A 61,291-nucleotide genomic window follows, 5' to 3' on the forward strand; every position below is an offset into this window, starting at 1 on the left:
AATTGCTGATGAATCATGTCTCTAGCTTGTTTTTTTTAAAAAAAATGCCCAAGGAAACCCCCAATAGCTAAACCTGTCCAAAAGAAAGGCAGGGCTTAATTGTTTTCAGGGCTCAGGTCCACTTTGATACCTTGAAAACGAGTGCCTTCCAAGAACAACACCCCTTTGCAGAGATTCCAGAGCCCTATTCAGATATTTGTTCAACTGTATCTGTGCGAGGGCTGTTCAGGCAAACCCTGCACCTTCCACCCCGCCTCCCCATGTTGAATGGAAAGATCTGATGGGAGATTGCATGGCGGTTTGTCAAAATGCAGTTATAGGCCTCCCACCCCATCCCCAATTAGGGCCACATGGGAAGGCTGGGGATGGTAGGGATAGGGTTGGATTGATACAATTAACAAACGCTTCTGATTTACACCCATGTCTGTTATTTGCATGGTGGACCGGAGGGCTGCATCTATGCTTCCATTACACAAACACTGTTACTTCCTGGGTAGGTGACCAGGGCTCAGTCTTGCACTGTTTTGAGTCCTCAAGGCCGGATTCAACTAAGCTGTTGTGGTAGTGGAAACTGGTGCAAAGAGCCCCACTGAAACAACAGGACCTTCTGCCTCTCTCTGTCCCATGTGTCCCCATGCACTCCTCAAATCTGCCCGGGAGGGTCTGGAGAACCCCCTAACAGTGCACGGGGACAGGAAAATGGAGATAGTTCCATCTGGTAAAGAGAAACGCTTGCACTGATGGCAGAATTCCACCTTACAGAAGAATTCTAGAAGCCTTAGAGGAAAGCAAGAACATGCCTGGCTCTCATCACTGGCCAAGTGCAGTCTGTCACTGCACACTTAAGACAAAGGAGTAGGAGTTCCATAGCTATTGTCATGGTTCCCCAGTAGACTTCAGTCTTTGTGCCATTCTTTTTAGATATTAGAAGGCAGTGATCAGGGACGTAGGAGGAAATGAACAGACTCTTGTACATGACTACAATGAAAATACTTTCCTACATAAGTTTGACTAGAATATTCTGTTATGGTTGAAGCCAAAGTTTAAAAATAGCTAGCCTTCATTCCCTTCTGAAGGGCAAAAGGAAAATATACACTAGATTTATTAGCGGAACATATGTTACATTCAGTTCTTCTTTGTCAAGTTCACACTACATTGCTGTAATTCTTGAGGGTCTAATTCTTCCCATTCAAGAGCTGCTACTTTCCAGCTTCCAACTGTAATGTTTCTGCAAAAATGAAGTTCAGGTTGCTGATACACCCTCCTCTCAAAAATCAAAATTAAATCAAACTAATGAGTAGCTCTGTAGAGGAAGAATTTTATGTTTGTGGCTTGGTTCTTACTCTGTTTCTTAAAAAGAACTTCAACTGAGGATTGTCTGCCATGTGTGGCTTCAGACATCATACTATAGTTGGCCAATCTGTAAACATTCTTCCACCCTGCGTTAACTGTTAGGGAAAATATGTTTAAGCCCCCTCTGTTTTACCCATCCCAGTTTACTAATTGAGACAGTACACTTGCACTCTTTGGGAATATGTACAGACTTTTGTTACACCTACAGTGGGGCAAAGATCACATTTGTGAGAACTAGAACCTCTGGGGGTGGGGATCCATGGCTATCTTTATGGCTACCATGCTTATACTCAAGACATGTATAGCCTTCCATAGAGAATCCATTCTCATAAATAAACATCCACTTGTGTACGGACTTTGTGAGGACACCTGCATGGGGCTGCCATAACATTGGCCCAGATCAGAGTTACATATACTTCTCTCTAATTGGGTTTCTTGAGCAGAGGCTTCAAAAGGGCTTCATGTGTTCAACAATTAGTTTACAGTGGGACCTCGATTTACGAACAGCCCTGTTTACGAACAATTCGGCTTACAAACTCCGCAAAACCGGAAATAGTGTCCCAGTTTGTGAACTTTACCTCGGTCTAAGAACAGAATCTGAATGGTGGAAGGGCACTGGTGGCAGGAGGCCTCATTAGGGAAAGCACGCCTCAGTTTAAGAACGGTTTCGGTTTAAGAATGGACTTCCAGAATGGATTAAGTTCCTAAACCGAGGTACCACTGTAGTTGCCTTCCATTTCTAGTCATACTGAAAACAGAGAGCTTCCTGTGATTACTACTGTACTTGACTGAGCAAATGGAAGGCCAGTCTGCTACAAACAATGCTATCAGTCAACCCTTCTGAAATCTAGACATTAAAATTTAATATTATTTTCATATTTGTTTCCTGCTACTTCATTGCAAGAGAGGCACAGGACTAGCACCAAGGGGTCTGCATCGCTCAGCAGATACTGAGGCCTTAGCATTTAAGGAGGGCCCACTGTCAACCCATGACCCACCGTGGTGCAGATGCTTTTTCTCTTGAGCAGTGGAACTAGGTCCTTCTGGTTGGTTATGGTTCTCCATCCTCAGCACTGCCACCTGGAACAGTGGTGGTGGTCACCTCCTTCACACAGAAGAAGAGGTGAAGTGGTGCTCTCCCCCCTCTGGTTGGCTGCACTGGCTACTGCTTTTCACTGCTTAGAGCGATTGGATCGAGTCCTCTTGGGGAACACACTGTTGTTAGTGCTGTGCCATGCCACCAATTGCTTGGTTACTATGATTTCTTTCCTCTTCTCCCAACATAAGAGAAACAGGACCAGTTGTCCCTTTTCCTTCCTGCAGAGATACCCATCACCCACCCACCAATCTAGTTGGCCAAGCAAGAACTGAAGACTGATTGGATGAGCCAGTGATGGGCCAGTAGCAACTGTTACTTGCAGCAGCAATTGTGTGGAAAGGAGGAGTAGGCAGGCAAGTGGATCTTGCATCTTCTAGTTTCCACCACCACTGTGTGTCTGTTCTCTGTTTCTGGGCAACAGCAGCTGGCGATATTCCTACCAGTCATTGCTGCTGGATCACCAGGTGAGCAGCTAGCAGTAATGGAAGGGAGCAGCAGTAGCTGCCACCTACATTCTGCCAGAATGAAGTGGGGAAGGAAGCGGATGCGGAACTGCCACTCCCTCTGATAGTGAGGAAAATGAGGCAGGGGACACCAGAGGGCATCTTGCCCAAGGTTCCCTGGAACCTGTCCTGCAAATAGAGACATCAAATTAAAAAGGATCTGTTTCTAAATGAAAACACATTTTCACCCTAAACAACAGGCTGGACAAAAACCATTGCAAAAGGCAGGCACGTTACTGAACAATTTCATTTTATGCAAGTTCCTTCGCATGAATAAAAGGAAAAAAGAAACTGGTGGTGTCAGGACTAACTACTTTAATTCTATTCCAACTATTCCAATAACTTTGCCTGGATTGTAGACATCATTTCAAACCCGAATGCTTTAGTACAGTTACCAGAGATGAGATGAATATGGCAGCCAATATGGCTATTTAAAAATAATGAGAAATTAGCATGCTATGTTGACTAGCTAGACTGACAGAATGGAAGATGATGGGCAATGCTAAAGGTGGAAATGTTTCTGCGCTAAGTCCTGGAAAAACAACACCTCCCCTTAGAAAATAACACGATCACTTTCCTCCTCTCAATTTACCTGGCAGTTGTTTTCTGCTTTCATGCTCTGTGGCCTCTAAATGATACCTTTTCTTTTTGGAAACCCCATCAAAGTTTTGCTGATGTTTCCTACTTGCTGGTTCATTACTCCTGCAGCCGAGATTTGTTTTCTTCACTGCTCGGAATTAACAATAGTTGTATGAATATAGAGGTTACATATTTCAGTCAATAATGGAATTCGCAAGGTTAACCTTTAGTTTCTGCTTGAGGGATCAGCAATACCACTGCAGTTTTCTCAACTGCGCTCTCATTAGTTAGTATTGCCAGAGGCTGAGCACCATTAAGCCACAGCTTTTTACAACAAAGGACAGGTTGGAGAAGTTGATTTGAGGTCCTGCAAGATGCACCTTCTGGTGCTTCAAATTCCAAGCCACAGCTTCGGAATCTGGAGAGTATCTTGGAGACTCTTGCTCCTTCCAAGCTGGAACATAATGGGGGATAAGTGCCTGGCTCTGTTGGTAAAACATCTTGGGTGGGAAGAGAAGGCCCTGTGAGGGAACTTTGAAGCTCAGGACTGGGCTGTTACCCCTATTTAAAAGAGGAGAGAATGAATCTGGCAGGCAGTCAAATTCCCCAATGCTTGAGAAGACTGGGTTGGTGCTATGCATAAAGGCAGTCTCAGAAGTGGCTCGATTCCTCTGGAATTCTATGTGCTACAGCCTCAAATAGCTTTGAAAATAGCACAAGGCATTTCTGTTTAGAAAAGCATTTTGTAATTTTAAAATGGTTTCTGTAAGATGTGTATGTCTGAAGTCAAAGGGCAGTCTGCTGATGAAATGATTTTGTGGTGTTTGTGTTCATATTCTACTGATGCATGGCTAGGAATGCTGGAAAATTCTGTCAGAAATGTAAACAGTTATGGAAATTTCAATGCTTGTTGGTCATAATTAAATTATTTACTACATTGTTTTAGCTGTTTCCATTCCATTGAAAAGCATTCAAATCAATTACATAATTAATTATATTAGTTTTGGTCATAGCAGATGGTTAAATGAACAACGTAGGTTTTAGCAGAAGCCAAACTGCAGCAGAGAGGCTAAGTATATCTATGTTGTTTGAAAAATCGTGCGCGATGGGCCAATGGCCGTAATAATAAATATCTATCTATCTATATCTAAACTGCAGCAGAATGGAAACAGCACTGGTGGCAGATAAAGCATAGAAATCACTGCTCCTCTTAAATCCCAACACATGACTATACCATGTTGTTTTATTATGGGATTGTTGTATTTTAGCTGCTGCAAGCCACTCAGGACAATGCAGATGCATTGGAAGACTGAAATACAAAAGTTTTAAATAAATATATGGGGAGAAGTTATTTGTGGCTTTGAGGCTATCCCTACTGTAAGTTGTATCAAGCTTATGTAGAGGATGATACAGTATGGTCATATATTCCAGCAATTAATCAACCCATTAATAACACTAGGCAGCCATACTCTAAAGTGATCCTCACCTTATATTCTTGGCAGCCACTCCCATGTAACATACATAATCAGTATGGCCTTCAACCTTCCACATATACCAGGAAAAAATAGTTTCTTTTAGAGCAGTGAGTATGCTACCTCCAGGATCCCCCTCCCACAGTATTTAATTTTAATGCAGGAACATAGGAACCTGCCTTAAACTGAGTCAGACCATTGGTCCATCTAGCTCAGCAATGTCTACATTGTCTGTCAGTTGGTCTCCAGGATTTCAGGCCGCGTTCTCTCCCAGTCCTATCTGGAGATGCTGAGGACTGAACCTGGGACCTTCAGCATGCAAAGCAGATGATCTACCACTGAGCTATGATCCTCTCCCCAAATATGGTTTAACATGGTGCTTAGTTTTTGTTGTTTGAAGATGGGTTTTCTAAGTGAATTCTGACTTCTCTGAATTTCCCAGCCGAAACAAAACTAGTTTTGTCTCTGCTTTCATGATGGAAACAAGTCATTGACTGCAGCAGGGGTCATCTATTGGCAGGAGAATAAACATGCAGAAGAACAGAAAATAGCACTTTAAAAACCCTACTGCTGCTGCACCAAGCACTGTCATATGAAGCCTCATAGGATGCTAAGAGACACTGGCACCTTTCCGTGTAACATCAAACCATTTAGTAGTCCTTAAGCTTTTACAAGCCTGGCCTCATTTAATAAGGTGGTTGGTATTTAGGGGGGGAAAGATGTTTTTCTTTGCTGGATAGAACTTCTTCAGGTTTTTGAACTCTAGTGTTCATCTAATTTGCATTGTTTCCAATGAAATGCTGGGTGTAAGTTTTGGATAGGAATCATTTGCAGGGAAATTGTTCCAATTGCTCCAGTTTTTCTTCCTTCGTTTCCCTCTAGACTCAGATCACTTGTAAATTGAGAATGAATTTGCACAAAGCCACTATAGGGAATAATATCTCCAGGAATACCAGTATGAATGAACTTGCTAGGCCAAGTAAATTAAGCTACCGGTAATTCTGCCACCCCTGGAGTAAAATCTGCTCTGACCAATCAGTTATTAAATGAGTGTTGTAATGTTTTTAAATGAGGTTTTTGGTTAAAGGAATTATAATACAGTAAACTTTAAAAGCTTACTGTAACTGCCTTTTAAGTTATTAGCACTTAGGGTAAGTGGGTGATATTTTGAAAATGTAATGACGTGCCATAGAAGATCAGTGGCCACAATCCAACACAGAGTTGCTACTTTAAAGCCTCATTAATTCCAGTGAGATTTAAATGTCCATATCTTTGCAATGGATTTATTCCGCTGCATATCTGTAAGGCAAATTTAGAATCCATCTTAAAAGCAAGTATAGAAAAATAATTGAAGCAAGTGTACAGATTTTCAGATAAAAGATTTTGCTAGACTATAACCTGGGGTAGGAAGAACAAAATCACTTTCTATGCGGTGGAAATAATTTAAATTTTTCAGCAAAAGAAATATATTTATCTTACTGTAAATTAAATTGTGCCATAGGGCTTCAGTTTCTGTTGGGGTGAATTTGTGAACGAAGAATTCGCTTGCCTCTTTAAAGTAGTTTCCATGTTCCAAAGTGGATCTACCAGCAGGAACAGGTCACAAAGGAAAGATTCAGAAACCGACAAAGGGACCAACCCATGGAAGATCCAGATGTCAGCTTGTCTCCATGCCTACTCAGACAACAGTATTACAGGACCTAATAACGCCATCCATAACACCAGGGGTTCATTCAACTGCTCATCTTCAGTATAATATATGACATCATCTATCAGCCATGCCATTCTGCAGTCTAAATAAGACAGACACTCCGGTCGCTATGCAAAAGAATCAAAGGATACAAATCTGACATCAGAAATGATAAGTTCAAAAGCCAGCAGGGGAACATTTCAACCTCCTAGGACTTCAGTAAGTGACTTTTAGTGTCTATCCTGGAACAAACAACCTTCAAAAGGGGACTGCAATGTGAAACCGTCGAAGTTCACTACTTCATGAGGGTCAATGCGCTCACTTGTGGGCTAATCCAAGACAAAGAAGTTTTAGCACATACTTATGACAAAGCCACAATGTATATACAAACTACACACACACACACACACACACACACACACACACACACACACACACACACACACCTGCAGCTCAGGATTAAACTGCATGCCAGAGATTTTCAACCTTTTTGAGTCCACGGCTCCCTTGAGCAACTACATTCTTTCTGCGGTAACCCTGTGGGGCTCAGGAGTTATGTCACCCCTTGCCTGCAGAGCTGGCAGCCTCTCATGCTTTTTCAAACACCTGCCCTTGTGGAGTGTTTCCTCAGCCTCCTCTCCTTTCCCCTCTCCTTGAGAGTCCTCTGGGCAGCCACTGCTGCCACCCCTGCTCTCTGAGCTGCCCCCTCTGCCCCAAAGAGGTGTCTCCTCACACCTCCTCACAGGGGTCTGGGATGCACCTCCTGGCCAGCCCCAGAGGCACCATTCACCTGGGGAGCTAGTAGACGGGCCTGCTGCAACAAGCAGCTGTGCAAGCCTTTGGGAGGCAGAGACACAAGAGGGAATCAGAGAAGGGAGGGAAGGAAAGAAAGAGGAACAGAGGCCAGTGTTGCCCATGACACCTCTGACCATCATTAAAGGCAACCCAGGGTGCTACGGCACACTGGTTGAAACCCACTGCTGTATGCAACTCATGAATCATAGAAGGAAGGTACATTGCAGGTACATAGCAAGAAGGGAGGTACATTGCAACTTCCAGTTTCTACTGTATATTAATCAGAGTGTTTGTGCTCACAGCAGCTTGCCAAACCTGGGCATTATGGTACTTTGTGTGCCTGTGTGTGATTTCCATTTTAGGAAGGAAAAAGGTTTGGCAAGGACGCAAATGTCTCCTGCTTGAGCACCTCTCAAGCTGGCAAGAATGACGAAATACTTTACATTGAAACAAAACATCTTAACTTGCGCATACATACAGATACCCAACAGCTGAACAGCAACAAAAGAAGCTCCTCCATCAAAGCGGAGCAGCAAGAATGGCTTGGGTGGATATCTGAAAATGAAAATGAACAAAGGAGACTTCACCAAATCACTAGTTTGTTTCAGCAAATGCTTTGTGTGCTTATCCTCCAAGTTTGTCCAAACTGCAGGCAATCGGAAACATCTGTGATTGAGGAGAGACCACTTTTGTTAGCTAGACGTATGGGAGATAATTTGTGCACTCTTTTAAGTCCTTGACAGATTCCATGGGGGAAATCGGAATGTATATAACATCTGAACACAGAAGCTCATTCTAACTTTTCCCTCTAACAAAAATATTCTTTATTATTGAAAGATTATTTGTGAAAGCCAGACCATTGGTTCACTTTCTTGGCTGTGGCATTAACAGCCCAATCCATTCTCTACACTAGCCCATAGGAACTGGCCTAAATGACCCAGTGCCAACAGAAGAAGGCAAATACACTCCTTGTCCTGATCTTGAGGTCAAAAATCATTCTCAGTGTTGGATCTGCAGCAGTCACTGGTACTGCCGCATAAGGGTTCTAGCACGGCTTTTGCACAGCTCCAATGACCAAAAGGTGTTGTTTTTTCCCCAGGGCAGGTGCAGGGCTGAGAAATAGATCTATAAGAAGATCATAGGGTAAGACTGGAAGGTTGGCTGCCCAGTGCTGCCTGTCCAATGCCAGTGCAATAATGTTGATGACTGGGGTGGGTGGGGGTGGCATGCAGGTTACTATCCACAGGATATTTTCCTGTGCCATGGAAGCTAAAGCAGCATCGTAAGATGTGGTGTCTGACACTTTCATTAAAGCTTGTAAGGGGCAGTAGCATTGCTTTAGCTAAGATAAGGAAAGAGACACAAATATCTTAGAAACTCCTCTGGCATAGATCATTGCAACAATGTTAATAATTTATCTGTTAAATTGGTTTCCACCTGCCTCTAGTTTTCTATATCAAACATTTATTTATTTATTAAGGGCAGGGGTAGCATCCATTGTTTTCCATTATTATCAGGACATCTGCTCTTAACATAAACTTGATGCAATACAGTGGTACCTCGGGTTACAGACGCTTCAGGTTACAGACTCCGCTAACCCAGAAATAGTACATCGGGTTAAGAACTTTGCTTCAGGATGAGAACAGAAATCGGGTAGCAGCGGTGCGGCAGCAGCAGGAGGCCCCATTAGCTAAAGTGGTGCTTCAGGTTATGAACGGTTTCAGGTTAAGAACGGACCTCCGGAACAAATTAAGCACGTAACCAGAGGTACCACTGTACTGAGGGTTCAAAAGCCACTTCTTTGAAAGTAGCCTGACTAATTTCCGTGACTCATGGTCTACAGTGGAGATTACTGAAATGGAAATTACTGACAGAGGGTCGTAGCCCACATTACATGTTACGTAAAGCTGCTCATTGAACCTCATTGTGTGTACAGTATTACTAGTGAATGGCCTGGAGTGAAGGCTCTTGTTTTAAAAGAGAGCCCTAACATTCACATTTGCTTGATGAAATTTAGGCATCGGAGGCTTATTTCATGGATTTTGGTGGTGAAGTTCTAAATATATCCCTTCTCTATCCTGCCGCTAGACCCCCTAGCATATTTAAGAGAGTGCTACAAAATCTAGCATCAGTAACCCAGGTCTCCTAAATGAGACAAACACATTCAGAAAGCTGAATCAGAGAGCAAGAATTGTCTCTGTGGTTTATACATATCATTATTTCCCTGTTTTCTTTAAAAAGAAAAAAAAAAGAAATGCTACAAAATCATGTTGTATTAAAAAATATACTGGGGGCTGATTACATTTTAAAACATCTCTTGATTCAGAAAAGAAGGCAACTGCAACATGACCCTACATTGACAGTGATTGCTGTATTTTACCCTTGCGTATGTATTTTTAAAAAAATCTTCTTGGCCTTTTGTGGTTGTTGTTGTTTAACAAACTTGCATATGCATTTCCATTCAGAAAAGGCAGGGGGGGGAGAGAAAGCAACAAAAAGGGAAGTTAGATGTGATGGCTAAGATCCATAATAGCTGACTCACTGACTTGAGTTATTGCTGTATTGAAAGTTTCCTATAGCCTTGATGTCCAAAACGTACACTTAACTGCTCCTTCAGCCTTGACAGTTGACCTTTCAATGTGCTGGGATTTTGCCACAAGGGCAGGAACATCTGCAGGACAAACACAAGCAGTATGCTATTTAGTCACCAACCCAACTCTACTACTCTCTTATCTCAGGCAGCAACCCAAACTGACACTCTCTTTGTATTGGGTGAATGTAAATTTCACTGTACTTTTTATGTGAAGGCCAATCAATGTATAGCTATTGCCCCCCCCTTCACACACTGCTTTGGATGTTCCTGGTTTTAATTTGAAAACAGACATCCAAACACCATTGTTTATATAATCAATATGATTTTCTTCTCTTGGTAAGATCTAGGGTGGCTTTTTTTGTTTTGTTTTGTTTTGTTTTGTTTTGTTTTTAAAAAGAAAAACAAACCAACTAAGTCAGACTGTTGTAATTTGGTCAACCACTCGGGTGCTATCCATATCCACCATTTCAACACATTCTATTTCCTCCCGGTTCTCAGGAGTTTTCTTCTCTTTCCTCTTTTTCTTGGATGGTGGCACAAAAGTCAGTATCACAGGTAAAATGGCAAAGCAATGAAAGAAGGTGACTAATGCTATCAAAAACAAGCACCTGAACAGTGTACGGGTCAGATTTGAAGGCACAGCTGCGAGAGGAATCAGACCAACAATGTAGCAGAGGTAGCTCTGTAAAATAGCTACCCCATGCACCTCCAGGGCATTCTTCACCCATTTAGTTCTCGTGAAATCTTTGCCCAGGACGAAAGTTGACAAGAGAGGTGCACAGTTGTCAACAGTATAATTAATCCCATAAATTAAGCACAGCACAGAAATGCAGTCCAGCTCCACTTTCCACAAGGTCATAAAACCTATAACTCCAAATTCGACTGAGGCAACGGTGAGCGTGAGCCACACATTGATGAGAGAGTCTGCCACCAGGAACGCAGAGAAGAAGAGGAGGAATAAAGCACTGATACAGGAGTTCTGCAAGGGGGCCCCCACGTACGAGGCGTAACGATCCATGTAGACAAACGAAGGGTTGAAGACAATGAACTTGACCTTGGATTTGAGGGAGAGCTTTCTTAAGGTTTCCAAGAGATGGTAAAGCTCTTCCCGTTTGGTGTCCATGGTCTTGGCCACCAAGAACATTCGAGAGGCCACAATGTCGACTTCGTTGTTGTACTTCTTGGAGAAAATGATATCCTCTGAAAAATGGGCAAACGGGGGCGCTTTCAGAAAGGAGTTCCTCAGCATATCTGTGAAATTCTTTTTGGGTAAACCCGTCGATATGTTGAGTTTTCTAAGGTAATTTAAGTAGCTCTCAAACCACGATATCCTCACAAACCCCTTGGTGTACTCTAGCATGTCATCTTGGACGGTCATGTTCCAGTATTCGATGGATTCGTAGATATAAAACCCAATGACTGGACTGTAATTACTGAAGTATTTCTGCTGAGCAGCAGTATACTCCATGGTTCGTGTCGCAGTTGCTACAATGTTAGTAATGTCTGACTCTTCGTTGACCTGCAGGTAGCCCATTAAGGCAAAGGAAATATAAATAAGGTAAAAGAGAACTACAAAAGGCTTGACATACGTGTTTGTTATCCAGTCACAGTAATAACGCTTGAGGAAACACACCAAGAGGTGGCTTTCGTAGCTGTTTGTCTCCTCTGACTCTGCTGTGTCCTCACTGAATTTGGCTGTCAGAAGAAACCTATACCAGGCAGGCTTCTCTTGCAAGACGTCTGGCTTTGGTACCTTTCTGCAGAAGATACTATGCTGGTAGTTGTTTTCTATGTAGCCAGTAAACACGAGGCTGGAACCATAAAAGGAGAGTACATAGAGGTAGTTGAAGAAAATTGCAATACAGGAATTGCAGCAGAAGAGCCTGGCTGCTTCAATGTTAGTGAAGGGGCTGGCACCTATCCCAAAAGTGACCAGGTACATGGCAGTGGTGAGAGAAAAAGAGAGCATGGAGTCTGCAAACACAGCGGCAGTTCTCTCTTTCACGTGTTGGTCTTCCCTCGTTCTCCTCCAGGAGGACAACATTTCAAAAGTTCCGTATAATCCATGCCCTGGAATAAAGGAGAAAGCGACAGTTCAAATGCCATCATAAAGTCAGTAAAGGAGAATGTGTCCAAAGGTGCATTCATTTATATGTGCATGTGGGTGTGGTTTTCATCAAGGGATTTTAAAAATAATAATAATTTTTTAAAAACCCACAATGGAACTATGGCAATCAGGGCTGGTAATGAACTGTGCCAGGAGGAAGCCACAGTTGTCGCCAGGAAGAATTATGCTAGTGAGGACAGTTATTCAATTCAAAACTAAATTATGCATTTTTCATGCCATGTCTTCACTTCATAAGTTATCAAAGTTAAGGGAACTTTAACTGATATGGAAGTAAAACACTGAACTTAACTATGAAGTCTATTTTATAAAAGACGCAACATAGAGATTAACAACAGGGGTGTGTAATGGCACAGAAAATGATTTCCTTTCCTCCCCCATTGTTTGCTTGTGGCAGGGAAACTCCAATATTGTGGTCAGACTAAATTATGCAAATCAATACAATCCCTGCAAATCTGCTTAATTTTAAGTATTATCAGAGAAAGTTCTGTGTGTGCAGTTGGAATGCACAGATGGTTCTTTCCCTGCTTTTGTAGTGAATAGCAAAGTGCATGTAGTCTTGAGAATTTAAGCTACCTGTTGGTGTCTTTAAAGCAAGTTCCTAACCCTTATCATATTTCCCATGAATAACACTATGGAAGTGTGACTGTCACACACACACACACACACATTTTGAGGGGCAGGGAATTTTTTTTAAAATTGCTTGACATTCTCATTTCTCATTTCATAACTTGAGATACTGCTAAACTGATGGATCATTTGTAAAGTGGCAGACAGCATGGCTGGCTACGTTTGACAATTTATTGTTCAGTCTTAAATCCTTATTAAATCTTTTATTTGCCAGCTATTGCAGATTTTTTTTTACAGCAAACTTAAATAATAAACAGGGAAGAAGACAGCTGTCTAAAAGCCCATTATTGATCAAAATTCTGGCAGCTAGTGACTTATATATCATTCTTATCTACATATAAAAATGAAAGAATTTGGAAGCTTCTTACGCAACTCTGTCAAATGCTTTTTCATATCAATAAAATTAAATGTTTCCTTCCTTCCTTCCTTCCTTCCTTCCTTCCTTCCTTCCTTCCTTCCTTCATATATATACGCCACCTTTCAGGGAAACCCCTTTTACAACAGCTCACACAAGCAATTTAAACATAAAAAGCATCTAGGTACAGTACAGTTGAAAATAATATAAACCCAAGACAAAACAGAGGAAATCCAAAAACAGCAGTAGTAAAACACAACTCAGCACTTTAGGTAAAAGCATACTGGAATAATGGAGTGGGGATGAAGGAGGAAACAAAACAAAAGCTCTGCTAAAGACCCTGCTTATGGAAATATATCTGGGGAAAACTGTGTTTTATTTTGTAGACTGAGCTACTAATTGTACTTTTCCCTGATAGAAAGAAGACTTTGTAATGGCACATTTCCATGTTTTTAATTTTTTTTTATTATATTGTCTTTTAATACTGTATTTTACTTTTTTGTTCTCTAATATCTAATGGATCATTTGTTGATGGGCAGCTATATAAATCTAATAATAAATATTTTCCAAAATTAGAGTGAATTAGGAAGACCATATTTAGGTGGCAGCATAATATGCACATGAAAAACCACCCTGGGTACCTAAGCCCTGCTGGTTTTCAATCTGATAATACCAGAGTTCAAATTCAGATCTTTAGGTACTCTTAAACTAAAGTAAAACCCCTACTGAGATTATGTAGAAGGTAATTTCACCTTCTGAAAGGTTCACTCTTGTCTTGGAAAGCACAGAGATGGCTGGGATCTGAAGCTACTCCCTGCAAATTTCCCAATATTTACAAGGGTAAGGTCTGTGATCCTGTCCATTTTGGATGCAACGGGATCATCATCATTTGTTATCCTGTCATATGAAACATGAATAGACATATAAAATGATATTTGGGTCCTATCTGCAATGAGACTTCTGCTATTCATCTTCATTTTCCAAACTGCTTTATAGTTGTTTCCGCCAGGCAGGTCAAGACTGTCAATTTGTTAACTAGCACAGTGGCCCCATTAAGCTAATTGGGAGCGCTGAAACTCCCCAGACATAAAATCCTACAAAAAAGTGACTGACATCCTATTGTTAATTACGTTTTAAATAGTTATGTTCTATTCTCAGTAGGGAAAACTATTAAGTTCACTTTCACTGTCTTTATAAAGGCATACTGACCTCTCTCCTCCTTTTAAAAACCCACAACAGCTTGCTTAGTAAAAGAGGCATGGAGAGGTTTAATCCTTTTTATAGTTCTCATAAGTGCTGTGGACATGTCTGCCTGAGAATTCTATGTATCGTCCACATGAATCTGGCCGCTATTAAACAAAACATTCTGCAACCAAATCTCTGCATATTTTACATTTCTGGTGCCATGTTGCAGTCTGCTATAATTATGTACAAAGGCTTTGCCTAGTAACAAGGTATCACATTAAATCATTCAATTAATTGCAGAGATAATAATAATAATAATAATAATAATAATAATAATAATAATAATAATAATAATATTTGCAAAATCACAAGTGGTTTCCCAAAGTATGCAGGTTCATTTTCTCCTTCTTGTTTAAACAATGAAAAATGTCTTCCGTTTCTAACCCTGCATACACAAACTCTTGCACCTTTGCCTCATATTGATGGGCCATTTGTCTTTATTAGGATTTATAGGTCTTTTTAATGGATGTTCTTGATTGTTCCTTTTTCAGCTCCATGGAACATATTTCCTCCACGTTTCAGAATACTTTTGCACTGCTTCAGCTACAAATAACCCATTATCTGGGAAAAGAGGGAAGAATCTGACCTGCTAGGGGGGAAAAAAGGTTTGGTAGCACAAGATGGACAAAAAGATTATGGTTAAAAAAATGGCTAATCTGAGAGGAGTTTTTGCCGTCTGGAATGCTCAAGCATAGGAGAGCACTAGAAGAAGAAGAGAAGCCCAGAGGAAGATTTAAAAAATAACAATCTACACATCTCCTTCTCTTCCTAGGGCTGAGCATCAGTGTGTTTCCCACTCTCATGAATAAATTCAGCTCCAACTAAACAGACATTAAACACCAAGTAGTAACTTCATGGCTACTTTTAGGTATCATTTAAGGAATACATTTTGCACAGTCCGAGTGAACTGTTTCTTTTTGAACCAGATACTGTTTCTTATGCTGATCTCTTTCTGATTTGAGTCCATGTTCTTGCCCTGGGGCTGTAGAAGAGCAAAATACGATGCAGGTACAGGAGGCCAGCCAAATCTTTGAGTTATTCACAAACGCAGAGACCACATACAGGTAGTATATCGCCAGCTGTGCAGAACTGGCTGTAGGATAAGCACAACCACCTTCCTTGAACTGATCCATGAATGAGGAAGCCTCACAGAAGGGAGAAAGGGGCCCACACTGGACATCCTTTGCTGTTATCTTCAGAGAACATTGATGTGGAAGCCCATCCACTTCACCAGAGGGTTCCCCACAGAACAAAGGGAACTGCCACATGCAAAGCTGCAGTGTTCAGGAGGAGGAGTGCAGCCTGGCCTACAAAACTATCTTTTCTTTGTAGCCCATCAAGGAAAGACAATGATGGTTGTAGTATTAGTAGTAGTAGTAGTAGTAGTAGTAGTAAGGATTTTAATTTCCCCCAGATTTTAAATTGAAATGCAACCAAGTAGGGAAAGCTAGCAACAGCACCAGTAGATTTCTTTCCCCTCAATGAAATGTGAATTACTGTACACTGTGGGGGGGGGTGCATTTAAACAAAATTTTTTATTTTCGACCCTGATCCCATGACTGTTTACAGAGTTACAGGTGCACAGGACTGTGGCCTTATGAGGAATTTTCAGTGAGCTACCTGAATAGAACTAAACAGTTTTGAGCATGATTATATAAGCACTCTTAGAGCATTCTGATTGAGAGCTAACTTAGGATTCTCAAAATGCACAGGAAGTACATCAATTACAGGAGGTGCCCTCCATCATGGGAATGAAGCTAATGTGCTTGGCCTGTGGCCCTCTCTTGTATGTTAAAGTAACCTCATCAGAACATCTGAAGCGGCCTATGGAGCAGTGTAGCATGTAATTTGTATTTTTATTAGCTTGGATCTGTTGCCTTGGATAGTTTTTATCATGTACCTCACTTTTCTTCTGAAGTGAAGGAATGGGGATTTGCAAGAAGAGTCAATATACAAACGTAGATATTTTTAAATAACCTCTTTTTGCAATTAAATTATATATAATGTAGTAGTAATCTGTTAGAGAAGTAGCATGATAATTTAAACAAACTTTCAGTGCCTCGTTCTCAAAAATGTATTAAACTATTTTGTGAATTCATCCTTTATTGATGAAGTTTGGGAATACTCCATTGTGCATCAGTTATCTATTTTACAACGCACTGCTTATTTTACATTTATATATTTCCCTTTTTCCATCATAGAAGTCTGGGTGGCAAACATGGGGTTCAAGTATATGTCTCTTCATCCTGGCCTTTGACACATGTGATGGATATTTTCAGGACCCAACCTATTTTTTTATTTTATTTTTTTTGCAATTGTAAGTTTTTAAAACTGTATTTAATTGTTGCAAGCTAACCAGGGACCTTATGGCAAAGGGCAGGCAATAAATTAAAATGACAGCAGCAGCAACAATGTTACTTTTTTACGCTCTAAAAATCAATAACTCTGAACTTCAGGGAGATACTTCCAAGTCACAGTTACCTTCTTTTGTGGTAGCAAAATCAGATTGCTCCTTTTATTTTAAAAGACTGCTGCCCTTAGACAAAAGACTAATGCTTAACATTTTTGAGGCAAACCTGATGTAATGATGCTAATTATTTTGGACTACAATTCCTATCACCCTAGCTAGCATGAGCTGGTTGAGGCTAATAGAAGTTTTAGTCTAGAACAGGCTTGTCCAACTTCCAAGAGACTGCGATCTACTCCCAATATAAAAAACTGGTGGTGATCTACCCACTGGATTGGTCAAAGTTCTTGAGCTTTTTTGGGGGGGTCGGAGGGGTCCCGCGATCTATCACGATCTACCACAGGCACCCCACGATCTACAAGTGGATCGTGATCTACCTGTTGGCCACCCCTGGTCTAGAACATCTGAAGGGTACCAGGTGGGCAAAGGCTGATCTAGTCTATCAGCTGAGGATAAAACACCACCTCACTGAACAATATCTGAATGTCTGCACGTGGCCTCTTTAGCTGGAGCACTGTGAATATTATTATTTAATTTTTATATGCTTTTCTAAACTAAACCATTCCCACGCCACTTTAATTTGCTATGTCAGCTCTGGCATAGTTGAGGGACCCAAAGATTGGGCCTTTCAGGGCATCCACAGGGCTTAGGATGGAATAGATCCCTAAGCTTTTGGTGCTCTGCCCTCACCATAAATGCCTCATTTCATGAACTTTCCACTGAAAGACCACTGGTGGTAGCTTATCATCTGCATCACCAGAGACAGGGCATCCACTGCATCAGAGTTCCCCTGCCAGCAGCACTGTTCTCCAGCATGCATGTGTGAGTGTGTTAGGACTGCAGCCTAAAAAACTTTAGTTACAACAACAACAACTACTACTACTACTACTACTAATTTATTTCTTATACTTCACCCATCTGACTGGGTTGCCCAACCACTCTGGGTGACTTCCAACAAAAATACAGGAAACAACAACAACAACAACCATTAAAGGCTTCCCAAAAGAGGGCTGCCTTCAGACGTCTATGGAAAATGATATAGTTGTTTATCTCTTTGACATCTACCTGGAGGGTGTTCCACAGGGCGAGTGCAACTACCAAAAAGGCCTTCTGTCTGGTTCTCTGTTGTTTCACCTGCAGTTGCAGTGATGGAACTGCCAGAGGGCCCTTGGAACTGGACCTCAGCATCCGGGCTGAGCAGTGGGGATGGAGATGCTCCTTCAGGTATACTTCAGGTGGTGTCATCATGCAAATACATACCGGTATTTGTTTTGTTTTCCAGAACACAGGGCTCATCCATACTTATACTTGTCTCACCACCTTCCCCGCAGGAAAACCCGCTGGTTACTGGTGAATCGGAGCAAATGCCAATTGGTTTTTCTGTGGATTGATGTTTGTTCCAATTCAGCAGTAAACAAGTTTTCCTGGTGAAAGCAGCAGGGTAAATGAAAAAGCTGCTTGGACCGGTGCCTAAAAAGCATGGGACAATATGAAGTGTGGATAAACCCATAGTGTATGCAATTGTTAATTTTTTAAACAAATGAGTAGATAGTAATGAGAGGAGGTAGGATCCAAATCTCCTCTCTCTTTGTACAGAGGGAAGACACAACATCAAAATGTGTGAAAAATGATGTGCAGACCGTTCCCTCCCCCTGCCTCCACTCAACCCCAACATTACTCACTCCAGAGAGCTCAGTTGTATCACTCCCCTCTGCTACTGGTCCAGAAGCCTGACCTCAGAGAGGGACAATGATGCCATTTCCTGCACTGACCACTATCTTCCTCTCACCAGCTTCCTTTTGCAGCTCCAATCTTATACAGTGGTACCTCGGGTTAGGAACTTAATTCGTTCTGGAGGTCCGTTCTTAACCTGAAACTGTTCTTAACCTGAGGTACCACTTTAGCTAATGGGGCCTCCCACTGCTGCCGCCCTGCGATTTTTGTTCTCATCCTGAAGCGTAGTTCTTAACCCGAGGTACTATTTCTGGGTTAGCGGAGTCTGTAACCTGAAGCATCTGTAACCTGAAGCATATGTAACCCAAGGTACCACTGTATTCATACCTGCCTTAACATAAATGTGGCATAAGGCCCCAGACATGTACATGGAGAGATGTATAGGTTGCTATATTAATGAGGATGTAGAAAGATGGCAGGGATAGAATACTGAAGCAGAGGCATATGAGTCCTTGCATGTAGCTCATAAAATGCCTAATGTACAGATACATGAGTTAAAGACTGACAAATGGGTTAGTAACATGGAATGTGGAAAATAATAGTGTGTTGCTAGGCGACATGAGTGGTACTTGGGAAGGAAGACACATTTCATAATCCTGCCAGAAGGTTTGATTTTGCCCTTGCCCTTAGAAGTCCTCCGTTGTTGTTGTTGTTGTTGTTGTTGTTGTTGTTGTTGTTGTTGCTGCTGCTGCTGCTGCTGCTGCTGCTGCTGCTGTTAACATTGGTATACTGCCCTTCATCTGAAGACCCCAGAAGGTGGTTCCTTACAAGAAAACCACAGCTAACCCTCTCAATTTTGGAAGTATTAATGCCCTCAGAAGGTGTGACACTGCTTGCAAATTAAATCCAATTCTGTCAAAAAACAAAAAGTTACAAGTGTAACTTTTTAACTCACCCACCCCTTTTAACATAGTGTGCCCAACTCAAAATCTCCTGGAGCCATCTGCTTATAATTTGTCAGGCTTTAGGCATTCTGAAGGGGCTAGTATGTCTGGAAATTTCATTCATTCCTCTCAAAAGGAAAACAAACTACAGTATAGCCTTTTTTAAATTCCCCAATACTGAGTAGGGAGCAAATGAAGCACACTTGGATGAATCCTGAGCTGAATTGGACAGGCTACAAAATGCCTCATACCGAAGCAGGCTATTTTTCAAAATGCTGAATCATAATCTAAACCAAATATTGTGAATGGTGCCCCCCTCCCCTACAATATCTATGTGTTTGTTATCCCACCTAACCAACTAATGGGAGGTGTATAAAGACAGTACATCTTCCACCTTGAGCTATAGAGTCATGGTTTTCTTCATGGGTTATATATAACAGGGCCCCAATAATGCATTCGAGTGTACACAACTCAGAACTTGTGAATACAAATACATACATATATAATGACTACCCAAGAGACAGCTGAAGTTATCAGGCAACCAGTGCGACAAATCTATAATCTAGTTTTCCAGTATTTTTGAATTCCGACCCAAATTCAAACAAGTATTCAATATATTCGTAATTACTTTTATTGGATCCAAGACCACTGAATCTTCCAGTATATGTGTGTGTGTAATATCCTATGCGAAACACTAAATCTGTGCTTGCTGAAGTGCTTTTGAATTGCAGCTCTGATCTCCTGCTAAGAAGCAGCTCCAGCTGCCTTAAAGGCAGCAAATCCATTCACAGCTTGCAACATATAACTTCACTTAAGCTTGTGTGAATGAGTGCCATTCTTCTACGCTTTTAGGGAGTAGCCTTGAATAGTCCAAGATGAACATGGTGATGCTTTAGTTCAGGAGTGACCATCAGCCCCAGCCAGCATGTTCAATGGTCAGGAATGATGGGATTTGTAGTCTGCAAAATCTGAAGGGCATCAGATCGACCACCCTTGCTCTTCTTGCCTGTTTTATGTTGCTTTCATTGTCTTTTGTTGTGTGCTGTACTTCTGAATATTTTTAGATAGTTACTATGTGCCCCGAGCCATGGGAAGAAGGAAGATTAGAAATATAAATAAATTTTAGTCAGCAAACACACACATCCCACATACAATTCCCAATAGTCCTACTCATATTAAATTAGTTTACAGCAGAAATAAGATTTTAATTGACTGAGGGCTTATCCAAACTTTAGTCCAAAGGGAATTTTTTTTCGTGTGTGTGTGTGTGTGTGTGTGTATACAGTGGTACCTCAGGTTACATACGCTTCAGGTTACAGACTCCGCTAACCCAGAAATAACGCTTCAGGTTCAGAACTTTGATTCAGGATAAGAACAGAAATCGTGCTCTGGCGGTGCAGCGGCAGCGGGAGGTCCCATTAGCTAAAGTGGTGCTTCAGGTTAAGAACACTTTCAGGTTAAGAACGGACCTCTGGAACGAATTAAGTACGTAACCAGAGGTACCACAATCTCTCTGTAATCCCTTCCTAGTGTTATATCCCATTTCCAAGCAACAGAGATGAAGAGATTGTCTTATTCACAAAATTCCAAGATGTGAAATCGACATGACAGCTTATTTAAGCCTTCAGTATATCTGCAGGCAGTGATAGAGGGGGGGGGAGCAAGCCTACCAAAAATGTGGAGCCACAGGATCAGCAAAGTATCTTCATTTTTCTGTGTTTTGCTATTAGAAAACCTGAAATACTTTCATCGTGTATTCATGACAATTAGTCATATCCATATGAGATTTGGTTCCGAGAATTTACTTGGTAAGAGGTACAATCTGGCCAAATAACTGAGAAATCTAAATGAAGAATGGCCACATTAATATACCGGTAGGTTGTATCTTTTGTTTTTAATAACAAGGGTGCCTTTTGTGAGACATGACCACCCCCCCTCTATCCTTTACAGGTCTTCTTTTGGAAATTTACCTTGCGGTATTTTTTTTTAAGGGGGGGGGACCTGCCAGACTGTCACTATTTTGGGGTGGGTTCCAGTCACATAGCAGCAAATTCAGGTTACATGGTTGTAGTCAGTGCTATTTTTCTTGAAAAAGAGGTGCCAGAACTCACCATGAATGCCTCCCCAGTTCTCTTAGAATGGCAGTGGCACCCACCTGAGAGGTGTTGGAACTGAGTTCCTGTGAGTTCCAGCTGAACAAAAACCCTGGTTATAAGTTGCTTAGAAGATTTTGTGCTACAACCTCAAATTTAAGACTTTCTGTAATAAGGAAAGTGATGGGGAAATGCACTCGAAAGTGCAGGAGAACACTTGCATTGATGCAATATCACCTAACCTCCCTACAATCAAAGAATGGGTGCTCAATAGACAGGTCATTTGGAAGCAATCCCATTTTGAAGATTTAAACAACGCTCCTCCCTAGAAAGCCAGAGACTATTGTTAGACGGAGCAGGCTTCAGCTGAAGCAAGGTGATGTGAGAAAGGCAGCATCTCTTGTGTGTATCTGTGTCTATGAATGAGAGAGACATGCTACTGCATGCCTGCTTTGTGTATTTGTGTATTGATGTGTAAGACGGAGATGCTGCTGCTCAAACACTGCACATGTGAAAGGTGCTTGCACATGCGTGAAAGGCAGGGAGAGATGAGTGCTAGTATGTGAGAGAGAAGCAGGAGAGAAGTATTGCCTCTGTGGGTGTGTGAGAGGAGCAGATCTATAAAAATCCTACTTATTCTGAAGCAATTGGAGGGGGGGGGAGGCATTCTTACTCCCCTTTCTTTTCAGGCCTTAACGTTTGTAGTGAGCAGTTATGTGCATGTGTACGAGATAGGGAGAGAAAGGAGAATCTGTCTTGGTTGTCATTATTGCATTTATATCCCACCCTTTTCTCTAAGGACCTCAAGGTGGCACACGAGAGTCTCCCCCTACTCCAGTAGTCCATGGTTCCCTTGACCAACTACATTCTTCCTGTGGCACCCCTGCGGGGCTCAGGAGCCCAGTTATGTCACTCCTAGCCTGCAGAGCTTGCAGCCTCTCACCCTTTTTCAAACACACTCCACAAGGTGTTCCCTCAACCTCCTCTCCTTTCCCCTCATTGGGAGTCCTCTGGGGAGCTACTGCTGCCGTCCCTGGTATCTGAGCTGCCCCCCCTCCCACCCTGAAGAGAGCTTATAGCCAGGGCTACTGCAATAAAGAGCAGTACCAGCTGTTTGGAGGCAGAGATGCAAGAGGGCATCAGAGGAGGGTGGGAAGGAAAGAGGAACAGATGCCAATGTTGCCCATGGCACCCCTGGTCATCATTCCAGGCAGCCCAGGTGCCCTGGCACACTGGTTGAAAACCACTGCTCTACTCATTTGATCTCCCAAAGAACCATGTAAAGTACATTAGGCAGAGATTGTGACTGGCCTAAGGTCAGCCAGTGAGCTTCATGGATGAGTGGAGATTTGAACTCTGACCTCCCAGGCCCTAGTCCACAGTTCAAGAAGGATACTGACAAGCTGGAACATGTCCAGAGGAGGGCAAACAAAATGGTCAAAGGCCTGGAAATGATGCCTTATGAGGAACGGCTTAGGGAGCTGGGTATGTTTAGCCTGGAGAAGAGAAGGTTAAGGTGTGATCTGATAGCCATGTTCAAATATATAAAAGGATGTCATATAGAGGAGGGTGAAAGGTTGTTTTCTGCTGCTCCAGAGAAGTGGACACGGGGCAATGGATTCAAACTACAAGAAAGAAGATTCCACCTAAACATTAGGAAGAACTTCCTGACAGTAAGAGCTGTTCGACAGTGGAATTTGCTGCCAAGGAGTGTGGTGGAGTCTCCTTCTTTGGAGGTCTTTAAGCAGAGGCTTGACAGCCATCTGTCAGGAATGCTTTGATGGTGTTTTCTGCTTGGCAGGGGGTTGGACTGGATGGCCCTTGTGGTCTCTTCCAACTCTATGATTCTATGATTCTAGTCCAACACTCTAACCAATGTACCACATGTGTATTAGAAGAAGTACTGCATGTACATGTGCGTATGTGAGGGAGGCTGCCAGTTTGTGTGCATGAAATGGTAAATGTAAAGGACCCCTGGATGGTTAAGTCCAGTCAAAGGCGCCAATGGGGTGTGGCACTCATCTGGCTTCAGGCCGAGGGAGCAGGCATTTGTCCACAGACAGCTTTCTGGGTCATGTGGCCAGCATGACTAAACCGCTTCTGGTGCAACGGAACATCGTGACGGAAGCCAGAGTGCACAGAAACACCGTTTACCTTCCCACCACAGCGGTACCTATTTATCTACTTGCACTGGTATCCTTTTGAACTGCTAGGTTGGCAGGAGCTGGGACAGAGCAACGGGAGCTCACCCCTTCGGGTGGATTCGAACCGCCAACCTTCTGATTGGCAAGCCCAAGAGGCTCAGTGGTTTAGACCACAGCGCCACCTGCGTCCCCTGCATGAAATGGAGGGAGGGATGATGATGCAGAGAAAAACGATTGAGGCTGAGAGACCATGGCTGCATGAAAGCTATACTGTGATATACAACACTGTATCACATACCTGCTTAGGTGACATGGAGGTTAAAGTGGGCACCTTAACTTCCAAATGCAATTGAGTCTGGCGCACTAGTGAATTGTTCACTCAAATCAATGTTTCGGTTGCAGAATAACCGAAAGGAGCTAGAGGAGAGCCTTGCCCATTGAGAAAGCATGGGAGTTTTCAAACTCTGAACATAAGAAAGAAACAGGTGGTGGTTCCAGATAGTTTAAGGCACAGCGACGATCCCTGCCACCACCCCCCTGCAAACAATAGTCTGGAGGGCCTTGAAGTGGTAGGCAGAGCAACTTGAAGCGAGGGAAGGAATCGTGCAGCATTTTAAATCTCTCTCTGAATAATTTTATGCCACTCACTTTGGGCCTTGTCAGGTTAAAAGGTAAGCATGCTTATCTCCCCAGGAGTGGTCTGTGACATTAACAAGAAAGCTGACAGGAGAAGAGCACTGATTGTGAACAATGACAGGGCAAGCTCAGGAGGCAGAAAAGGCAGGATGGGAAAAGAGGACAGGCTATACCTCACGAGCAGATGGACTCTGGGCAAAGAGGCTGGGAAGATAGAAAAGGACCTTAGCAATAGATGGGAATTCTATTCACTTACATATTTAAGTCAGGATCCACAGAATAATTTTATTTTGTTAATGTCAGCTGATGATTTTTTCTTTGTTTCCCACCCTGCTATATTTACAAAAAAAGAAAAGAAAAGAAAAAAAGAACGAATGGCATCTGTAAGATAAGAGAAGCTAAGGAGGCAGATAATGAATGCTGTATTGATGCTCAAAAAGGGGCAATATGGCAGAAGACAGAGTGAAGGGAGCCATGACTCCTCAAGTGGAATAAAAGTGTTTGAAAGGTGTGCTGCGGATGAGGCCTGTATTCTTGTTGGTGCCAGTTTAAAGCATTTTTATTTGCCTAGGCATTTTAGATTATTAGATTTTCCACCATTCAATTGACTTCATCCCTCTTAAACTTGATTTTATTGCCAGTCTGTCTTGCAATGCTTCTACAGTTTCATAGTATACCACACTGAAATCCATTTTTTTGGAGGAATATTGATTTATAATGTTTAACAAATAAATATGAGAAGGAAGGGTACAGAAGGAAAAAGTGGGGTTGAGGGAGCCATATCTTTAGGAAAGGATGCCTTTGAGGAAAGAACATGCAAAAATAAAGCATAGATTTTGAAAAATGGCCAGGGAAACAAGTATGAAAGAATAAGGAAAGGAAATAATTGAAAGGGGGATGGTTAAGAGAAACATATCTTTTTAAAAAATGAAAGGAAATTAAATATAGCTCACAGACTGGGGTGGGGAAGACAATCCCAAGCTTCAAAACTGAAAATTCAAAACATTTGTGGCAAAATATTTTAAATGATCCAGTTTAACTTGTACCACACTTCCAAATAAGTGGCTAAATGTAAGTTTAAGTGAATGCTGACTGTGTCTTTGCCGAAACAAAATAAAAAATAAAGAAATTCCTTCCAGTAGCACCTTAGAGACCAAGTTAAGTTTGTCTTTGCTGTTTGGAGTTCAAGAAGCGTGCTGTGATTTCCTTGGCTTTATGGAAAACCATAAAGCCAAGGAATGGGTTGACAACCATTGGTTTTAATGAAAATCTACTGTGATTGATAAAAGTGAACAGGAAGAGCACTTACGTTATAGTATGCTCAGTTGCCATGCCAAATATTCTCACAAGCCTGCAATTCAAGCTGCCCATCAGGTGACCTTTTTATTGTGCATTCACAATGATTTACGTTCATGATGCACTTGAAGTGGTCATACATTGATATGGTAGAGTGTGAGACTCATAATCTCAGAGCTGTAGGTTTGAGCCCCACATTGGGCAAAAGATTCCTGCATTGCAGGGGGTTGGACTAGATGATCCTTGTGGTCCTTTCCCACTCTACATTTCAATGATCCTATGAATTTAGCAGGAAGCACTTGGGCCCACACGGACAGTGGAGGTGTAAACAGCACCTCTGAATGCAGTGCTCAGACTGTTTGAGCACACTTGGCACTTCAGGTGCCAACGAGAGGAGAGAAGGGGTAAAGAACTAATATATATCTATGAAAAAACACCCAGGTGCCCTGTATCCATTTCAGAAGAGATCAAGCAGCTAGAATACCCACCTCCCCATCACTGTCTTTTTATATCTACTTCCTAGGATCTCAAATAGCACCATGTAATAATTGCCTGTGACGCGGATGGCACTGTGGTCTAATCCACAGAGCCTAGGGCTTGCCGATCAGAAGGTTGGTGATTCGAATCCCCGCGACGGGGTGAGCTCCCATTGCTTGGTCCCTGCTCCTGCTAACCTAGCAGTTTGAAAGCATGTCAAGTGCAAGCATATAAATAGGTACCGCTCCGGCAGGAAGGAAAACGGCGTTTCCATGCGCTGCTCTGGTTCGCCAGAAAGCGGCTTAGTCATGCTGGCCACATGTCCCGGAAGCTGTCAGCGGACAAACACCAGCTCCCTCAGCCAGTAAAGCGAGATGAGCGCCGCAACCCCAGAGTCGTCCGCGACTGGACTTAATAGTCAGGGGTCCCTTTACCTTTACTTTTACCTAATAATTGCCTGTGTCACTTCTCAGCTTCACGGAAACAGCGAATGGAGGGAAATGGCTGCCACTGAGTTATATAGGTTTATAACAGGGCTGTCCAACAAGTCACAGGTCTACTGGTCGATGCCCCTGGTGGATCCTGATCGATTGTGGGATCCTCCTGCCCTCCCCCCAGCTTTGGCTTTCCCCAAAAAAGCTCAACAACTATGACTTCCCAAAGCGGTTGTAGATCGCAGTTTCTTGGAAGTTGGAAAGCCCTGGTTTATAAAACAGGCTAATAATGGGATGCTGCCTGCAAGTCCAACTAGTTCCTCCTTTGCTCCCCACTGCCTTGGCCACCCCACATTCCCTTCTCCCCCAGCTGCCCTGGTTGTTCTGCTCTTTTCTCCCTGCCCCCCCCCCATCATTGCTGTTGTCCTACTTCTTTTTTTAACCCTTTGATTGCAGGTGGTCTTCCTGACTGGACTGTACAACTGTATCCATGCGACTCATTTTAATGTTTCAGACTTGAGATGAGTGTTTGCATTGTTGGTTTATTGTTGTATGTTATATGCAAATAAAAGTGTGTGTGTGTGTGTGTGTGTATGACTAGTGTGAATTAGAAGGCAGGAATTAGGAAACCAGAGCTGGAGAACGGAAAGTGGAAAACTAAGAAAAACCCCACATAGGGCTGTTTGACATAAGGGTATGAAGGGTGAGGAGGGTTGTGTTTTTCGTATCGATTTAAAATATAACACCCTGATTTTTTTGTCCTAGTAGATATGTAATTTCTTGATACTAGTACGGAACGTTATATTTTGCCCGAGATAAAGCCGTCTCCCTGGCTGAACTAATTCTCATTAAGGATTCTTTAGACCCTGCTCTGCATTGGTCCTTCACTCTGCTGTCTAGCTTTTGTCAGTTTTTATTAAGCCATGCAAAGCAGTGGAAGGATTCAAATGAACTGGGCAATTTTGCTCTGACAATTATTTAGAGTTAAATTGCTTGCTTGAAACGCATTCCTGAAGGGAACACAAATGTGGCTGTATCTGCTGTCGAACAATGAAAAGCTGAAAATGGCAAGACTTGCCATAGTTCATTTCAACCCATTAAAAAAGTGAGGATCCCAGTATATTCACTGCCTGTCAGTTAAGAATATGAAAATTTGTCCTCGGGCGACTGGTGTCTTGATCTCTCAATCCTGATGCCATTACAAAAATTACTCTATGCTGCATATTCTATGGATGGAATTGATTTCATTCCTGCAGTGAATATTTCTATTTTCCCTAATGTAGATTATTGGGAGGGGGTTAGGATATATGTTTCACACAATCCACTTTGTTTTGATCAAGGTATTGTCACACCACATACAGTCCAATTTATGGAAGTGAAGGAATTAATAATTAGTCTTCCGACTATGAATTATTGCTGCCTTTAGACTGTATGATATTTATCTTTCATTTTGAATGAAATCTGAAAATGGAATAAAGCAATTGTTGCCTCCAATTTGGACTTTTTTATTGTTCACTAAGCATCTTGTGTCCACATATGACTGCTGTGAAGGATAGAGCTGTAATACCTTTTTAGTTAAAAATGTAAGAGGGGATCAAGCATAGTATGTGCACGCTTAATATATTAAATATATATATTAAAACAAACAAACCAGGAAACACACCTGAAAGGTGTATAACACAACTACAAGATGTGATGAAGCAATATGAGAACACTTATGCTAAAACACAAATAAGCATTATAAATTAAATTTCATCTGGGAAGCCTCTATCAAATCAGTGTGTTGAGCATTCCATGAGTAAGTAATGTTGTCAACAGGGCCATCTTTACCCAGGGGTGCAAAGGGGTGCGGTGTACCCGGGCACCAAATTCTGGGGGGCACCAAATGTATACCTACTACATACTGGTCCCTCTCGATTGGCGGCAGTGAAAAGCAATGGAGTGGAAGTCCCCACCCCCCTCCTCCATCGCTCTGTTACTCCTATGAGTTAGGAAACAAAATTTTCCATTGTGTAGTTGTTACAGGTGGGTAATTTCCTATCCCCAAAAAAGCTCATCAACTTTGAGTTTGCCCCCCGCCCCCCATGGCTAAACTAAATTTGGGGGCGCTGGGCGGATCTTTGCAACCCGGCGGTGTATATGCTAAAGACGGCCCTGGTTGTCAACAAAGAAGTATCTATGGTCTGCAGTGCTCTTTGGTGCTTTAAAAAATATGAACTTCAGCAAATCATCTAATCCAACCCTCCTCTCTGCCTTGAGCCAGGAAATCCTCCACCTAAAGCATCTTCTTACAGACTCTTTCAAAACACTTCTTAGTTGCTTCTTTTGGTCCCGAGAGGAATAGCCATTGTCGATTTTCCCAGTGGGGTGGAGTGAGGAGTGGAGATGTAATTTGCATGTGTTAATTTGTAAACATATATATTTAAATTGTTTGCTGTCAAACACTGAGCCTACACCAACAAAAGAGTTCCAGCATTCTCATGCTGGATGGCAGAATTAGCAGCATACTTTAGTTCAGGCACCCCCCAACTTGGACTACAATTTCCATCATCCCTGACCACTGGTCAGGTTAGCTAGGGATGATAGGAGTTGTAGTCCCAAAACATCAGGAGGGCTGAGTTTGGGCATGCCTGCTTTAGATTAATGCTGGTTAGTGAAGACTTTTGTTCCTAGTGATCCTGAGAAAACTAAGCCTACAGAATATTTTCATTAATGAGGATATTTGACTTTTTTCCTGATGATTAGGAGGGTTATCCTGTTCAGCTGCTTATTGCATTGTTTTTAACTGACGAATTTTTAAAATAATGTATTAGTAATTTTCTGTTTTTTTATTTGTAGTATCCTACAACGGCTTAGAGACGGTTAAATGTTCAGTGGTATGTAAATTATCTAAATAATTTTTCTAACATCATTAAATACACTCCCCTTATGCATAAAATGCATACTTCAGACAGAAACTTGTACTATGCATTGCTATTGAAATCAGCTACACAAGTTATTGCTTATAGCTGGGCAGCCAATGTGATATCTCCAGATTTTGTTTTGACCACAACTCCAGTCATCGCTGGCCATTGGCTATGCTGGCTGGGGATGCTGGAAACTGGAGTTCAACTACCTCTGGAGGGCACGACATTGGCTACCTCTGGCTAATGCCACTCACCCACCAGATGTGCTTGCAGAATGTATCTGGCACAAGAGGAATATACCTTTGAACCATGCCTAACATATTCCCAGTATGTCAAAGTGCTCTCCATTGTCCAAATCAGAAAAGAATAGCAATTCCTGCCACCGCAGTAAGATCTCCAAGGAGGCATAAAACTATCAGTTCCAGGATCAGAGCTGAATTAGTTTGCAAAGCCTGAAGCATAAGGAATGTAAGCAGTTTCATCTTTTCTTTGCTCGAAAGCAAACACCTCTAGTTCAGCAGAGCATCCTTCAGTTATATGATGCACAAGATAAATCCATGATCTCAAACTGAAAATGAAACCATGATTATCATTGTTCCCTAGGCACATCCTGATAAAAATAAAAGCTAGTGGGTAATAATCAATGTATATTTAGTAAAAACTATAATAACAGTACAATGTATATGCTATGTAAATGCAGGTGAGGTGGGTCCACACTGGTGCTCTTATTCACCAAGGCAACTGATATTTTAATTTCGGTAAGAGGAGCTGTGCAAGTTTTTATTATAAAGCTAAGTACCAAAGCCAACCAGATTTTCTACAGAGAAGTATGCACTTGATTTTTCTTTATCTTGCATAACCCCCTGTGATGATGCATGTGTTTTCCACAGCAGCAGACAAAAAAACTGTGTTACAGAACAGCTTAGGCTCCATTCCATGTAAAGTATAAAAGAAAAAAGATTTTAAGTATTACAAGTGTATCATGTGGACCGATGTTCAGAATGAAGTATGCTATTAAGTAGAAATGGCTGGGTAAGAGCCACACTGAGGAGATATTGGCTTCCAAGCAAGCATAAGTCAACTGCCACAAATCTGAATTATTACTAAGGATTAGATAAACTGTGGTCCATCCAAATGGCCTAGGTCAGCCTTCACTAATCTGGTGCTGCTTTGAACTACAACTCCCATCAGCCAGCTGGGCTAGGCCTTCACATGGCCCTCTCTCCTTTGCTTCAAACTGAGCAATACTTCAGACAAACTAATACGTTCAGGCATACCCACAGCAATAATAGGATATGAGAGAGTTACCTAACACAATGAAGGGAATCCCCAGGAAGGTAGAATTGTATTTCCCACCAGTCAGGTTAATGATTCCAGCTGCAGTGAGAGTGGCCAAACTCACAGTTAACAACCCAAGGAGGCCAAGCCAGGGCTTGCTGCGGACGCAGTCTTGCATGGAACAGCAGAGCATGGCCAAGGTTACGACGAGGACCAGGCTTGTCATCAGGTAGCGTTCCGACACCCTACTTGTCTCTTGGAAGTCTTCTTGAAGCGATGATGAAGTTAGGGGATACATCGTGACGTTCTGGTTGGATTTCTGGAACAGTTTGACCGTGTCGCAAAAGTTGGATTCCCATTTCTCCGCCACCATGTCGTTCAGGGAGTTGATTGCCTGCAAATAGTAGGTGAGCTGCACGGCTTCGGCAGACTTCACCCGGTCCTTGCTGTGCACAGTGATGCCCCCAAGTTGGTGCCCATTGTAGACTTCCCTGCCATCCTTTAAGTGTGTGATCGGATACGTGATAGCAAAATTAGTTTGATTAGACGAGCGAGCAGCCTTCAGTTCCTTCAGGACGTGCACAATGTCATCGACGATGCAAGACTTGTCGTTATTTAGGATGCAGATATGGGCGAATGTGTAATTGAAACCAGGTCTTTGTACTTGGATCCTGGTCACAGCAGAGTGCAACTACAAGGGAGAGAAAAATCAACACACATTATTTATCAGCTGATAATCTCTGCATTACAGCAAGCAGAACAGCAGCAACAGCAGCTTCACCAAGTCTGTCTCCTCTTATCTAACCGAGCCAGCAGGTTTTAATAACTGCAGTAATCATAAGGACCTGCTGAAAATGGAAAAACATGCATTGAAGTATTATTCTCATCCCCCAAAACCATTTCCCATAACTCAATCAGGGACTGGCATAAAGAAATACTGCATGCCTCATTTGGTTGCTCTCTTTCATTCACACACTCAGATATGAACCCACCCAGGCCCTGTGATCATCTGCTGAGGCCCTTCTTTGTGTGCCTCCTCCTCGAGAAGTCCCGAGGGTAGCAACACAAGAACGGGCCTTTTCTGCAGTGGCTCCCTGTCTGTGGAATATTCTTCCCAAGGAAGTTCACCTGGCACCTTCATTATACACCTTTAGGCACCAGGCAAAAAAGTTTGTTTTTAACCAGTCCTTTGGTTGATTTGATTGACATCCTATGCCCTTTTTTTTCTGGGAGGGTGTTATTGGGTTGTTGTTTGTATTTTGATTATATACTTTGTGGTTTTATATTTTGATTTTATTCTATGAAATGCCCTGAGATCTCCAGGTATAGGGCAGTATATAAATTCAATTAATAATAATAATAATAATATTCTCATCCAAACTCTGATAAGATACCACGTTTCAATTTGCAAGTTGTTTGTCTACTATAAGTAAAGGGGATGTAATATATCAAATGTATAACAAGTATACTGATCACTATATGTGTATACGTGTGGGTGGGTGGGTGCGCGCGCGCATGCAAATATTTTTCCATCCCTGTTAAATAGAACACATTACTGGGAGCTATGTGTTAGATAGTGATGTAAGGAATTTTTAAAATAATTTATTAGAGACAGCCAATTCTGATATTTGGATTAGAAACATACTACTCCCTGGGTACAAATATATTGCTTCTGATTGGTCTCCAATGAATCTGCTGGGCTACCAACCTAAATTTGTTGCAAGTGACTGCTTTACATAATTTTACATCCTCAGAAAGAGCAAGGTGCATATTGATTGATTGGGGATGCATTTTGATACTTGCACTTCACACACAAATCTGCATATGCTAATCTACATGCAAATTTAGAAATAATTACTTTAATTAAAGTAAAATACTTTTCACTATAGTGGCGAAGGCTGTGACTGGGTGACCTGTATGCCTTCTGCTATCCAAGGCCAAATGTTGACAGGTAACTTCAAGGTCCCTTTGCTTCCTTCTTAGGTTTTCTTTAATCCTTAAATGGGACTTCAAATAGAAGATGGCCCTCTGACAGCCTTCAGACACAGAGAACTGTTTTCTGTAACGTAGGATGTACAGCCACTGTAATAAGTATACTGATCCACATTTGAAGGGTGTTCTGAACATCCCCTAAATACTCATCTTGTTGCCGACAGATGCACTTCCTTCTTTTTTGGCTAGCTAAAGATTGGGGAAATTATCGGAACAGGCATTTGGAGAAGGAATAACGAGATGATATTCTGCCTTTTAATTGCAGGTTTTGTTGCATTACAGTGGTACCTCAGGTTACATACGCTTCAGGTTACATACTCTGCTAACCCAGAAATAACGCTTCAGGTTAAGAACTTTGCTTCAGGAATCGATAAGAACAGAAAATGTGCTCTGGTGGCGCAGCGGCAGCAGGAGGCGCCATTAGCTAAAGTGGTGCTTCAGGTTAAGAACAGTTTCAGGTTAAGAACGGACCTCCGGAACGAATTACGGTAAGCACTTAACCAGAGGTATCACTGTATTAGGGCTGGTCCTACCATGAGGCTGAGTGATACAGCTGCCTCAGGCAGATGATGGGGTATAGGAAGTCCTGGGGAGCTGTGTGTGCCAAACAGCCTGCTTTGTGTCTCATAAACTATCCTGTTGCCCTCAGTTGGAATTGAGGACACTGCTCAATCACCAATTTTGAACTAAGATTCAGCTGTCAGTTTCTGTACATGTAAGGAAGCATGATGGGGGTTGGGGATGATGAGAAAGCTACCTTGTCGTTTGCCTCAAGCAGCAAAATGTCTGAGGCCAGTCCCGTGTACTGTGCTAGATAGGCTATAACAAATCTCTAACCCCAGAAGTTGGAGGGATCACAGGCAAGTTGGAACATACTATTTCTTATACTGGGAACACGATGTCATTCATTGTTTTGGAATAAAGTTGACAATATATGTACTAAGGTCATGAGCCATCATATTGATCTTGAACCTGCCTTGTTGTTGCTAAATTGCTTTGATAGTTTGACTGCATTGAGAAAGCTTTCAGCTGCTTTGTATAAGGTGTCTGTCATTCCTGCAGCTAGTCTGTGCAAAGATTCTTAACAGCAGCCATTTTCAAATGTTAAGGAAGTTCCGCTAATGCAAAAATGGACTTTGGTAAATGGTCTATTGTGAAAATTAACTTTATGGAAGTATGGTATTTATTTATAGATCTTTGACACTCTTTGATCTCATTTAAAGCTGTGTTTGCCTAAATGTGTTCATTGATATAAATTGTTAAGTCTATGGAGTATACATTGTGTTTCTTACAAAGTATCAGATATTTGTATTCCTATTTTGTGCTGCCATTCTCATTCCTCATTTCAGCATATTTTAAAATCTTCAGTGTGTCTTTGTTTTCTATCCCATTTTTTCCATTGTTTTTATGATGCTGAATCCCCGAGTCCCATTAAGATGGCAACATTTCTGAATTTTGCTACACCTTTTCTTTCAGACTTTCAAATGGGCTACTTGGGGAGCTAAGGAACTAATTTTTAAATTAAAAAAAGGAAGAAAAGAACTAGCGTACAGTGGCTGTGTTCTCTTAATATGATTTTAAATCATGTTTAAATGAATTCTACTGCATGATAATACATTAACAACACAATCTTATGAACATTTATTCACGAGTATGTTCCACTAAGCTTAATTTGACATTTTCCATGTGTGCACATAATTGTCATCTTCAGCTGCAATCCTAACAACAATTACTGGGGAGTAAGAACTGTTCAACATTGTGTTACCTATTTCCAAGCATTAAGGTGACGTTTAAAGTATTAATAAAGCTTTTGATGGTTTTATTGAAACTCTAATTTTACCTATATATACGATACACCTGTGGCTCCTAGAAGCTGTCAACATGCAACAGCAGCCGCATCCCGAGAACAGCTTTGACTGGCCAGCTAAGCCAGGTGAGGATAGCCAATGGGTGTCAAACCCTCAGTGAATTACAGACTTCCCCTTGCATGTGAAGATAGGCTCTGGTGGATTGAGTGGATGAAAGCAATAGTGGGTCCAATGCTCAATAAATGAGAGAAAAGAGGGGCAGATGGGACTCATCAACCTGGGAAGGTAGCCCATCTAGGAGAAGGAAAAATCTGATGCTAAACCTCCACTGCCTTGCGGGATATCTTCAGAGAAGAAAAGGCTCAGGAATAAACCATAATAATAATAATAATAATAATAATAATAATAATAATAATAATTTATTATTTGTACCTGCCCATCTGGCTGGGTCTCCCTGGCCACTCTACACCAGACACGTCTAACTTCCAACAGACTGTGAAAAAACTTGTTGAGCTTTTTGGGGGGAGGAGAAGCCAAAGTTGTTGAGCTATTCCCCCTCCCACAATTGTCCAGACTCGACCAGGGACATCCCGAGATCAACTGGTAGATCACGATTGACCTGTTGGACAGACCTGCCTTACACAAATCTGGAGCAGAGTCTGCTTCTGGCAACTCATGCAGCCAAGCTGGTGCCAAACATATTGCTATGCTTTCCCTTGGACCACATCAGTGAGGCCGAGAGGAGGGTCTTGTCGTCTGGGCAGCCCAAGACCTCCATACACCCTGCCCAGACCTGCACCCTGGAGGTCACTTCAGTGTTGCTAACACAGTGGTTTGACTTCAACCCCAGAAATGCACTCTGTTGTCACTCAAGACAGATTCCAACAACCTATACCACCCTTGGATCCTTACTAATGAAGGGTGGTTAACAAATTGAACTAATAAGTAAACAATAGGTTAGCAAATAACATTCCCCTGGGATTGCCCCAGGGCAATCCTATGCACACTTACCTGGGAGTAAGTCCAACAGAACACAGTGGGGTGTTTTTGAGTAGGCTTGTATAGGCATGCACTGTAAGCTGCTTAACTGCTGTTGTATTTTGAGCCATTTTAGATGTGTGCTATTCTATTGTGCTGTATTGCTTTTAGTAAAAGTTCCCTCAGATTGATAGAAAAACCAGAATTTCACCTGAAGCCTTTATTTTATTTGCTGCACCGGTTTCAGATTGATTATATTACATTGCCTCTGTTTTTTTAGAATGTATTTTTTAGAACATTATTGTATTTTACTGTTGATTTTAATTGTTAGCTGTCCTGAGTGGTGAAGAAGCAACAGAAGGGTGGGGTGGAAAGTTCTTATTTTATATATACACATGCATAGAGACAAATATAAATGTATGTATAAAATAAATGTGCATACTAATTCTCAGAATGCAATACTGCATACTGTAGGTGGGTATACAGAGCGATTAGCTGGCAGAAGTCTGATCCTTGTGTGTTGATCTTAGAGTCTGTGTGGTAAAGTAGTTTGTAAAGGCAGCATTGCCATTACAGAACATCTCCTTTCCACTGCCAGTCTACGAACTACAGACATCCCACCTATTAGCCTTTAGAGGAAATGGGGCTTGAGAGGGTGGTAGCCAGAGCCTGCCAGAGAGGGGTCATAGAATCATAGAATTGTAGAGTTGGAAGGGACTCCAAGGCCCATATAATTCAACCCCCTGCAATGCAGGAATATCAGATAAAGCATCCATGACAGATTACCACCCAACCTCTGTTTAGAAACCTCCAAGGAAGGAGAGCCCACAACCTCCTAAGGGAGACCATTCCACTGTTGAAGAGCTCTTACTTCAGAAAGTTTTTCCAGACGTTTAGTTGGAATCTCCTTTCTTGTAACTTGAAGTCATTGGTTCAAGGACCATTTGGCCCTGGGCTTCAAGCTCAAAGGGAGCCTAAAATTTCAAACACTTGTTATTTATTTATTTTTGGCATTTGCTATGTTTCACAATTTTTTTAAAAAGCCCACGGAACCAAACTGTGACACTCCCATAGCTTAGAACTGCAAATTTAAGCAAATAAGAGGTGTGGTTTGGTGAATGACCTTTTTTTAAAAAAAAATTGAGATAATTTTTGTTATATTAAAGAGATAAAAATGTTAATGACTTGGTATAAGTCCTATCCACTTCCACTTTCATTGGCTATGAAGTAAACATGTCCCCTGCTCTTTGCCGGGAACTCTGTACCGGAGCAATTTGTGGATGGAAGTCATAGCTTGGAGTCCAGAGGCAGGCTACCTGCCACTTCCTTTTCTTTTTTTAAAAAAAAGGATGTTTGGGGACAAAAACCAGTGAAGGGGCAGAGGTCACCATAATATACACATTGTTGAAAACAATTTCCCTTAATTTTTGCATATTATTTTCACAAATGTATGTTTTAATGCACATTTCCCTCAAGGCATAAAATTATGAGATGTGCGAATTTTGAAGGAAAACTGGGTTTTCATTTGTGTATTGGATCGAGAAGTGCAAAGTGGGTAGTTTCTCATCAAAATGTGAACACAACTGAATTTCTCCCTTATCCCTAAGGTCAACCTACAACAAGGTCTGGGTGGAGAAGGAAAAACACTGCCCTAACCCTATCTGCTCTGTTCTCAACCCATTCCCAGATTTTGAGCAGCTGGAACAAGACTGGACACAGAGCTTGAATTCCCAAACTGACTGGGTGAAAAATAGTTATTTAGCAATACTAGGTGTACCAGTAATTGCTGCCCTTCTCTCGGAAAGTGTTTGCAGCTGTATGATACAGCCTATTATGGCAAAATAGTAAAACTCCTGTTGCTAGCATTTGCCAACACCTGCTGACTCATTATGATTAGGAAAACCCAGTAGATTTCAGACCTGGGGAGCTACTTCTCTCCCCCACCCACAAGTCCTCCCCATTGCGAACAGCTGCAAAGCTGCATTCAATTCTCACTCATTATTTCAGTCTCAATAATTCATTTTCCAAGGAATTCATTTCAATGCCCCTTTTCTTTGTCTGATATTAAACATGAAAGGTGCTATAAAAGTGAATTACTACATTACATGCTAATTCATTTGGACACAGTATATTAAAAGAATTCCCCAGGAAACTTTTTAGTTTAATGACAGTGGAAGATGCTTAATTGGGGCGGCATTAGTGTACACTTAATCAACACAGAATTGTTAAATGTGAATGCGGGGTTTGAAAATGGTGCCACGGAGCAGCTTGGGTTGATCAAGATTATTATATTTTTAATTCCATATAATTGTAGTCAACAAAAAACGTATTTTTTAAAAAAGAAGACTGGAAAGCGCAGATTCAATGAATGATAACATTCATGAGGAACTTGTAACTGAGCTAAAAACACACACACACACACACCCCAAACGGCTGGCATTGCTTAGTCATTGCTCATAATTTAGGAGCTCACTCAGTATAAATAACTTTAGACACAAGAACACTGCAATCTCAATAAAACACTGCAGCACTGAGGGTTGTACAACATTGCCTGGTGTCAGGATGTCACACAGTTTTCTTCCTGTCCCCGAGCAGTTTCCCCCTTTCCCCCCAAATGTATATTAGATTTTTTTAAAAAAAATGTTAAGGGATCAAAATAAAGAAAATAGTTATCCTTGAAGAAATTGTGTCCCTATGTGAGGCAATGGTTTCTTCTGCTACGCAAAACCTCTTCTATATTTTGTGAGAGAGCTCTTTTGCCCATTTCCCCCTCTCATTCACTTCAACAAATATGAGGCTTTTAAGCTTAACAGAATATGAGTACAAGAGGTTGCAAGTTTGCAATTTGTTTATTTGCTACATTTATATGACACCCCATAGCAGTGTTAACATTATCTTTCCTTCCTTCCACTTGTAACAAATCTTTTAACATTCAGCTTCATTGGATGGCCCTGAGTTCTAGTATTACGAGAGAGGGAAATCCAATTCATTACTCCCACAGCATGCTTAATTTTAGATGGCTCTATTGTGTCTCTACTTGCTTGCTTCCCTTCCCCCCTAAACTCACCTGGAAATACAGCTCAAATGATAGAGAGAAAGTTAATCACTGCCTAAAATAATTCACAGAGGGTGGATCCATTCCAGTGTCATAATTTTAGTGTACAGAGGCAAAACGAATGATTCCAGCTCCACTCCTTGAAGAAAAGACCAAATGCACTTCAGAGGAGGGCAATCTACATATAGATGTCCCACGAGTACTAGAATTTTGATGAGTAATAAAGCGTATGCATTAATGCATGGCTGCAACTCTGTAAACTATTTTTAATTTTTCTAAAAATGGGATTTTGACATGGATAGCTATGAGGGGGGGAAATGGGGGAATAGACCTACTTATCTCCCTCTCTCTGCTAAAGTTTTTAAAATGTATTTTTATTAAAGATTTTCTTGATTTACAAAAGTTTGTGCAATCTCCCCCCCTCTCTCTTATTCCCCCCCCCCATATAATATTTTTTACTAATTGGTTTCATTTGTTGAGACATTAGGAAGAAAGGGGGGAGAGAGGTGGAGGGGGGAGAGGTGAGTGGGGGTGGGGTCGGGTGGCGATGTTTCTATTTTACTTAATATATGTGGGGTTTTGTGTCAGCGTTGTTTGTGCAGGTTCTCTGCTGTTCGCTTGTGTTCCTCTGGTGGTGAGAGAGGTTGGGGTTGGCCTAGTGTGTGGTTGTTCATTTGCGGTTGGCTGTGGTGGTTTTTGTTTTCATGTGTGAGTGGGGTGGGTGGATGTTTTGGATCAGGTTAGCCATACTGATTTGTATCGTGTTGGTGGATTTTTGTCATTGTCTTGTTGGATTGTGTATGTGATAAAGGGGAGCCATACCGGGGTGAAGGCGGGATGCTGTCCTACTATAATCACACCTGTGCCTCTATTGTAAGTGATTCCACTGTCTGCTGAGGCAGAGATGATCTGAGAACTCTTCCATTCTGCTACTATCATGTGGCTCCTTTAAAAGTATTCTTTCCAAGTAGCTGCTACTTAATTGACACAATACAAGGGAGAAAATACAGACAACGTCTAGCAATGACAGCCTACAGGAACAGAATGCTGTTCATATTGCAGAGGATTTTAAGGGTGAAGCAGGGTGAGGTAGATGGAAATAATGAAACCTTTGTGAAGATGTCTAATGAGGAGGGGTCTGCTTCAGTGCATGAAAAAACCCCAATCCTCCTGGTTTAAGACTCATAAACATGTGGAGCATCAAAATATGGTTTGGTATATCCTGGTTACAGACTAACCCAGTTACAGATGAGAGTAATAATCATAATAATTATGATCATCATCATCCAAGCTTAGTTACAGACTGAAGGCCACCAGAACTCACCCTGGGCCAGATAATTTGCACCAAACATTTGAATCTATTAAATATATATCATTCATTCCCTTCTCATTTATCTTTCATCTACAGGAGTGGTGACACTAATAGGTGTTAGTGATTGAAAGTGCACTCCAGGATAATTAACTGGCACAGATTAACATAGATTTGGGAGGGGGAAATGCATCATTTTGTATAAGCCTTTACTGTGCAGCCTTGCTCACAATCTGAAAATTATCACAGTCCTCACAGAAAAACCTTTTCAGCCTAGAGCTCCTAGTTGGAGATAAAGATGGGAGGAACAGCATTGCTTTGCAAGCCTGATACTTCCACCTGCTCCTAACTTGGGCAAACTGCCCTAGAGTAGGGCCTCTGCCCCTATCTCCTCAATATACACTGCTGTCAGAGTAACTGTTGGAAAACGCCCTGGGGGTGTCCCTGCAGTACCTATTCCTAGTGTCCTCCAGTATGCGCAGCTCTGGAAAAGGCACTTCCCTTCTTCTCCAGTGCACTTCAGTGATATATATCAAATGATATATGCACACTAATCTTCTAGCATAACACAGCAAGAAGCGTGAGATATCGTAGAGCTAATCTACGTATTTATTTACACACTATGTACAGACAAAGGAATTATGGTGTCCTCTCTCTCCCGAGAGGGAAAGCAAACACAAGTAAAAGCAATAGTACAGTACAATAGTACATACAGCGGAAGAGATAAGACTGTCTTCCATTCCCACATTCTTTTCCCAGACAGCCATGTAATTTATACCAATCTCATCTGCAGCATTGGAGGCGTGAAATACAAACAGTAACTACATCAGGGATACCCAATGTGGCACCCTCCAGATATTGTGGACTCCCATCAGCCTCAGCCAGCATGACCAATACCCAGCATTTGTGGGAGTTGTAGTCCAGCATCACTTTGGGAGGGGCACCACATTGGCTACTTCTGCACTAAATTAATCCAGGGCAGTGAGAGAAAGACCTGCTGTGCAGTCTTGCAAGCAGACAGGGCAACTTCCAGGTTTGAGAGGGTATTGGGCAAAGTGTCCTCTGGGCCTCTTCCTGCCAATGGGCATTGGTGGGTGTAAGGTCCTCGGTTGGTTGCTCATGAGTAAACAGGCATAACTCCGAGTTTTCCTTTAATAGTTTTAATTGTGCAAACTATGTACAGTGCAGAGCTAATAAGTTCATGTCTGTATCAAGCGTCGGCAGAATCTGGGAATGGCCCCTTCCGGTTCTGACCCCAACAAAAGAATTTCGGTATACGAAAACCCCGCCTCCCATCCTTTTGTTTCACCCCTCAATGCCTTTGGGGCGACGGAAGCTGCGTATCTCTTTCATCACCCCTTTGGACTAGGGGAGTGCAGGGTTTCTCCAGCATCCTCAGAGCCACTACCCTCCATTCCCTGAAACGCATGCCCCTCCTCGCTGGAAGCGTCACTGCTCCCTCCGCTGCCAGAAGAGGTGCTGCTGGTCAGGTGGGACTGGGGCTCTCTGTAGCATCCTGAGAGCCCTTCCACCACCTTGCGCTGCAGTGGGAACAGTTGCCTGGCAGTGAGCTTCTCTGGCTGCAGTGGCAGTGCACTAAGCAACAATGGGCAGCTGGCTCTAGCCACTTCTTAAATTTTCCACAGTGCCCCTAACCTTAGTGACCTTCAATAGTGGTGGTTCCCAATGAGCTAAGTACTGTTTTTCAAAAGTCAAGCCATGAACCCCCTACTTTTTGAAAGTTTTGGTACATCTATTGTAGGGTTTTTTTTATGTGAATGGTGCCATGGACCCCCTGGGTGGGTTATATGGACCCCTTGGGGCCCAGAGATTCTTCAAAAGCTGTCCCAAGGCAGACATCAATAGTAGGCCCTCACATATGCCCACAGATGACAGGTGCTAATGTTGCCCCTGGCACTAGTAAAGTTTACCTTAAAGGAGCATCTTTCTTTAAAATGACAGCTGCAAGAGCCTTGAGAGTCTGGCAAATAAATTAGCCAACTCACACCAACATTTGCATAACTGTGGTTTTTTAAAAAAAGAAAAAAAACTCACATTGCCTTAGCAAAATGATGCTTAAAGCTGTTATCTAATTCATGCTAAATTATCTCTAAAATGTGCATTTGTAAAATATACATCAGCAAAGAAGTGGTGATTGATTCACAGAAACTGAGATCAGACCGGGGCCTATGATTATGTGGTGCTTCTCCATGGCAAGATCCCACAGGCTGGACGCAGGAACTATGGGAGTGAAACATGTTCTTTTCTTCTGATTATTTCCTGGCCCCATCTGTGTAGCACCTGTATTCAGATATTTACCGCAGCAGTGCAGAGTCTTGCTATAGGAATGAGTCATCTGCTACTAGCAGTAGGCATGAACAGGGCATGAGCCAAAGGATAAATAAGGGCATTAGTAATCTTGCAAATTCTCATCTCTCCACCAACTTTATTTACTCCACATATTTCTTAGGCTAGATGAGGTTTGCTTTCGTGGGAATCTCTTCATTCTTTCCCTAAGCTTGTTTTTCATTCCAGTGTAAAGAAAAATAAGGTCTACATGGCACTAGCCCTTGGTTTCAAACAAGGACAATACACGTCTCAGTTGTAAGGATAATCTGCCACTTCTGTGCTGAATGGGAAGAGGAGAGCAATATTTTATCTTCTAAGTGCTCAGCTTGGAGGTTGAGTGTCCAAGGGAGAGAGAAAATTGAGAATGCAATCAGACTATAACATCGCACAAAGTATTGTGACATCACCCATTTTATTTACTACATTTTATATCCCACCTTTCCTTCAAGGAGCTCAAGGAGAAATCATGGTTCCACCCCTTCTCTTTTTTATCCTCAAAACAACCATATGAGATAGGATAGGCAGAATGGCCAAAGATCACCTAGTAAGCTTCATGGCTGAGTAGAGATTTGAGCCTGCATCTACCAATATTAGACCACATTACAGTGACTCAGTTTATAGGGTTGCAACCTGATTAATTGGTTAAAATGTCTTTAATCATATGGATTTAAAGCAATCATTAGTTTCATAAGATTGCATATGGATAATAACAATGTTTCTGAAGCCTGTTCCTGAAACATTCTTCAGAAACAGGAAGAGCTAGAAAGAGCAACAGGCCTAAAAATTATGACCAAAGCAAATTATCAGGGTATTTGGATTACTAATAAAAATACTAATTTGTTTAAGGATAATTATATCAAAAAGTGGAAGGAGATGAAAGAAGATCTAGATAAATGGAGCAAGTTAAACCTGTACTTATGGGGTAGAATATCTATGATAAAAATGTCAATTCTTCCCAAAATGCTCTTTCTTTTCCAGACAGTCCCAATAATTATGGGCACAAAATGTTTTAAAGGTTGGCAGAGGGACCTATCCAATTTCATATGGCAGGGTAAAAAGCCAAGAGTCAGATTCAAATTGCTGATGGAGCCTAGAGAAAGGAGAAGGTTCATGGTTCCGGACTTTAGAATGTATTTCGAGGCTGCATGCATGATATGGTTGAAAGATTGGATGTTACTTAAGGATACTGAGGTTCTGGGTTTGGAGGGCTGGAACAAATTCTTCGGGTGGCATGGCTACTTAGGACATGACAAAATAAAAGCACATAGAGGCTTTACTAACCATTTGGTGAGGAAGGCCCTATTTGAAGTCTGGGAAAGGGATAGTAGTAGTAAAGCAGTAGTAACAACTAAAAACCCCCTGGTGGCTATTGCCTATGGAATCATCGGTTATTCATAGAAATAATATGAAAGACAATTGGCTAACATATAGGGAACTCGTGGAGGAGATAAATTTTGAACAACTAAAACAGAGTGGGGTGAATTGCCTAGAATATTACCAGCTAACAGCAACGTTCGAGAAGGATAAAAAAAATCAAAGGGGTTTGGTAAAAAAAATTCAATATGGGAAAAGGAAATATTATACAATAATCAAAAGACTTTCTCAAAAATCTACAAATTGTTACAGAATGAACAATCAGAAAAGGGAAATGCCATTAAAAAGTGGGAACAAGAGTGGGGGAAATTATGGGCAAAAACCATAAACTTCACAGCATGTTATTTAATAAGAGAGAATTATTTGAATATGTATCATAGGTGGTACTTGGCCCTGGAAAGGCTGGCTAAAATAAACAAAAAGCACAACAATAAGTGCTGGAGGTGTATGAAACAAAACGGAACCTTCTACCATATGTGGTGGGAATGCCCAGAGATTGGGAAATTTTGGGGCATGATCCACAATGAGATAAAGAAAATACTAAGAATGACTTATAGTAAAAGTCCAGAGGTATTCCTATTAAGAATATTAAACAATGATATTCCAAAAGATAAAGTTAAAATATTCTTATATGCAACATCAGCAGCAAGAATCCTGGTAGCTAAGTATGGGAAAGGGAAACAAATACCTACCAGGGAAGAATGGCTATGTAAACCTTGTTAACTTGGAGTTAGCCAAACTGACGGACATAATAAGACAAAAACCAAAAAGTTTAGTGAAGAAGGAATGGGACTGTTTGAATGAATACTTAAAAAAAACAAGGTTCAAGGGTAAATATCTGGTTGAGTTTAGAATGACAAAGGGTAAGGAATAGTAATGTATATATGCATAAATAAATTAGGATTGAGATAATAAGGAAATAAAGAAAGATATAATGAGACTGAAATGAAGTGTCATGAGGTCGGTGGAAGTCTTTGTTTTATTAACTTTGGTGTTGGAATATGTCTGTTTTTCTTCTTTCTCCTTTATCTACATTTCTTTTCTTTTTTCTTTTTTCTTTTTCTCTTTTCTCTTTTTATTTTCTTTCATTCTTTGTTTTGTGTTTTAATCTGTAAGATTTAGAATTGTTTCTTTTTTGTTTTGATGTACTGTTTGGTGTATTGCTATATTTTGTTGTTAATAAATAAATGAAATTTTGAAAAGAAAAAAAACCCCAATGTTTCTGAAGCAATAATTATATGTTCCTTTGTGTTACATAATGTAGTCATGTTCTCTTTCAGTCAGTCAGTCAATCAATCAATATCTCTTTTAAAATGGCATTTGCCACCTGCAGTATCTGTAAGTATTGGTATTAAAAACCATGTATTTAAAAACCTGTCATTAATGGGGCTCCCATTTTAGTGAATTAATAATTTTAACTGATGAATCAAATTGATGAATTGATTAAACATTGCTTCCCTATCAATTTCACAAAATATATTTTGCAAAGGCCATTTCCCCCCTACCCCCCCCCCCCCCCCAAATTCCCTTTCCTTTTGTGTTGTAACTTTTAGATTGTAAGCCTGAGGGCAAGGACTATCTTGTTACTGATCACGTTAAGCCACTCTGGGAGTCTTTTTCAGCTAAAGAATGGGATAAAAATCCTTCGTATAAATGAATAAAGACTACAAATGTATATTTTTATCATAAGTTGGTAACCCCGTAAATATGTTACTGTAGCAAACAGAAGAAGAATTTATATATGCGCATATGGTTGCTAGTTACTTAAAACTGATGAGTCCAAGATATTGTTTGCCTCCCTGATAGTGCTTTCAAATGCTTCCTTTGGTGGCTGGAGGGGAGTCCTAGGCTGATTGATTGACTGCTAAATTTGAAATGTTGTTGAATTATTATTTATTTTTCAAATATATCTATAAATTTAAATAAAAAATCTATATGGGGTACCTTGTTAACAGTCCTGTGGAGTTCCTTTATGTACGTTTTGTTTTTGTTTAACTATCTATTTTGTGCTTTTATCCTGTACTTCTATGTTGTGAACCACCTTGAGATCTTTGGATGATGAGTAGTATATAAATTTAATTAATAAACAGCCTCGGCCCAGTATACCTAAAGGAGCGTCTCCACCCCCCATCGTTCTGCCTGGACGCTGAGGTCCAGCGCTGAGGGCCTTCCCTCACTGCGAGAAGCAAAGTTACAGGGAACCAGGCAAAGGGCCTTCTCGGTAGTGGCACCCACCCTGTGGAATGCCCTCCCATCAGATGCCAAAAAAATAAACAACTATCAGACTTTTAGAAGACATCTGAAGGCAGCCATGTTTAGGGAAGTTTTTAATGACTGATGTTTGAATGTATTTTTAATCTTTTGTTGGAAGCTGCTCAGAGTGGCTGGGAAAACCCAGCCAGATGGGCGGGGTATAAATAATACATTATTATTATTAGTAGTAGTAGTAGTTTTAGTATTAACAACAGCAATGATGATAATGATAATAATAACTGTTTGTTTATGAAAAGGCCTTAGAAAAGTCCATAACACCAGATGAATTCACGCCAGTTCGCCTGATAGACCAGATAAAGTTGATCAGCTTGTAACAACAGTGCTCCTACCAACAGGATTTGACATGTCTCCCCACCTCCCACTTCCACCTCTACCTCTCTAACTCCATCACAATGCGTTTGACAGATATCGTGGCCAGCAAATCAAATAGTGTTTCAGTAGTCTACTTTGCCCTGCCCCACCGTGCTCCCAGACAGCCTTCCTCAAGGGGTCCTTCAGATATCGTAGGGTCCTTCAGATATTGTGGGACTGTAGCATTCGTCATCCTTAACCATTGGTAAAGCCGGATGGGACTGATGGGAGTTGTAGTATAAAGCATCCACAGGGCACCAGGTTGGAGAAGGATGCCCCAGGAGCACTATCCACCTTTTAAAAAAGTGTCACGTGCACATATATTTAATATAGTTGTATACTCTTCTCCTTTTTTAAGCACATCATTTTAAACAAACGTTAAAAGTTTGCTTTGGGGAGTGAGGGAAAGATGGTTTGGTGTAAATAGCACTGTAAATAGACAACTGAACCAGTTTCTCTTGGACTCTGCTTAGAAGGGAAGACTGTATATCTAGACCAAAAAAAAAAAAAAGGTGCACACTCACTACTTGTATGTCTGTATGCACCCTGAGGGTCCATCTCTGTTCCTAGTTGTTTTTATTATTTTGCTGATGGCTCCGTCCTTCTCTAGGCTCTGCTATAGGGTGTTTATTTGAAAGAATGCAGCTAAGGCTAAAGACAAATAGGGAGCAGTGGGAAGTCTTCAGATTAAAAGGGGGGAAGAACATCATTTTGGTTCTCCACAGTCCCGTTAACAAGATCCTTCAAAACATAAAAGGGAAACAATCTTACTGCATGCAAAAATGTCAAAGCACAATACACAAAGACACAACATGCTTTTTTTTTTTAATAATCCAAACAAAACACGAAGAGTATTAAAGTCTATGCTGTTCCTTTTAGGTAAACAAATTGCATGTATTTGCTCCGATGGGAGGTCAGGAGCATCCCTTTTCACAGTTACATAATCCCTGAAATCGTGTAAACCTGGTTGTACAATGTGGTGCTAAGATCAAATCTATGGCTTAAAAATAAAAGAAATAAAATTAACCCACCATGTAAAACAACAACAGCAACACCCCCAAACCCGGGTGACACTAAGCTGTCTAACACAAAAAGAGGTTTCTGTAGCTGAAGCTGAAAGTTCATCAGCAAAACCTGAGATCATAGCAGATTTCAACTAATCCACTCCTGACTCAGAACAACAGAAAACACTCCCACTGATTTTCATGGGAGCTGGGTGCTCACTACCTCAGTCGCTCTTCTCTGTATCCTGAAACCATTTTTTTCCCCACCTGTTGGCTCAAAGGAAACACATGCATTTAAAAAATAAAGTTGCATGCCTATAGTGAAGAGATGATCTACGGCCAGGGGAAAGCACCCTAAACATGCTTCATAGTACCACTTCACATACAACCAGAGGACTGGCGCCAGGGGCTGGCACTGCTGGGCACTTGCTGAGGCCCACACTTGTGCTGACCCCTGGAGCCCCTTGCCCCTGCTTTTGCCAACCACACACCCTGCTTTGGTCCTCTGGCCCAGGAGGAGAGCATCAACAAGAAACAGGAATGAGCAGCAGGAACAAAAGCTGCCACAGCCAGCTGATTTGTCTGCCTTTTTCCTCTGCAAGCAGAGGGAAAGAAACCAGATAATTGCAATGCAGAGGGGAGGGACCCACGGAAAGCCCCCCCCCAAAAAAAAACAACCAGGAGCCAACACATCACCACAGGAATTGAGTTTGCAATTGATAATAAATGACATAGCTATATCTTGGTAGGCATTCCAAAATTAGCCTTCATCTGGAATTAAGGACATTGGGATTACTTGGTTTATATAAAACTAATCCCAAACGGGGCCGTAGTGCAGTAGATATTTTCTGCGTTTCATACAACAGACTGCCCATCCTCAACCCTGCAGTGTGTGTCTGTCCTCGACCGCTTCAAAAACATTTCAGTTTGTTTTTTTCCCTTTTGCTTCTGTTTTCAGAACATTGTACGTGGTATTTTATGGGGAAATATGATACATTGTTACTCTAAATTATGCTGTGTCACTAGACGTGTGGCAATAAATAGCTCGCCATATAAAATTAGCGTGATGGATATATTTTGTTCCAGCAGAGTGAGTAATCTGACAAAAATAGAGAAACGTTGCCGATATGACAGCCGGACACTTGTGACACTACCGCGGAACTATAAATTCCGTCCTCTGTTGTTTACAGATTGACTTTGAGGCCAAGGACAAAGAGCAACCTGTGGTTAGAAGAACAAGGGAAGGTGCTGCACGTAGGTAGGGTTAAAAACTCTTGGCAAGGAGGCATTTTTCTTTACGAAGCCACACACCCCTGGAGCCATGTCATTATACAAGAGTTGTTGCAGGAGAACCTCAGGGTCTCTCATTAAAGAGAAAAATTATCTCCTCGGAGCTTTGATGGGGGAGAAATGTTGCAAATGTCAGTGGCAGGCATCCCAGAAGACAAATCTTAAGAGGCTGCTTCAAAAACAAAATCTATTTTGGGGATTCTGCCCTAGTGAGTTCGTCAGCACCTGAGTTCAAGGAGGTCACTTAGGCTAGTGACTTCCTCTTGGCTTTCAGGAGCCTCATTGGTGGCTGGCAAAGTACAGAGGACACATTAAAGGGGGGGTTGTTTAGCTTCTTTCTGTGAGGGAGCTGGAAGAGTGGAGCCCAAGGTAGGAAAAAAACCACTGATGATGCTAATAGTGACTTAGCACAAATCTTATTACGTACAACAGGGACCAGCAATAGAAAATGCAGCCTATCCCCACCCTTTGGAATTCAGGTCTCTGCAAATTGTGCTTGTAGTTTATTTAGGTTTGGATGTGTTTCCAGTTCCAGGAGGAGGGGGAAGAAAAAAAAATTGACCCTTTATTCCATCCTACCTCTCTGAGGCAATCCCCTGCTGTGCTATATCATGCTAGAGGACTCAGATTTGGGGCAGTCTGCCAGCCTGGGAATCTCAGCATTTATAGCTGTATAGAGGAATGGTAATTTTGAGACTGGGAAAGGGAAAAAAGGCTTTCTTTATTCTTCTTGAAACATCTCTGCTTACTACAGAGAAAGGATGGTGATTTTTTTATACATATAAAAAAGTCACAGCATGCATTCCTTATTATCAGCAGTTAGGGGGTTAAGCAAGGCAATTCCCTGTTCTCCCCCCCCCCCATCCAGTTTCTCCACTCCCAAATCTGTCACCTCAACATTCCTTAGAGGGTCACAGGGTCTTGTCAGGATTTTTATATTTTTAAGGAACATCTTTTCTTTTAAATCGCAAACTCAAATACCATCATACTTAGAGAGTCCCCAGTACAGTACTTTGTTTTGGTTGGGCCTGTTTCACTTCCAACTTAATGGGCACTCAACCACTCAAGTTCACTGCCAGAATTAGTGACGGATATATAACGTGTTGTGAATATTCAAAATCAGATGAAAGTTAACATTTACACGCAAATACTGACAAGCACAGATGACTTTGTTGAATGCCTGAAATCTTGCAGATACACCAGAAAGTGTTGACCACCCCCTAAATATGATTGTTGCTGTACAGCTGAGAACTGTAAAAACATATACCTATTTTTGGCAATCCACAACATTCATATGGGATTCTCAGTACCGGTACTCTTATGTGTGTGTTGATATTTACCATATTTTGGACATTCCTTCAAGCATATATACAATTGCCTGACATGGTGAGCTTATTAAATTTCTATCCCACCCTTCCTCCTAAAGGAGCCCAGGGTAGCAAACACCAAAGTGGTAAAACAATACAGTTTTTAAAAATTCTAAACACAGGCATGCAGGACTGGGTAGATCCATTTACTCTGATGGATCAACCTCCACTTTAAATTGCTGTATTTATTTATTTATGTATGGTTGCTAGCTTTAACATTTATGTATGTTTTAAAGTTAGTTGTAACTAGCCTAGAGCTTGCCCTGCATAATGTGGCTAACAAACTGAATATGTAATGATAACAGAATCCCTGCCATCTCCAAGAAAGGCTGGTGAATACTGCCAGCTAGAAGACAATACTGAGCTAGATAGAATAATACTCCAAATCTGCATGTTCTACAGAGGAGCCAACTTCTAAAGAAGATAGTGGGGCCCCAACGTGACGTCCTGTCATCATGTGTGTGACGTTGCGAGGAGCCAGGGGACGGAATTGAACACCCTCTGAACACTGAGGGGGCCCAAATACATTAGGGAGGAGTGAAAGTGCTTTGGCCCCTAGGAGCTGGAGCCTATGATGTTCTACATACTATCGGTTTCCCCTGTATGATTCATAGCATACAGTATAGGCCAATCACTACATGATGCTCATATGCAGTGGAATGCAATTTATTGCTCATCATCATATTGATGATACCCTTTCCCAAATCTCAGCGCAACCTGTTCAGTCTCATGATTTTCTACACTTGATCTTAGGCAAAAGACCAAGAAGCTATTCCAGTCTCATGATTTCTAACTCTAGTGTGATTTCTAGGGAATGATACATGATTTCAGAATGTCAAGAGTTGATTTTGAGACAACACTGGGAGTTGCAAAGCCAGCTCATACGAGACAGGATACTGAAAGGATTACATCAACATTGATATTACCCCACTGGGTAATACCCCACTGGTGGACCAAATTAGGCCCCGAAATGGACTTTGGACATACCTGGTATAAGGTATGGATAATATTTCCTTTTGCATTTATAGGGTATTTGACATATTTATATAACAGGGGTTGTCTTCTGGGAAAAAGACCATAGCTTATTTACATATTATTTCACTTATGCAGGTAATCATAGCTAATTGCCTAGGTTCAGCGCCAGGCCAAAATATTTTGCTGCCTGAAGCAAAGGGCAAGATAGTACCATCCCCATTCCACATATAGAAGCTGACTGGACTGGCAGCTGAAATAGAGTTCAATTCTGCTATAATGGGACAGCATCCTCCACAATACCCAAGGGCAGTAGCAGGTTCGCTTAGGGGTGCATAACAGTCTGTGTGGCACACAAATACTGCTTCATCCTCCAAAAGGGGAGATGGGTGGAGGAATGCTCAGGAGGGCTGCCTCATTCTGCCTAATGGTGGTGCCAGCTCAGCCTAGGATAGCACTTTGAGTGAAGAAGCACAGCTCCTGCATCTGATGCAAGAGATTTTCCCAGTTCTGTCATGGTGCACACATTCCTGCTGCCCATTAGGATCTGGGCACAATTTACTGAAAGTCATAAAGACAGGTGTGTAATCCAGTGCGAGCCTGTAGGTGATATGTGTATGTGAAGCATTGAACAATTTCTGTCAGCATGGTAGTTGTTCAGTTGCAAACTAGTTTTTCAGCTGGCACATCATTGCAGTTCCTAAACCATAATGAAGCTTCCTGAAACATAGGAATATAGCAGGCTATATTATACTGCTGGCCAGTGATGGCACCAGAAATACATTTTTTGGGAGGGGGGCACAAATGGTGCTCCCAGAAGTGCAAGCTGGATTTCGAAGGGGCAGAGGAACCAGAGACCAAATTGCAAACATGCGCTGGATTATGGAGAAAGCTAGAGAGTTCCAGAAAAACATCTACTTCTGCTTCATTGACTACGCAAAAGCATTTGACTGTGTCGACCACAGCAAACTATGGCAAGTTCTTAAAGAAATGGGAGTACCAGATCACCTCATCTGTCTCCTGAGAAATCTCTATGTAGGACAAGAAGCTACAGTTAGAATTGGATATGGAACAACTGATTGCTTCAAAATTGGGAAAGGAGTATGACAAGGCTGTATATTGTCTCCCTGCTTATTTAACTTTAATGCAGAATTCATCAGGCGAAAGGCTGAACTGGATGAATCCCAAGGCGGAATTAAGATTGCTGGAAGAAATATCAACAACCTCAGATATGCTGATGACACAACCTTGATGGCAGAAAGTGAGGAGGAATTAAATAACCTTTTAATGAGGGTGAAAGAGGAGAGCGCAAAATATGGTCTGAAGCTCAACCTCAAAAAAACTAAGATCATGGCCACTGGTCCCATCACCTCCTGGCAAATAGAAGGGGAAGAAATGGAGGCAGTGAGAGTTTTTACTTTCTTGGGCTCCATGATCACTGCAGATGGTGACAGCAGTCACGAAATTAAAAGACGCCTGCTTCTTGGGAGGAAAGCAATGACAAACCTAGACAGCATATTAAAAAGCATAGACATCACCTTGCCGACAGAGGTCCATATAGTTAAAGCTATGGTTTTCCCAGTAGTAATGTATGGAAGTGAGAGCTGGACCATAAAGAAGGCTGATCGCCGAAGAATTGATGCTTTTGAATTATGGTGCTGGAGGAGACTCTTGAGAGTCCCATGGACTGCAAAAAGATCAAACTTATCCATCCTTAAAGAAATCAGCCCTGAGTGCTCACTGGAAGGGCAGATCCTGAAGTTGAGGCTCCAATACTTTGGCCACCTCATGAGAAGAGAAGACTCCCTGGAAAAGACCCTGATGTTGGGAAAGATGGAGGGCACAAGGAGAAGGGGACGACAGAGGATGAGATGGTTGGACAGTGTTCTCGAAGAGACTGGCATGAGTTTGGCCAAACTGCGGGAGGCAGTGAAAGATAGGGGTGCGTAGCGTGCTCTGGTCCATGGGGTCACGACGAGTCGGACACGACTGAACGACAGAACGACGGCGGCAAATGGGGCAAAGTGTATTTCATGATGGGCAAGTTATGTCACACATGTTAGCATCTCTGAAATAAAAATAACAGTAGATGCTAATCAGAGTCCAGCAATGGGGTAGAAAGCTCTTTTCTTGTGGGGGCGTGTGCCTCGCTGCCCCCCCCCGGTACCACCCATGCTGCTAGTCCATCTAGTTTGAGTCTATGCTGATTGGCAACAGCTCACCTGGGTTTCAGAGAGGTAACATTCATGGATATGCCAAAGATTGAACCTGAGACATTCTGAATGCAAAGCAGATGCTCTGCCATTGATCTGCAGCCCTTCCCTTTATTTGGCTTCATGTCTGAATTGACAACAATTATTTATATACATGTAGGGAGGCTGTTGCACCAGGAGATGAGAGCACTGAGCAAAACAGAACATTAAAGCAGATGAGCCATTCTGGTTTGGTGTGATGCCTAAATAGGAGAGCAGGTGCAGAGGTCACCTGGTCACAGGCCTCCCCTACTATGGTGGGATGTATTGTATTTCTATTTAGCAGATTTCCAATTTTGCGTTGATACATATAAATTGTCATATGGAGATCTGTGTCCTCTTTTTGGCAATGTATATGTGACCACCCTAAAGTACATCTGAGGTACTAGGGAGAAAGTTTGCTGAATGGAGATGAATGGTATGTGTGCAAGGTTTTTTTTTTTTAAAAAGTTTTGCCATCAAATTATAATCTAATGTCATGTAATAAAAACCCAGATCAACCCCAGTCCACTCTCTCTCCCCTCCTTTCATTACAACTTTCTGTATGTACTGTAGGCATTTCTTTCTGGTATGTTTAGCCATCTTATATTAAGTTTAGGATGCAGTAGCACAATTATATTAATTGCTTTAAAATTCAAATCAGTGTTATAATGTGAATATTTAAAACTTTCTCACCCAAAGTGAACTAGAACTGGAATGGAACTTGCTAGGTCAGTTTGCCATATCATCCTGTACTGAATTGAAGTGGAACCAAATAATAACAATAATAATAACTTCGTAATGGGTCCTGAACCAAAAATGTGTAATGGTTTGCCTCCCAATTTTGACAGGTGAATGCGTTTTTCATGAAAAGCTAGAGTATAGTGCCATTATATCCAACCAAGTTCAAAGCCAGTTTTGTAGCATCCTGTTGAAATGTATGCATTTAGAAGCTATTTTAAAGTTTTAATCTGATACTTAACGTTTAAAATATTTTAGCTGATTTATAGATTAGTTGGTTTAAAAGGAGATAATTTAAATGTGTGAAAACCTCAACAGAAATGCTTTTTAAAATAATGACGTCAAAGGAAATGTGTAGTAATAGTGGGAGTAAGGGAAGCTTTTAATTGTCAGAAGAAAATGCCACATTTAATAGTTTGTTCTTCACAACCTTTCAATATCAGCCCTAGCTCTTTGAGGTAGATATATAGGCCCTGTGATTTGCCTTCCAAGCTAGATTGTAGGAGAGATGCCACTATAAGATCTGGCAAGCCAATGGGCCATATTCATGTAGGGATTTTGTGCAAGCATAATTTCCCTCCTTTTTGTGTGCTTCAGGCTATTTTCAAATGTCAAATACCAAATGCTTCTTACTCTTATTGGAAGAAACTCATGTAGTGTGCAAGTGTGGCTTCACCATCTTTTACATTATAAACCTACATGCAAGAAATTATCTTCCCGTATGTAGACTTCAATCTTGGCTCCTTGCCCTTCATGAATTGTACTAGCCTCCAGTCAAGCAGGAAATCACCCTAATCCTAAACAGATACTCTCACTAGAGTCTCAGAAGACTAAATGATACAATAGTCACCCGTCCCAGAAGAATATGACTGGTTAATAAGTGTCTTGTTGATCTGCATCAAAGGTGGGGGCCCAGCAAATGCAGCAGCCGCAGCCAGCATGACCAATATTCATTGATGATGCAAATTGCAGTTCAACAACATCTGGAGGGTCCTGGGTTCCCTAACCCTGCTCTAGATAGACTATAGAAGCTTTGCTAAGCATTTTCAGGATTGTGACATGTCAATGAGAAACACTGGTATACAGCTAAGGTTTAATGTGCCTCTTTTGGTCCCCTTAGATAGGCTATGATAAAGGCACTAATTTTCTAGGCACCCTGAAATAAAACAAACATTTTAGGCTGCAATTCTATACAAACTTATCTAGGAATAAGTTTCACTGAACTCGATGCGACTCGTGAATGAGTAGAAACATACAGGTCTTGCTTTCCAGTTTTCATTTTATCAGCTTTCAGTGCCACTAAATATTTGACAAAAGTCTAGTGCCATTGGGAACTTACTGTACCCAAGTCCAGTGAGTTTCTTTTTTTAAAAAATAATAATGTTAAGACAGTATCAGCTTAAGCTGCAATCCTAAACAAACTTACTAAGGAGTAAAATCCACTGAACATGGTGGGACATACACAGGATTGTGTTTTCTCAATTAAAATCCCCTCTCAGTTAGTAGATGACTTCTGTCAGGAACAAGGGAACTTGCTAGATTTGGGAAAGGACACTGGTATCTTTCCTCATATTTTTGCCTGTCAAAAAACAGAAACCAGTTGCAAAGCAGCAGCTGTTAACAGCAGCCCAAATATACCAGTACTTGCAAGTGGAAGCCTGGAGCTTGGCTCTATGGCTATACTGAAATTTTAAAACAGATATGGTTAACCAAAGTGGAAAAAAACCAAATACACTGCAATCCTATTTTTTCCACTTATTTTATCTTTTAGCAGCGAATGAGGAGTTTGTTTAGAAATCCTTGTTAAAAAGAAAGGCTGAAATCAGCAGTGTCCAAACTGGGTCTGAGATATAAAGAGCATCTTCATTCCAGAGTTGCTAATATGAGCAGGCAATTCAGAGAGTGTGGCATGCTAAATTTACTTGTCAGTGGAGAATGAGCTGCAGATGTAACACTAACATCTGAGGTCCATCTTAAGCTAGGAGAGCCTTCATCTGCTGATAAGAACATAGGAGGAGCCTGCTGGATCAAGCCAATGGCCCATCTAGTCCAGCATCCTGTTCTCACAGTGGCCGACCAGATGCCTGTGGTAAGCCAGCAAGCAGGATTTGAGCACAAGAGCCCTCTTCCCCTCCTGTGGCTTCCAGCAACTGGTATTCAGAAGCATTGCTGCCTTCAAGTGTAGTGGCAGAGCAGAGCTGTCATGGCTGGTAGCCTTTGATAGCCCTCTCCTCCATGATATAATCTCGCTGATCTTGGTTTGATCTCCATGGTCCCCCCCTTTCTCTTCTAAGTGTGACTCATTATTGTAAAAACAGCCCTGCCCTTATGTCCCAAGACCATTAGCCATCCACAGGAAACAGTGCTTAAATCAAACAATCAACAGCCTCTCAACTCATGGATTCTCATATTGACAGACACAACTGCTTTGTATCAAAACATTACTAATTCTCCATCTAGTACTTAGGAGCAAACATAAGAAGCTGCCTTATACTAAGTTAGATGCCAGGTCCACGTAGATCAGTATTGACTGGCAGTGGTTCCCCAGGGTGTCCTTCTTAGCCCTATTTGGAGAGTGAACCTGGGATCTTCTGCATGAGAAGCAGATGCTCCACCCTGGCCCTTCCTCATATTGCTTATAGAAGTGGGGGGTGACTTTTCCAGACATGAGATCTTCCTAAGATGGCGAGATAACACTTTTGATTGATGGGTTGCACCAGTAGTGCCATAGCCATCTTTCAGAGAAAAAAGGAGAAAGGAAAATAGGGGGACAGAACATTTCTAGACAGACAGAAGACATAGATTAAATAAAGACGAAACAGTATGTTCAATAATCTTATAGCCATTAGCTCCCCGTCATACTTTTGCCTATTAGGTAGTCAATGAAACATCTAATAAAACTGCCAAAACATTTGCAAAGCTAAGCAGGGTCCAGCATGGTTTAAAACTGGATGGGAGACTGCGTGTTGAGATTCCTGCATTGCAGGGGGCTGGACTAGATGAACCTCGGAGTCCCTTCCAATTCTATGATTCTTAATTTAGCTACAAGATGGAGCATTATGGGAACCAGATGACGGGCAGTGCGACCACATGCACTTTAAAGCTAATCCCACTGTAGCCAATGGGGCTTACTCCCTAGAAAGTGGGTTTAGGATTACAGTTTAAATTCCTATAATCCTCTACCTGTTACCTCCTTTTGCTGCTCAACAATTCAACACCACATGACCACAACATGTCAAGAATTGCATGTCCTGTCTCTCATTGCTTAAACCCAACCTCCCAGCATCCTTCAAGGGCTTAACCACACATTCACCTGAACATGGCACCAGTCCCAAAGAGAAGCGATTAAAACAGAGGTCATTGCACAATGAATAGATGGCAACTATTCAATAACAGAGAACATTTGGCATGCCTAATGACTTCTAGCTAACTGCAAAAGTCCATGGTGTCAAAAGTGACTGTGGTGTGTGGTTTACCATCATCTCATCAAATGAACAATAAGCATTCAGTGGCCAAAGTCTTATTATAAATTAGATTGAACCGAACACTGATATAATTACCAATCTTTCTGACATAACTATCAGTTCTAAATTGCACTGGTACATAATGTTGTGTATAAAAAGGTTTTGGAAAAGATTCAGAGTCATTTGTGTCTCATTTCTAGAGCTAGCAAACCAGGAGAAATCTATGCTAATCCCATGCCTACTTATAACAGAATGTATCTCAGGGAGAATAAAGGAATAGAGATTGACATCCTTATGGTTTCCTTATTTGCCAGAAAATTTTCTATGGCAGACACCAACTACATCACCTTTTTGATATTTCTGGGCCAGTATATCAATATTCAAATACAAATAATTAAATGTGAGATAAATGCTAGTATTACTGATTCTATTCATGGAATGCTTAGCATATGGTTTGGTGGAACTTGCAAGACTCTCTCTATGAATATGCATTTTCTCAGTTGAGGAGAGAGACTCTAAAGGTCAAAACATTTAAGATTACTTTGCAGTGTCTTCTGAAGACCTGTCAACATTTTTTTTTCTGTTTCCAGAAAATCACTGTCTGGCAATTCCCAAAAGAGGCAAAGGAAACATGCAGTGCAGTTGTTTAATGCTGAAAGGCGTGTACGGGGCTAGTCATAGCCACACCTCTAAAACAATTCTCCATGTTACAGAAATTTGTTTTCCTCCCCTTCATCATATTGTTCTTCTTTCCACTCACATGCAGCTCTTTCTCGCATTTTTATTCTAAACCTGTACTCAAAATTATTGGAGTATATATTGTAATACAGACACGGAAATTATTCCTGACAAATTACGACAGACTACTGAAATAGGTGGGACTGCTTATACCCAGGAAGGTAAAACCTAATGAAATACCATGCATTTTACTACATAGCAAACATCTATAGAGTGACACCATTTAAACAATATACCCTTTCCTTTGATTTTGAAACTGTGTGTGAAAATAGCATGTGGAATGCCATAAAAGAAATAGATTTCAAACAAAACAACACCTGGTTTTGAAAAACTTGCAAGAGCTGTTATAATACTAAGGTTGTTGTTGTTTTTTAATTTGTTCTATAGGAAATAAGTCCAGAGCAGCCCACAACAGGTACTCTTACAATTCCTTTAAATCAATTTTGAAGTTTAGGTTCAACTGCAGATCAGCAAAACTAACTGCCTCTGACTCAACTTGCACAATAGAAACAAGAGGGGGGAAAGGGGTGGGGGAAGGGACAATCTGTGTATAATACAGGCAGAATGTTTTTAAAGTGTCATTCCTTCATTCACAAAATCTTCCACACACACCCCACCACCACCTCCTCCTCCTCTCCTCCTTACCACCTCCCAAGATGAGAGGAAATCTCTACTCTGTTCTGCAACCAGGAGTCAACCCAACTGTTGCAGGGCTGTGACTTGGCAGCTGCATTCTCAGGGCAAGGAACAGTTACCCAGAGATACACAGCCGCGTAGATAAATATATGATGCAGACACATCTGTACACATTTAGAAGCAAATCTACCACGATTCAAGGAGTGGGGGTGCAGGAAAGAAGGGCGATTCTCTGCCTCTCTTCCCTACACTACACCACACACACACACACACACACACTCGGGCATTACCTTTAAGATCAGCTCGGTGTGGTGTTGGTCCAGCATGTTCGCCTTCACGAAGGAGGTGATGATGACCCTTCCGTACCTGCCCGGGGTCTGCAGGTCGGAGTAGAGCCGGTGCTTGGACCGATTGACGGGGAAGAGGCTGTTGACCAGGTTCCTCTCGATCTTGGCCAGGCTGTGTTTGGGCGCCAGCAGGTGCTCGACACTCTCTTCGATCTGGTACCTGCTGAAGCTAGCGCCCAGCAAGATGGAGATGAGCACGGGCGCGGAGGCGAAGAAGACCGGGTGGCTGGCGATGAAGTGGCCGAGTCTGGCGAAAGACGTTCTCAGCCCCCTGTGCAAGACCTGCCGCAACATCCTAGTGCAGAAGCAGCGCAGGAGGGCGAGGCGCGCGCGACGGGATCGGAGGCTCTGCCAGAGCCCAGACAAAACCATCGGGGAGCCCAGGCAGGCGGCGGCGGCGGCAGCTGCCCCTCCGGGCGGAAAGGGGCCGGCCAGGCAGGCAACTCTGCCTCTCGCTCCCCGCCAGCCTCTCCGCGCACGGCGGGCGCTAGAGCTGCTCGCCTCCGTCCAGGAGGCTGCCGAGGGGAGTTTCCCGGCGCCTCATTGTCTGACTTTAAACAGCAACAAAGACTCTCCAGGGAAAAGGGCAACGGCGCCGAGGAAGCAACACCCAGAAGGAGGGGGTGGGGGGGGAGGAAGGAGATCGGATGGGTGGCAACACCTCTTTGTTTCTTTTGAGGGTGGTTGCGCTTTCTGCCCAGCCAAGTGGGTGGGTTCCTCTTTTTTTGGAGGGGGTGTTTTTGTTTGTTGGTCCAGGAGAGGGGTGTGTGTGTGTGTAGATCGAAGTGGGGGTTTGACACTCTTGCTGACTAATCTCAGTGGAGCTCCCGCTCGCCGGCTTGAAGAGAGATGGTGGGGGCAGGGATGGGGGAGGGAGATCTATATTAAAAAAAATAATAATAAATTCGCACGCAGAAGCCCTCGACACTTGATCCTTTGGGAGGTGTTGGGATTTGTTGTTGCTGCTGCTGCTCCTGCTCGGTTGTAGATCCACAGGAGATGGTGGGGCTCCGGCTGATTACACACCTGCAGAACTGAATGAATGGGTTTCCTTCCCCCCACCCGCGTCTCTAAACGATGACAGGAAAGAGACTCGCCTCTTCCTCAGTCCAAAAGCCCCAGGGGGAGAAACTCGCCGTTTCAAAGCACACGCTGCTGCTGCTGCTGATGGTGGTGGTGGTGCCTCCACTTGCGAGCGAGTTCAGGGTCAGTTTCCTCCGCGGCTTTTTCATGACAGTTGTTGAGCTTTAACAAATGACTAGCCAATGCCCAGGTGGCTCTGAGCAGGCGGCTAGGCGAAGCAGCGCTTCCTCGCCCCCATCTTCGCTGGCTCTCTCACGCGACTCAAGGATCCGAGGCGTTGCATGAAACACAACCAATATGGGAAACAGCCTCCCGGGGAGGGTTTTCTTTAAATAATAATACTAATTTAAAATAACTTAGCTGGAAGTCTCGGTCGCCGACTGCGAATCACCAGGGATGAATCCTACTCCTCATCTTAACACATAGGGAGGTGGGTGGCTTCCTCCCTTCTTCGTGCCTGCCTCGGGGTTTTCTGCTCCGAGGACTGGATCCCACACTTGGTTTTTGTTTTGCTTTGTTGGCGACCCGAGGCTACTTCAGGTCAGATCCATGTCGGCGCCGCCGGCTTGTGCTGTCCGAGCGAAAGAGCTGCCCACCGGCCTCAGGGGATCGCCCAGGGAGCGAGGGGAGCCGGGCGCGGAGCTGGGACCGACGTGGCGCATGGCAAAGTTTCCCGGCTCACCTCTGAAGGAGTCCCCGAAGAAGCGCGCTCGGGAGAGGGCTGCTCCCCGCCGGGGCGAACGGCTCCCTCATGGCTTCGCGACCCGGATCAGCGCAGAGATACAGTTTTGTGTATTTCATTGGTGTCAAGCTGCCGCCTCTTCTCTCTTTGTCAGCGCATAGAGAAGGGATCCGCTGGTTCTCGGTGCCAAGAGCCAGAGACGTCTGGGCAATTCCTCCAGCTCCCTCTTCGTTGGCGTCCCCGCTTTCCTATCTCTGGCTCCTTTTCCCTCTTGCTGACTCTGCCTGCCTCGATCTCTCCGTCTCTCTCTCTCTCTCCGCGCGTTGCTGCTTCGACGCTCTTCTCTGTGCGAGAGCAGAAACTGCCCAATCTCCAGCCTAAATGGGCATGTGCGAATGCTGCGCACATGCCCATTAAGAACGTGAAGCCGCCGCGAAGCCGGTGCCCTTAACCCTTTG

At 42.2% G+C, this 61,291-nt stretch overlaps 1 protein-coding gene across 1 annotated transcript; it reads right to left on the reverse strand.

The window, feature by feature from the left end:
• Positions 1-10,460: 10,460 nt before the first annotated feature.
• Positions 10,461-59,944, reverse strand: PTCHD1 (patched domain containing 1). Its single transcript, XM_033147257.1, has 3 exons — positions 59,012-59,944; positions 30,819-31,479; positions 10,461-12,154 (listed from the first exon to the last, which is right to left on the reverse strand). Exons 1-3 carry the CDS (start codon positions 59,438-59,440, stop codon positions 10,500-10,502), a joined length of 2,745 nt encoding a protein of 914 aa, XP_033003148.1. The 5' UTR covers positions 59,441-59,944; the 3' UTR covers positions 10,461-10,499.
• Between the last annotated feature and the right edge of the window lie 1,347 nt (positions 59,945-61,291).

The sequence above is a fragment of the Lacerta agilis genome, chromosome 4, assembly GCF_009819535.1.
Source record: "Lacerta agilis isolate rLacAgi1 chromosome 4, rLacAgi1.pri, whole genome shotgun sequence".
NCBI classification, from domain to species: Eukaryota; Metazoa; Chordata; class Lepidosauria; order Squamata; family Lacertidae; genus Lacerta; species Lacerta agilis.

Bases quoted from the DNA above. Each gene is read 5' to 3' on its own strand.
- PTCHD1 (XM_033147257.1), bottom strand. From the start codon at position 59,440: ATGGTTTTGTCTGGGCTCTGGCAGAGCCTCCGATCCCGTCGCGCGCGC. The intron at 31,480-59,011 runs GTAATGCCCGAG...TCTCCCTTGTAG, and splicing joins ACACCGAGCTGATCTTAAAG to TTGCACTCTGCTGTGACCAG. The intron at 12,155-30,818 runs GTAACTCTCTCA...CCTTTATTCCAG, and splicing joins GATTCCCTTCATTGTGTTAG to GGCATGGATTATACGGAACT.